The sequence below is a fragment of the Phoenix dactylifera genome, chromosome 17, assembly GCF_051530095.1.
Source record: "Phoenix dactylifera cultivar Ajwa chromosome 17, Ajwa_hap1_PhDact_Kaust_v1.1, whole genome shotgun sequence".
In the NCBI taxonomy this organism is placed as follows: Eukaryota; Viridiplantae; Streptophyta; class Magnoliopsida; order Arecales; family Arecaceae; genus Phoenix; species Phoenix dactylifera.
The window spans coordinates 7,895,740-7,967,405 of NC_143206.1; the positions used below are offsets into that span (position 1 = coordinate 7,895,740).

At 43.9% G+C, this 71,666-nt stretch overlaps 4 protein-coding genes, 3 long non-coding RNA genes and 1 other non-coding gene across 9 annotated transcripts in view; 5 read left to right on the plus strand and 3 right to left on the minus strand.

Annotated features, from left to right (window-relative positions):
* Positions 1 to 1,784, minus strand: part of LOC120112831 (putative disease resistance protein RGA3) — a 12,158-nt gene extending 10,374 nt beyond the window's left edge. Inside the window, exon 1 of the mRNA XM_089928273.1 lies at positions 1,001 to 1,784. Within this exon, the coding sequence (XP_089784399.1) occupies positions 1,001 to 1,769 (769 nt within the window). The 5' untranslated portion in view covers positions 1,770 to 1,784. The remainder of the gene's footprint in view (positions 1 to 1,000) is intronic.
* A 2,828-nt stretch (positions 1,785 to 4,612) lies between these two features.
* Positions 4,613 to 48,538, minus strand: LOC148703121 (uncharacterized). The gene is made up of 3 exons (XR_016398915.1): positions 48,317 to 48,538; positions 44,786 to 44,869; positions 4,613 to 7,463 (listed from the first exon to the last, which is right to left on the minus strand). It is a non-coding gene; the product is annotated as an uncharacterized LOC148703121 (long non-coding RNA).
* Positions 21,587 to 23,570, plus strand: LOC149751022 (uncharacterized). Its single transcript, XR_016398878.1, has 2 exons — positions 21,587 to 21,777; positions 23,030 to 23,570. It is a non-coding gene; the product is annotated as an uncharacterized LOC149751022 (long non-coding RNA).
* LOC120108118 (uncharacterized) lies at positions 24,514 to 33,320 on the plus strand. Of its 2 annotated transcripts, none has more exons than XM_089928157.1 (2): positions 24,514 to 25,409; positions 31,600 to 33,320. In XM_089928157.1, the coding sequence occupies exons 1-2, from the start codon at positions 25,380 to 25,382 to the stop codon at positions 33,277 to 33,279; spliced, it is 1,710 nt and encodes a 569-aa protein (XP_089784283.1). In that variant the 5' UTR covers positions 24,514 to 25,379; the 3' UTR covers positions 33,280 to 33,320. The 2 variants fall into 2 exon arrangements, with proteins under 2 accessions (XP_089784283.1, XP_089784284.1); XM_089928158.1 differs by lacking the exon at positions 24,514 to 25,409 and adding an exon at positions 29,855 to 30,444.
* LOC149751023 (small nucleolar RNA R71) lies at positions 43,329 to 43,435 on the plus strand. Its single transcript, XR_016398936.1, has one exon. It is a non-coding gene; the product is annotated as a small nucleolar RNA R71 (small nucleolar RNA).
* Positions 47,731 to 50,269, plus strand: LOC149751024 (uncharacterized). Its single transcript, XR_016398914.1, has 3 exons — positions 47,731 to 48,055; positions 49,319 to 49,368; positions 50,125 to 50,269. It is a non-coding gene; the product is annotated as an uncharacterized LOC149751024 (long non-coding RNA).
* Positions 50,270 to 69,218: 18,949 nt separating this feature from the next.
* Positions 69,219 to 69,767, minus strand: LOC148699616 (uncharacterized). The gene has a single exon (XM_088713815.1). The coding sequence runs from the start codon at positions 69,765 to 69,767 to the stop codon at positions 69,219 to 69,221; it is 549 nt and encodes a 182-aa protein (XP_088569941.1).
* A 734-nt stretch (positions 69,768 to 70,501) lies between these two features.
* LOC120112829 (uncharacterized) overlaps positions 70,502 to 71,666 on the plus strand; it is a 10,024-nt gene continuing 8,859 nt past the window's right edge. The window contains exon 1 of the mRNA XM_089928040.1: positions 70,502 to 71,666. This exon is cut by the window's right edge and continues 630 nt beyond it. Coding sequence (XP_089784166.1) covers positions 70,786 to 71,666 — 881 coding nt within the window. The 5' untranslated portion in view covers positions 70,502 to 70,785.

The window sequence follows — 71,666 nt, forward strand, 5'->3', positions numbered from 1 at the left end:
TTTCAGGCCAAGCACATCTACCGTGAAGCCAATGGGGCTGCGGATTGGGTGGCTGCATTTATAGCTCGCCATCACATTGTGGACAGGTGATGGGGAGTTGCCTTTGGCACTCCGAGGTATCCTATTTTTTGACTTTATTGGGTGTATCCGTACCCGACAGGTATGATCCACCCGTATTAGCAAAAAAAAAAAAAAAAAAAAAAGCAGTGCTTAAATCAATGTCTTTTTTCGTTCCCTTGGCTTTTGGATGGACTCTGATTGGGTTGTTGCACTCAACGAGCAGGCGAGTAAGCCTCTCTACCACTTAAAAGCAAAAGATATTTTCGGACTCCAGTGAACTTAATGTAAGAACATCTATGAATAGGATCATGAACCAGTCTTCAAATAAAGGAAGCGTACCTGGATCCATTGTTTTCAGGATGATCAAGTCCTTAGTTCGTATCTCCCTCTTGGCCCCTGTTCGAACACACGGTGATGGAGACCGATGCAGTGTTCCCTATCTAGGCAGAGGGTGAGACCCGTTATGTTATCCTACCATCAAGGATAATGCCTCCACTTCTCACGGGATCGTAACTGACCACGATGTGGTCATGTGGGTCAAAACCCAACATTCTCCCACTTGACCCATATGACCATACTTTGGTTAGAAATGATATAAACATTAGGCGCGCATCATTCTAATCCATAGTCAGTTGGGTCATCATAATACCATAATTAAACAGCTTACTAATGCGAGTCAAGGTGGTTCCACATCAATATAATGACATAGTTCCTTCCAAGTACTACAACACTAGCAAATTATTTAATCATAGTCCATAAATGAGAAGTATCTTTAATGGTCAAACATTATGTCTTTGTCAAAGACAATTCCTGTAATCATACATTCAAACCCATATATGTACATATATTTGAAGAACAGGAAAAACAGAAACATAATCAATTATATCTAAGTGTCAAAGAAATAAACATAATACAATCCTCAACTAATATCATGGATTACAACTAAGACCCATTCTTTCAACATGCTCTTTAAAAGTCTTCGGTTGTAAACATTTCGTCAAAGGATCTGCAATCATGAGCTCTGTCCTCATATTTTCTATAGACACATTTTGTTTCTGAACTTCCTCCTTGACAACAAAATATTTAAGCTCGATGTGCTTGGCACCATTAGAATATTTGTCGTTTCTGGAGAAATGGACGGCTGCAGTATTGTCACAAAAGATTCTCAGCGGCCTGGCAATAGAGTCGACAATCCCAAGTCCCGAGATGAAGTTACGCAGCCACAAACTATGAACCGTGGCCTCAAAGCATGCCACAAATTCTGCTTCCATGGTGGACGAAGCAGTGCTTGTCTGTTTGGCACTTTTCCATGAGATTGCTCCTCCAGCTAATAGGAACAAATAGCCAAACGTTGACTTTCTACTATCCACACATCCAGCAAAGTCTGAATCCGAATAGCCAATCACCTCAAGGCTATCTGACTTTCTATATGTAAGCATGTAATTCTTTGTTCCTTGCAAGTATCTCATCACCTTCTTTGCAGCTTTCCAGTGATCCATCCCTGGATTACTTTGGTATCTTCCTAGCATTCCAACTGCAAAACTTATGTCCGGTCTGGTACAGGTCTGAGCGTACATCAAGCTACCAACTGCAGAAGCATAAGGTATATTTTCCATCTGCTTACGTTCCAATTCATTCTGTGGGCATTGCATGAGACTAAATTTATCCCCTTTCTGAATTGGAACAACACTGGCTGAACAATTTTCCATACCAAATCTCTCTAGAACTTTGTCTATATATGCCTTTTGAGACAACCCTAACAATCCACGCGATCGATCACGAAATATTTCAATGCCTATCACGTAGGTTGCCTCATTCATATCTTTCATTTCAAAGTTCTTTGAGAGAAAAACCTTAGTTTCATACAATAAGCCAAGATCACTACTGGCAAGCAATATATCATCAACATATAGGACCAAAAAGATAAACTTGCTCCCACTGACCTTCAGGTATATACACCGATCAACAGTGTTTTCCTTAAAACCGAAGGAAGTGATGGTATCATTGAACTTGCGATACCATTGTCGGGAAGCTTGTTTAAGACCATATATTGACTTCTTTAATTTGCAAACCATGTGTTCTTTTCCCTTTAATGGGAAACCTTCGGGCTGGTCCATATAGACTTCTTCATCTAAACTTCCATTTAGAAAAGCAGTTTTTACATCCATTTGGTGCAACTCTAAATCATAATGTGCAACCAAAGCCATAATGATTCTAAATGAGTCCTTTTTAGATACAGGAGAAAAGGTCTCTTTATAATCAATGCCTCCTTTCTGAGTGAAACCTTTGGCCACCAGTCTGGCTTTATGTCGTTCAACATTACCCTTTGAGTCGAGCTTGGTCTTAAAGACCCACTTACACCCAACTGTTTTACAACCTTCGGGCAAATCAACGACATCCCAGACTTCATTCTGATCCATTGATTTCAACTCATCTTCCATGGCATCAATCCATTTAGTAGAATCAACACTTTCTATGGCTTGTTTAAAAGAAACCGGATCTTTTCTTGTCCCTATATCAAAATCAAATTCTTGTAGATAAACCATATAATCATTTGGAATGGCAGATCTTCTTTCTCTTTGAGATCTCCTTAATGTCATCCCTTGTGGTTCTTCTACAACTTGTTCAGTGGTGATAACTTCATTATGGAGTGTTTGATCATTAATTTGTTGTTCATTGTTATTAAACTGTGTGACAATTGTAGGAACAACAATTTTCTTAGAAGTCATGGGTAAAGGGACTTGCACCCTAACTTCTTGAATTTTCACATTTTGTAGTTTATCACTCCCACTGGTTTCACCATTCTCAATGAATTTGACATTACCGGTCTCTATAATTCTTGTACTATGGTTAGGACAGTAAATCCTATACCCTTTGGATTTTTCGGGATAACCTATAAAGTATCCACTAATCGTTCTAAAATCCAATTTCTTTTCATGTGGATTATAAATTCTGGCCTCCGCCGGACAACCCCAAACATGCAGGTGTCTTAAACTCGGTTTCCTTCCTGTCCATAGCTCAAAAGGAGTTTTTGGAACTGCTTTACTAGGAACCCGGTTTAATATGTATACAGCGGTCTTAAGGGCTTCCATCCACAACGACATGGGTAAAGAAAAATTACTTAACATACTCCTAACCATATCCATAAGAGTACGATTACGTCTTTCAGCTACTCCATTCTGCTGTGGCGTTCCCGGCATAGTGTATTGAGCACGTATGCCATGCTTTTCTAAGAGTTTAGCAAATGGGCCAGGGTGTTGTCCTGTTTCATCATACCTACCATAATATTCACCACCTCTATCAGACCTGACAATTTTCACCTTTCTATCTAATTGTCTTTCAACCTCAGTAATGTATACCTCTAGGACATCCACTGCCTGAGATTTTTCATGCAACAAATAGACATAACCATAACGTGAAAAATCATCAATAAAGGTGATAAAATACTTCTCTCCACCAAATGATGGGGAATCAAAAGGCCCACAAATGTCTGTATGGATAATTTCAAGAAGTTCTTCACTTCTTGTGGCAACTTTCTTTGTGTGTTTGGTTTGCTTTCCCTTAATGCAGTCTACACACATACCGAGATCAGTAAAGTCTAAGTTTGACAAAATTCCATCCTTTACTAATCTCTCTAATCTTTCTTTGGATATATGACCCAATCTTTTATGCCACAAGTTAGAAGATCTTTCATTTATCATGTTTCGTTTAATTCCAATATTACGATGCAAGGTCATAAGTGTTTCAGCAAAATGATTATCAAGATTTACTTTATATAAGCCATCACACAAAACACCAGAACCAAGAAAGACATTGTCTTTGAAAAGACGCAAACTAGCATTCCCAATTTTAAAGAAATATCCTTCAACATCAAGTTTAGAAACAGAAATTAAATTTCTAGAAATAGAATGAACATAAAGAGTCTGAAGCAAATCTAAATGACAACCAGTATTTAAAAGCAAACGATAGGTTCCAACAGCTGTTACTGGAACTCTAACTCCATTCCCCAAAACGATAAAACTCTCATTTGGATCTTGCATCTGGGTTGTAAGGAATCCCTGCATCGTATTTGAAACATGAACATTAGAACCTGAGTCAAACCACCAAGTATTAGAAGGAACTTCAGTAAGGTTTGATTCAAAACATACATAAGCCAAAGGCTTACCTTTCTTTTCAAACCATGCCTTGCGTTTATGGCAGTCCTTCTGATAGTGTCCCAATTTTTTTGCAGAAATGGCATCTATCTTTGTTTTGTTTCTTCTTATGAACCTCGGTATCATGATGAGGCTCTTTACCCTTGGATGGTCCACTCTTCATGCCCTTTCTTGGCTTCTTCCATTTCTTCTTGGCTCCATGACTTACAAGATTGACAGAATGATATCCTTGTTGCTTAAGTCTTGTCTCCTCTTGAACAAGCATACTGGTCAATTCATTCACATTCCACTTATCCTTAATAGTGTTATAGTGAATTTGAAATGATCCAAATTGAGGAGGCAAGGAGTTCAAAATAAATTGAACTAAAAAGGATTCATTCACATCCATCCCAAGAGCCTTCAGCTTAGCAGCTATATTTGTCATTTCAAGGATATGCTCATGCATCCCACAAGTACCATCAAATTTCATGGTGGTAAGTTTAGCCATTAATGTGCCAGCCAGAGACTTATCAGCAGATCGGAAACGTTCTTCCACAGTTCTCAATAATGCTTGAGCACTGTCACATTCAGGAAGCGTTGACTTGATATTGTTCGCTATACTCATCCGCATAAACATAATGCTCAATCTGTTCGATCTTTCCCAAGTCTTATAAAAAGACCTTTCTTCCAAGCTGCTCAAATTAGTAATGTCAGCCGGTTTCTCAGATCGGAGTGCTAAATCAAGATCCAGAACACCTAGGTGAAACTGGACTTGTTCATTCCACTCTGAGAAATTAGTTCCATTAAAGATCGTAACAGATGAAGCTTGCGAATGAAGCGAAACAGGAATAGATACTGCAATAAGAAAATTAACAATAAGAAAATGCTTACAACATTAACACTTTGAGTTAGCAATAATGATGAATAACATAAACAGTATTACCATAATACACCTTTGGGTTGTAATTATGAAATACTAAATTACTATTATGGTGATTCCCAATTCACCTAGGAATAATTAATGATATAGGTCCAAAATTCAAATAGGTCTGTTGCCTTTGAGCATCCAATACCTATTAAATCAAGGATACTCATTAATTATCCTAACTCAGCAAATCAATCATTTGAAAGTGGTGCACCTTTGGGCCAATCCATAATATCTCATGATTGAAAAACTGTAAGTCATAATTTGCAAAGTCATTATCTTAATACCTGGGATTAGAGTATTTGATGACTTGATGTCTATTAAACATTCTAGTTGGGTTACTTTGGCAACTACCAAACTATTTCATAATATAGACATCAAATTAAAATAATGACATTGCACATAATTGACAATTCATAATATGACAAATTAAAATAAAACATGTATTTAATATTTTACAAATCTACACAATCAGTACATGTGTCATATCATGCTATCAAGTATATTAAAATGTAAAATAAATGACAATTTTTTTTTTATCACATTACCCTACAAGGACCTCTGCATAAATAATATGTTTTATAGGGACTAAATTAACATATTTTGAGGACCTCTAAATAAGTGATATGCTTTACAGGGACTAAATCAAAATATTTTGTTTCTTATAGCCCTGGAAGGATGTCAGCATAAATAAAATGTTTCACAGGGGCTTAACAGAAACAATTTCATCTTTTAACAGCCCTCTAAGGACTTCACTATAAATAAAATATTTCACAGGGATTTAACAGAAACATTTCTTTCTTTAACAGCCCTGGAAGGACTGTATGCATAAGTTTAACATTTAACAGGGACTGAAATGAAAATTATTCGTCCTTCTAACAGCCCTGGAAGGACTGTTTGCATTAATAAACTATGCAGAGGGGCTTAACCAAAAATTCCCCTTTATTGGCCAAACGAACTCGGGTTTCGGATCGAAACCCAAAAACCCGAACCCGTTATGCCTGTTATGCCCGTTATGCCTTTTTTTTTTTTATAAAAGAACTGAAGACGGGTCGGGATCCCGACCCGTCTTCCTCCTCTTTTAGCGGCGGGCTAGGGTTCCGCCGAACCCAGCCCGTTGGCCCTTAGGAGAGGCGGGCGGCGATCATGCCGCCGGACGAAGTGCCGCCCGACGGCGCCACCGGGATGGGCCCGACGCCGGACGAAACGCCGCCCGACGGCGTCACCCGCAGGAATACGCCGACCGACGGCGATCATCCGGTGAGTTTTATCTTCCGACCCGTCCCTTTTTTTTTTTTTTAGGAGTGGGAGGGAGACCATGGCCGGCGTCTACGCCGGATCCACTGATGGCTCACGGCGGCATATGCCGGCCAGATCCGGCGTCAGCAGGGTCACCCCGAGTGGGGTTGTTTCTCAAATCCATGAATCCGACCCTGTGATGGCCGGCAAAACAACCCCAATGCCGGAGATCGCCTCTATGGTGCCAAAGCCATCCAGGGACAACGCAATGGTCGACTCTCGGCACAGTATCCCGGCATCCCAGTGACGGCCGGTCAACATGGCGATGATCAGATCGCCTCTATGCTGGCCAAAACGATCATTGCCTTGTCCCTGTGATCTACCCTTTCACTGTGATCTGGTTCTAGGATGAACCAGGCTCTGATACCACATGTAAGAACATCTATGAATAGGATCATGAACCAGTCTTCAAATAAAGGAAGCGTACCTGGATCCATTGTTTTCAGGATGATCAAGTCCTTAGTTCGTATCTCCCTCTTGGCCCCTGTTCGAACACACGGTGATGGAGACCGATGCAGTGTTCCCTATCTAGGCAGAGGGTGAGACCCGTTATGTTATCCTACCATCAAGGATAATGCCTCCACTTCTCACGGGATCGTAACTGACCACGATGTGGTCATGTGGGTCAAAACCCAACACTTAAAAGCGAAAAAACTACTAGAATTCATATGAAAAGAAAGATCAAATAATCCCATGAAAATTCAGAATTGGTGACAGCAAGTGTGCTTCGAAATTTGTAGATTTATTTTTGGAGAGTGCCTCATGAAAATGCCAGCAAGTTCCCGAATGAAGTGGTGGCAAAATAATAGATTTTTATCGTGGAAAATGTAGACTTGTCATAGAACATCATGGTAGCTTCTTGCTTCTCTTATACATTTGATTTTGATAGGATCCTTTTGAGCTTATACCATGTGACATGCCATACTTGTGGCCAACGTACTTGAGTTTAGAGCCTGAGAGAGCAATGGAGCGTTGATTCTTTGTTGCCCAGGATATCACCCCGAACTGAAGACTTATAGCAAAAACAGATGTGCATCATTTGTCATCTGCAGAACCAATACAATCACAATCGGTATAAGAAACAAGCTTGAATCCCTTGCTTGTCAATATCAAATTCCACAATCCAGTGTTCCTAGGGCATATTGTAGTTTTCTTTCAGCTGCACCAAGATGATCCTTGCTTGGATTATGAATAAATTTAGATAACAAGTTCATTGCACAAATAATACCTGTCTTGGAGAGTCAAATAAATCAGTCCTCCAATCAAGTTTTTGCAGTACTTCTCATTTACTTTAGCAACTCCATCTAAAACAAACTTTTCATTTTTTGTTCAAGCGAGTTTTTTACAGGTTTATAACTTGACTTATAGAATGTTATCAATAAATCACAGGCATATTTTTCTTGGAATAAAAATTTTATTAGCATATTGAATAATTTCCATCCCTGAAAAAAAAAATGTAAAACACCTAAGTTTGTCATTTCAAATTCTAACATCACATTTTCCCTGAATTTGTTAATAATTCCCACAGCATCGCTAGCAAATATCATATCATTAACATAAAAACAAATTATGAGAATTTTCATACCTTCGGATCTTAAAATGAGTGTTGGCTCACTTTTACTTTTTCTAAACTTGTTTTAAGAAAGTATCTGTCAATCTTACTATATTATGCCATGGATTCTATTTTAGTCCGGATAAAGCTTTCTCCAATTTATATAATTGATGCTCCATCCTTTTTACTTCAAAACCTAGAAGCATTGAGCATATGCTTTTCTTGCAACTCTCCATTTCAAATAAATTGCAGATACACCTGCTATCCTTTTTGTGTTTCCTAGGCTAACATGGTTTTCATGGTATTGAATCCTACAATAGGAGAAAATATCTCCGTGAAATCAATACTTGGAATTTATGCATACGCTTAAGCAATGAACCAAACTTTATACCTTAAAGTGATCCATTAAATTGGATTTGCATTTGTAGATCCATTTGAACCAATGATCTCTTTTCCTTGGGATAGATAATTAGTCTCCTTGTTCCTTTCAATCACATCCATTTCTTCATAATTGCATCTTCAAAACAAGTAGATTCCAAAGCAAAACTAGCAAAATCACAAGATTGATATTGTTACGGGGGAAATAAGCCGCCATGCCCCACGTGACCGGCACGCGCGCCCAGGAAGACTACGGCTGCCCTTTGATCCAGCAATCCGACCCCGAGTCGGACATCCTCGGCTCCGCAGCCCGACCCCGAGTCGGCTGCCCTTTGATCCAGCAATCCGACCCCGAGTCGGATATCCTCGGCTCCGCAGCCCGACCCCGAGTCGGCTGCCCCTTGATCCAGCGCTCCGACCCCGAGTCGGAGATCTCTTGATAACGACAGGCTATTCCCCAGAGGCACGCCGCGGCCTCCTGCTCCACTACTCCCTGCAACGGCTGTATCCGATCCTGCTCCACTACTCCCTGCAACGGCTGTATCCGATGCTGCTCCACGATCTCCTGCATCAGCCGTACAAAGCGGAGCCCCACTATGCCCTGACGTGGCCGTACCCGGTGCTGCTCCACGACGCCCTGTAACGGCCATGTCAGTGGCCACACCATCGTGCCCCACGATAACGAACCCCCCTGAGAGACCCCCCAGCCAGGTATATATGCGGCTGGGGGGAGAAAGGGGGGGGGAGGTGAGCAATATCTCCCAGAGCACTTTCTTACTTGCGATTATCACCTCTCCTCCTCCTCCAATCTCCTCTGACTTGACCGTCGGAGGGTCATCACCACCCTGGTGGTGGTGCAAGGCTTGTTTGCAGGTTTCTTGGCGGAAGGTGGAGCGCAACCAACACCAACCAAGACAACTCAGACGGAACCCCGTTCACACCGCAGTGCCAATCGTTCTCGGTTTGGACCACCAGCAACAGTTGGCGCTAGAGGAAGGGCCGAATCTTAGAACGATCGTAATGGCACGGCGAGGTGGTCGTGGAGCTTCCAATGCTTCCGGTCGCGGAGCCTCTCGCGCCTCCGGCCGAGAGGCTGCTGCGTCCCCAACGCACTCTCAGCAGCATTCCACCGCCCCTTCTCCCATTCAGACGGTCGAAGCTGCTCAGTTCGACCAGCTAGCCCAGCAGGTTCGCACCCTCGCGGAGGCAGTGCAGAATCTGCAGGGTGTGATCTCTCGGGTGCCGCAACGGGCTCAGGAGCCGCTGCCCCCCGAGCACTCGCCTCTTCCTCACAACCCGCGCTCCTTCCTCTCCCATGGAGAGGAGCGCCGGCGCGAGGAGGATTCTCGAGTGCGGTCCATTCTGCCAGGACCTTCTCATCGGAGCTGTGCGGGGTACGAGAGGCGGACCCGGGCGCGTTCTCAGACACCCCAGTCCTCGAGGGGCCCACACTCCAGTCGGTCCCCCTCGCGCCGCTCCTTGTCCCCCACCCACCGGTCGCGCTCCCTGGACCGGCGGGTGGACGATCTCCACAGACAGCTCCAGGTCCTGAAGGGCCACTCCAAAGATTCCTTCGCTGACTTGGAGATCTCCTCCCAGCCGGCGCTTGCCTCGAGGATCCTGCGGACCCCGAACCCGCCGGGGTTCAAAATGCCGGCGATCGAACCCTACGACGGGGCGGCGGACCCGCGGGACCACGTGGAGAGTTTCAGGACTCTTATGCTCCTCCATGGAGCATCGGATCCGCTCCTCTGCAAGGCCTTCCCGGCGACCCTCCGTGGCCCGGCAAGGGTATGGTTCGCCGGCCTGGAGGCTAACTCCATCCAGTCCTTCGACCAGTTCACCCGCTTCTTCATCAGCCATTTCGCCGTCAGTAGCAGGCGGCGACTGGTCTCCGACTCCCTCTTGATGTCCGGCAAAACGAGGGAGAAAGCCTGCGGGATTATCTCACCCGCTTCAACAAGGCTACACTGGAGGTCCGGAACCTGAGCCAGGAAGTGGCTCTCTCAGCCCTGAAGCGTGGCTTCCGGAAGGGCAGACTCACCTTCTCCCTGGACAAACGCCTACCGCGGAGCTTCCCGGAGCTGTTATCTCGGGCAAACCAGTATGCAGACGCCGAGGAGGCAGCCTCCCACCGGAACAAGGAGGCCGCCGAGGCCCCAAGGATAGCTTTCCGCTTCCGCGAATAGACCAACTGGTCGACGCGACTTCCGGATATCAGCTGCTGTCTTTCATGGACGCCTTCTCCGGCTACAACCAAATAATGATGGCTCCACAGGACGAGGAGAAAACGGCCTTCATAACAGACAGGGGGCTGTACTGTTACAAGGTAATGCCCTTCGGTCTGAAGAACGCTGGCGCTACTTACCAGCGCCTCGTCAATAAAATCTTCAAGGAGCAGATCGGCCGGAACATGGAGGTGTACATGGACGATATGCTGGTAAAGAGCCGCCATGCGGATCAGCACATTGCGGATCTGGAGGAGACCTTCGCCACCTTGCGGAAGTTTCGTATGAAGCTAAACCCAGCGAAGTGCGCCTTTGGTGCTTCGGCCGGGAGGTTCCTCGGCTTCATTGTCAACCAGCGGGGGATCGAGGCCAACCCGGACAAAATCAAGGCCATCCAAGATATGTCCCCTCCGACCAAAGTGAAGGAGGTTCAGGAGCTCGCTGGAAGGGTCGCCGCGCTCGGACGATTTGTGGCAAAATCGGCCGAACGCTGCCAACCGTTCTTCAAGGTGTTGAAGCGCCCGAAAGACTTCCTCTGGACGGCTGAATGTCAAGTGGCGTTCGACCAGCTCAAGGAGTACATGGCGTCTCCTCCCCTGCTGTCCAAACCGCAAGAGGGGGAGATGCTCTACCTTTACCTGGCGGTCTCCCCAACCGCAGTCAGCGCAGTACTGGTTCGGGAAGAGGCAAAACTTCAGAAGCCCGTGTACTACACCAGCCGAGTCCTCCGGGATGCCGAGACGCGGTACACGAAGGCTGAAAAGATCGCCTTCGCGCTGCTGACTGCGACCAGGAGGCTTCGCCCCTATTTCCAGGCTCATTCTGTCACCCTTTTGACCGATCAACCACTGCGGCAGATCCTCAGCAATCCTGAGAATGCGGGACGGCTGGTGAAGTGGGCAGTAGAACTTGGTGAGTTCGACATCCGCTACCAGCCCCGGCCCGCCATCAAGGCCCAGGTGCTCGCGGACTTTCTCGCTGAGTGCACTGTGCAGGAGGCGGAACCTAGGCCGCCGGAAACACCCAGCCTCGATCTCCCGATCTGGACGCTCCACATTGACGGGTCGTCGAACCCTGAAGGTGGAGGGGCTGGGCTGGTCCTTACCAATCCCGATGGAGTGATAGCCGAGTATGCCTTGAGGTTCGGATTTCCAGTGACCAACAATGAGGCGGAGTACGAGGCCCTAGTCACGGGACTCAAACTTGCCAAGGAGCTCGGCATCCGGCGTCTGAAGGTCTTCACCGACTCCCAGCTGGTGGTCGGGCAGGTTCGAGGGGAGTTCGAGGCACGGAGCCCGACCATGCAGAGCTACGTCCGGAAGGTGCAAGCACTCATTCCCGACCTCGGCAGTATTGACATTCAGCAGGTCCCAAGGAGCGAAAATGCTAGGGCCGACAGGTTGTCCCGCTTGGTGGGCGCTGAGGCACACAACTTGTCAAGGGCGATATACCTGGAGACCCTAGATGCCCCGAGCATCGGCGAGGCTGAAGCGGTAATGGCAATTGATCCGGAACCATCTTGGATGGACCCGCTTGTAGCTTACCTCGCCGAAGGGATCCTCCCCGAAGATGAAGATCAAGCTCGGCGACTTGTTATGAAGTCCGCCCACTACGTACTCTACGAAGGGAGGCTGTATCGGACCTCGTTCACCGCCCCCCCTCTTAAGGTGCCTCCGCCCTTCGGAAGCGGCTTACGCCCTCAGCGAAGTCTACGAAGGCATCTGCGGATCGCACCTGGGGGCTAGGTCCCTGGCACATAAGATCATGAGGCAAGGCTACTGTTGGCCGACCTTATTGGAAGACTCAAAGGATCACGTACGGAAATGCGACGCCTGCCAGCGCCACGCCAACATCCAGAGAGTCCCCTCTGTTCCCTTGGCGCCAATCACCGCCCCCTGGCCCTTTGCATAGTGGGGAATGGATATCCTCGGACCATTCCCCATCGCTTCGGCCCAGCGGAAATTTTTGATTGTCGCCATCGACTACTTCACCAAGTGGGTGGAGGCAGAGCCACTGGCCACCATCACGGAGGCGCAAGTCCGGAAGTTCGTAAAGAAGAACATCATTGTCCGATTTGGGGTACCTCGGGTCCTCATCTCGGATAACGGTCGACAGTTTGATAACAAGCATTTCCGAGACTTCTGCGAGGAGTTCGGGATCGAACATCGGTTCACGTCCGTGTCGCATCCCCAAACCAACGGCGAGGCCGAGGTCACAAATCGGACAATCCTCCAAGGTATCAAAGCGCGGATCGGACAGACGGAGCAAGCTTGGGTCGAGGAACTCGAGAATGTCCTTTGGGCGTATCGGACCACGCATCGGACTCCTACCGGGGAGACGCCTTTCAGCCTAACCTATGGCACGGAAGCCGTTGTCCCCGTAGAGCTCGGACTTCCCTCACCTCGGGTAGCCGCACACCGACCCGAGGCCAACTCGGAGCAACTCCGAGGGAACCTGGATCTCTTGGAAGAAGCAAGGGAAATGGCGCAGGTTCGGATGGCAATGTATCAGCGGAGGGTGGCCCGATATTACAACTCCAAAGTCCGACCGAAGCTTTTCAGAATTGGAGATCTGGTGCTGAGGCGAGCTAAGGCATCTCAACCTACGGAAGGTGGGAAGCTAGCGCCGAATTGGGAAGGCCCGTATAAAGTTCGTTGGGTAAACCGACCTGGCTCCTACCAGTTGGAAGCCCTAGATGGCCGAGAAATTCCAAGGGGCTGGAATTCCGCTAACCTGCGGATGTATTACCAGTAGAACAACAAGGCCAGAAAGACAATTTGAAAAGGTGCAACACTTTTCATTTCAATAATTTCTGGTTACAATGGCGTGCTCGTGTGATTACAAGGAATTCCCAGAGGGGAATTAGGGAGTATAGAAAGCAAAGAAGAGGTGGAGAATCCGTGGAGCTGAGGACCGAGGATCCCAAACCCTCAACCCAAAGCAGCTGCAATCCCACCGGAAGTGGGTGCTTCTAACCGGAGGCGCCATCCAGCACCTCACCAAAAAGACGAGGCGCCGCCGCAGAAGAAGCTCCCGCTGCCCCCAGGGGAACGCCGCCTCCAAAGGATATTCCCATCCTCCCCAGTGGTAGGAAAGAGAAGGAATTCGAGGGGGAAGAGCATATGGAGGCGCGGTCCCGGACTGAGCGTCTGGTGCAGAGCTCAATCGGGAGGCTGAACTTCAAGGAGGGGAGATGTGATCCCGGATGAAACGCCTAGAGCGGAGTTCCGCCGGGAAGACCCTCCTTGTTGATCCCAGATGAAACGGCTAGTTGGCTGAAGTCGCAAGGGGAGCGCCTCCCCTTTCCTTCAACAGGAGTCTCTCAGTCATATGCCAAGGAGGAGGTCCGCGATCCATGGCAACCTGAACAGCTCCGGCTTGGCAAACTCCATCGTACCTGCACCTGTATTTATAGCCAAACTGCGGCCCCCTGGTCGTTCCGATGCGGGTGGCTCCAATAAATGCAGGCGCATTGAAACCGGAGCCGTTCCGGCTCCCGAGGCGTATCTCCCCGCGATTTCCTAAGCGTCATTCTCCTTAAACCGCATTCTTTGTGCAGGACAATCCGGGTGTCATGTACCCCTAGGTCCACATATCTCCGCTCGCGCCCAGGCCGTATCCTCCTCGAAGAACCCGCGTATCGCGGCCGCTCAACTAACACTCCTCGCAAGCAGCAGCTGGCGATCCGATTTCCCAGGTAACGCATTAATTAGCGTTTAATGCCCTTCTCGTGTTCCCCCAGGCAACGCTTAGAGAAAAGGAGAAACATGATCGCGGCTGGCCACGGAGAAACCCCGTCGGGCAGCGAGCGACAAGCGCACGACCAGCGAGCGGAATGTCCCGAGGCTCGGCCCTCGGATGCCAGGCTAACCCGACGATCATCCCGGGAGTAGACTAGCCTGAAGCCCCGACCGGTCGCCTCGGCTCGCGCCAGCCTTGGCCGACCAACGAGTGGAATTTCCTGAGGCTTGACGGCCCTCGGATGCCTGGCTAGCCCGATGATCATCCCGGGAGCAGACTAGCCGGAAGCCCCGACCGGTCGCCTCGGCTTGCGCCAGCCTTGGCCGACCAACGAGCGGAATTTCCCGAGGCTCGGCCCTCGGATGCCTGGCTAGCCCGATGATCATCCCGGGAGCAGACTAGCCGGAAGCCCCGACCGGTCGCCTCGGCTTGCGCCAGCCTTGGCCGACCAACGAGTGGAATGTCCCGAGGCTCGGCCCTCGGATGCCTGGCTAGCCCGATGATCATCCCGGGAGCAGACTAGCCGGAAGCCCCGACCGGTCGCCTCGGCTTGCGCCAGCCTTGGCCGACCAACGAGCGGAATGTCCCGAGGCTCGGCCCTCGGATGCCAGGCTAACCCGACGATCATCCCGGGAGCAGACTAGCCTGAAGCCCCGACCGGTCGCCTCGGCTCGCGCCAGCCTTGGCCGACCAACGAGTGGAATTTCCTGAGGCTTGACAACCCTCGGATGCCAGGCTAGCCCGATGATCATCCCGGGAGCAGACTAGCCTGAAGCCCCGACCGGTCGCCTCGGCTTGCGCCAGCCTTGGCCGACCAACGAGCGGAATTTCCTGAGGCTTGACAACCCTCGGATGCCAGGCTAACCCGACGATCATCCCGGGAGCAGACTAGCCTGAAGCCCCGACCGGTCGCCTCGGCTTGCGCCAGCCTTGGCCGACCAACGAGCGGAATTTCCTGAGGCTTGACGGCCCTCGGATGCCTGGCTAGCCCGATGATCATCCCGGGAGCAGACTAGCCGGAAGCCCCGACCGGTCGCCTCGGCTTGCGCCAGCCTTGGCCGACCAACGAGTGGAAGGTCCCGAGGCTCGGCCCTCGGATGCCAGGCTAACCCGATGACCATCCCGGGAGCAGACTAGCCTGAAGCCCCGACCAGTTGCCTCGGCATGCGCCAGCCTTGGTCGACCAACGAGTGGAATTTTCTGAGGCCTAACCCTCGGATGCCTGGCTTAGCGCCGGAAGAGTTTCCTGAGGCCTAACCCTCGGATGCCTGGCTTAGCGCCGGAAGAATTTCCTGAGGCCTAACCCTCGGATGCCTGGCTTAGCGCCGGAAGAGTTTCCTGAGGCCTAACCCTCGGATGCCTGGCTTAGCGCCGGAAGAATTTCCTGAGGCCTAACCCTCGGATGCCTGGCTTAGCGCCGGAAGAGTTTCCTGAGGCCTAACCCTCGGATGCCTGGCTTAGCGCCGGAAGAGTTTCCTGAGGCCTAACCCTCGGATGCCTGGCTTAGCGCCGGAAGAGTTTCCTGAGGCCTAACCCTCGGATGCCTGGCTTAGCGCCGGAAGAGTTTCCTGAGGCCTAACCCTCGGATGCCTGGCTTAGCGCCGGAAGAATTTCCTGAGGCCTAACCCTCGGATGCCTGGCTTAGCGCCGGAAGAATTTCCTGGGGCCTAACCCTCGGATGCCTGGCTTAGCGCCGGAAGAATTTCCTGGGGCCTAACCCTCGGATGCCTGGCTTAGCGCCGGAAGAATTTCCCGAGGCCTAACCCTCGGATGCCTGGCTTAGCGCCGGAAGAGTTTCCTGAGGCCTAACCCTCGGATGCCTGGCCTAGCGCCGGAAGAATTTCGGGAGCCAGGAGTCAGCAAGACGCTACCGAGAGTTAAAAGAAAAAGAAGGACGAAGGCGAGATGAAGAAACATTCAACTTGCATTAATTTTCATTGTTTCAGGGCCGAGGCCCAAACAATTTGGCAAAACGCCGGTATACAAAAAAAAAAGAAGACAACGAAAGGTACAAGAGGTCAGCTTGGAGGAACTCCCGGGTCGGGAACGTCGGGCTCGTCCGCAGGAGGTAGGGAAGCAGCAGGAGAACCAACAGGCAATGGCGCCGGAGAGGAGTCGAGAAGGGAGATCTCGCTCAGGTCAACTTCGGGGTACTTAGCCGACACCCTTGCCAGGCCCTCCTCGAAGCCTAAGACAAAGGCTTCGGCCCCCGCGTCCGACGCGTCACGGACAAACTCGTCGGACTGACGATAGGTCTGTACTGCCTCCGACATATCATGAGCGAACTCGGCGGACTGGCGATATGCCTCTACCGCCTGACGCCCGATTTCCGCACTCCTCTCGGCCAGCGCCGCCTCTGCCTGCTCCATAATCTGGGCTTTCGCCTCCAAGACCTTCGCCACAATCCGGCCTTCCGCCTCGGTGGAGACCCTCAGCAGCTCAGCCCGAGCCTCCTTGTGCTTCGCTTCGGCAGCAATGCGAGCAGCCTCAGCCTCCGTCAGGCGCGAATGAAGCTCCTGATCGCTCGCACGGGACTTCTCCAAGACTGACTCCAATTCGCCCAGCTTAGCTTCAAGAGACCGGGTTCGGTTGCGGGCGTTGTCGGCTGACCGCTGGGCCTTCTCCCACCTCTCCCGGTAGTCGGCAGCCTTCCGGGACTGCTTCTCGGCCCGCTCATCCGCCTTCTTGACCTCGCCCTCGAGACCCGAGGCAACCTTGAGCTGCTCCTGAGCCTCCAACAGTTGCTTCTCGAGGGCAGCAAAGCCGAGTGCCCGCTCTTCGGCCTCCCGGAGCCTCGCCTCGAAGTCCCCGGTCGTCCTGCCTGCCACAGCCTGGCCTCCCTTTTCCACTGCTTTCAGCCGGTCCTCGGCTTTCGCCAGAAGCCCCGCCTGTTCCTTGTAGCACTCCTCCAGACGGATCATGTACTGGGCGAGCTAAGAAATAGGAAAAATAAGGGAGTCAGGCGGAGAACAACAGAGCCAATAAATGGTGAAAAGCGGCCAGAAGAACACTCACCGACATGAGACAGACACAGCTGGCAGCCCCAACGTCAGAGACCTCCAACTCCCGGACCCGCCGACGGTCCTTCTCCAGCAGCACTGTTTCGATGAGATTTCGGGCGCCATCGGTAGTGAAGGCAGACCCCGATTTCTCCCCAGAGCCGGACGGTGGATCTGCAGCCTTACCCCTATCCATCGCCTGGGGAAGAGTCCGGCCGATCGCGCTCGGGGCGGGGGTCACCCCAGGAATTGATAGGGTCCCGCTCGGTCGGGGCCTCGGCGCGTCCCTCCTCGAGTCATCAGGAGCTGACCGAGTCGAAGGCCGGGTCGGGGACCGATCACGTCCGACCCGTCCGTCTCGGGCAGGCTCGGATGATACCTCCGGAGTGGCGGCAATCTTACCACCGGAGGGCTGATACAGCGTCAGCTGCCGGTCCGTGCCCACGACGTCTCCCTGATCGGTGGGCCCGGACTCGTCGGTCGGCGTCGGAGGCACCTCCTTACGGGACTTCTTCGCCGGTGGGGCCCCGCTCGGAAGAGCTCGTTTCCTCCTCTGGGCTGCTTCCAGCAGGGACGCCCTACCAACAGCCTTTGTCTTCACCGACCGCATGACGTCGTCGATCTCTGCAAAAAGGATGGGATAGTCGGAGACGGAGAAACCAAAGGAAAGAACGGGACGAAAGAAGGGAAAAAGTCAAGAAAGAATCGGTGGCGGACTCACGGTCGGTGGGGACCGAGCTCAGACCGACATTCACCAAAGTATCCTCAGAAATAAGGCGGGCCACCGGGGGGAGCTGGCCCTCGGCAACCAACCCCTTCAAGGCGGCCAAGCCATCGGACTCCTCCCTTGACAGTCTCGATAGGCCGATCGGAGACTTCATCGGGGTCTCCCAGGTCGCCCTGATTTCCCAAGAGGGATCTGCATCAACAAAAAAGAAGCGCTCCTTCCATTTGTGAATGGAGGTAGGAGCCTCCTTGACAAGGCCGCATCCTCGCCGCGCTGCGAAGCACCACCACCCTTTGTCCTGGGGGTGGCCGCTCAGGCTGTAGAACTCCCAAAAAACATTCAGGGTGGCGGGGATCTCGTGCATACGGCAGAGAACCTGGAAGACCGTCAGGGCTCGCCACGAGTTCGGCACCAGTTGCGTCGGTGCCACTCTTAAACCCCGTAGCACCTGCATGACCAAGTCCGAAGGGGGAAAGCGGAACCCGGCCTGGAGAATGCCCTCATTGATGGCGATCTTCCCTGGAGGAGGATGGGACATCCTCTCCTCAGGCCCCGGGAGCGTGGCGTTGCAGGCCTCGGAAAGGTGGTACCGAGCCACGAGTCTGTCTAAGTCTGTGGCGACCAGCTCCGACTTAATTTGGTCTGCTCTCACTTCGCCCATTCCTAATGGCCAATAAACCTACGGTCAGGACGGGGACAGGAAGGGGGGAAAGACCGGAGCGACTGGAGTACACTAGTATAAGAGGGGAAAGTATGGAGAGCCCTAAGTAGAAGAATGGGGAAAACTCACCGGAAAAGAGGTAAGAACGGCTCCGAGAGCGCCAAAGGAGAAACAAGTGAACAGTCCGACGGCAGCAACAGCTGCGCAAAGGGGAAACTTGAAAATATCTGTAAAGAAGAAGACGGACGGAGAAAGGCCCCCGATTAAATAGGCGGAAAGGCAAGTGACGCCTCGATGACGCCAGAGGACGCCTGGCTGCCGAAGGGTCGCTCGCGCCCCAAAGGCGAATCGACACCATTAAGGAAGGATGTCCACCGAAATCCTCAGACTGCCAGGTCGGCAATAACCGCCATACGCCATAAAAAGGGCGGGGAGCTCGAAGCGCGCGCGCCTCTCCGAGGAACGGCGGCAATCCCGAAACATCACTCCCTTCACCTGTTCCCCTTCTGGTTCCAGGCTCGGAAGTGGGGGGCTACTGTTACGGGGGAAATAAGCCGCCATGCCCCACGTGACCGGCACGCGCGCCCAGGAAGACTACGGCTGCCCTTTGATCCAGCAATCCGACCCCGAGTCGGACATCCTCGGCTCCGCAGCCCGACCCCGAGTCGGCTGCCCTTTGATCCAGCAATCCGACCCCGAGTCGGACATCCTCGGCTCCGCAGCCCGACCCCGAGTCGGCTGCCCTTTGATCCAGCAATCCGACCCCGAGTCGGATATCCTCGGCTCCGCAGCCCGACCCCGAGTCGGCTGCCCCTTGATCCAGCGCTCCGACCCCGAGTCGGAGATCTCTTGATAACGACAGGCTATTCCCCAGAGGCACGCCGCGGCCTCCTGCTCCACTACTCCCTACAACGGCTGTATCCGATCCTGCTCCACTACTCCCTGCAACGGCTGTATCCGATCCTGCTCCACTACTCCCTGCAACGGCTGTATCCGATGCTGCTCCACGATCTCCTGCATCAGCCGTACAAAGCGGAGCCCCACTATGCCCTGACGTGGCCGTACCCGGTGCTGCTCCACGACGCCCTGTAACGGCCATGTCAGTGGCCACACCATCGTGCCCCACGATAACGAACCCCCCTGAGAGACCCCCCAGCCAGGTATATATGCGGCTGGGGGGAGAAAGGGGGGGAGGTGAGCAATATCTCCCAGAGCACTTTCTTACTTGCGATTATCACCTCTCCTCCTCCTCCAATCTCCTCTGACTTGACCGTCGGAGGGCCATCACCACCCTGGTGGTGGTGCAAGGCTTGTTTGCAGGTTTCTTGGCGGAAGGTGGAGCGCAACCAACACCAACCAAGACAACTCAGACGGAACCCCGTTCACACCGCAGTGCCAATCGTTCTCGGTTTGGACCACCAGCAACAGATATATATATCAACAAGACTTTAGATTTTCCTTACATATGTCACTTGAGGATAGAGAATCATGGTCAACGGGCGTATAATCAATAGGAGAGGTCCAATTACAAGGTCGAATCTCGCAAGATGAGTCAACACTCTAATCTACAATGAAAGAAGAATTTTCTATCCTATTTCCCAATTCCATGAATCAATTTTGGCAAAATAACATCACAATTGACGATCAATTTTTTATCAACAGAATTATAAAGTTTATAGCCTTCTGTTTCATCGCTATACCCCACAAAAAAAATCATTTGATGCTTTTACCATCTAACTTACCCCTTTTTTTCAGAACGAATATGAAAATAGGCTATTCAACCAAATACCTTGAAGTGATTCATGCTAAGCTTCCTTCCATACCATATTTCATGCTTGAAATTATTTTTATAAAGAACCGATTAAGAAGATACGTGGACATGATGACTGCTTTTACCCAAAATGTTTTTAAAATCTTTTTTTTTTCCCTACATGCACCTTGCTACTTCAGTAATGGTCATGTTCTTGCATTCTAATGCTCCATTTTACTGAGAGGGTGAAGTTTGCTATTAATTCTCAGTAAATTCCTATATTTCAAAATTCTTTGGATATGAATTCACTACCCTAGTTAGTACACAATTTTCTATGTGCGTAGCCACTTTGCTTTTAAACATAGGCCCTGAAGGTTTGCAAGGTGGAAAGCGTTTGTGATTATTCTTTCAAAAAATGCACCTAAATGTTGTTGATGGAATCAACAAACAAATACCATAAAATATCTACTCTTCAGCATCAGACATGTTCTCATAGGACCATACAAATTTAAATGAACAAAGATGAAAGGCACTTTTCCTCGCTAAGATTTTCTAACTTGGAAAGGAAATATGTGTTGTTTATCATAAACACAAGATTCACAAATATACCCATCATTCTCAACCGAAGGCAAATCAATCACCAAATTTGTTTTTATATCATATATTTAAATCACCAAAATTTAAAAATGTCCAATTTTTTTGTGCCATAACCATGAATCACCACAAGATCTAACATTAAATGCAATCAAGGAGAGTTTTAAAAAAATGTCGAAGAAAATATTTTTTAATTTACAAATAATCTGTGATAACCGCCCCACTCCCAAGAGAAACGGAGAGGGGCATTACACCATCGTGCAGGCGTTTGTAACGCCTGATGGTGGGCGGTTACAACCGTCCGCCTCCCCCAGTGATCGAGGCTACAAGAAGCCCCGATCGGCTACCATTTCACCACCCGTCCCTCCTCCTCCTCTACTATTTGTCTCCTACTCCGGTGATGCAGCCCTCTGCTCCGGCGACGTGGGACTAACACGGGGTGTGATAACCGCCCCACTCCCAAGAGAAACGGAGGGGGGCATTACACCATCATGCAGGCGTTTGTAACGCCTGATGGTGGGCGGTTACAACCGTCCGCCTCCCCCAGTGATCGAGGCTACAAGAAGCTCCGATCGGCTACCATTTCACCACCCGTCCCTCCTCCTCCTCCACTATTTGTCTCCCTCTCTCACAATCCTCTCCGATTGGCAGGACCCCGTGTTAGTCCCACGTCGCCGGAGCAGAGGGCTGCATCGCCGGAGTAGGAGACAAACGATCCCCTTCAAAGCAGGTAAAGCCCTTCTTCATAATTTATTTTTGTAGATCTAGCTTTAAAAAAAAAGACGGGCGTCGGTCGGGGTGGCCGAACAGCGTCGGTCACAGACCACGGCGGCCGCAGGCCAGGCGCGGCCGGTGTCGCTGACCGGCCGGGGAGCGCCGCCGGCTGTGGCTCAGGCCCTCCCTGAGTCCGATCTCCACTCCACGGGAGAAGAAAGAAGGGGAGGAAGAAAAAGAATAAGAGAGGAAGAGGAAGAATAGAAAAAAAAATACCGGTGGTTGATCCACAGTCGCAACCGCGGGCGCCGGCCTTGGCCGTGGGCCGCGGGTCGTTGGCCGTGGGACGCGGGTCGTCGGCAGCGGGATGCAGATGCGGCCGCGGGTCGCCGAAGCGGCCTCGAGCACGGCCACGGGCACGACCGCAGGCACGGCCGCGGGCGCGACCGTGGACACCGCAGGCTGGCCGCCGGGCGCCGTCGGTCGTTGCCCCTCTCCCGAGCCCTCTTCCTTTTCTTCCGTCGCGGGAGAAGAGGAGGAGAAGAAATGAAGGAGGGAGAAGAAGGTTCGGGAAGAGGAAGGAAGAAAAGAAAAAGAAGAAAAGAAAAGAAAAAGAAAAAGAAAAGAAAAGAAAAAAAAAAAAAAGAGAGACCCTTAACGGGTCCGACCTAACGGGTCGGATCCGAGTTTGGGTCCAAACCTATTAGGCCCAAATAAAAGAAAAGAAAAATGAGTTTAGCCAAATTTGACTAAAACCGAGCCCAGTCTGATTGGGCTAAGTCTGGACGAACCCAAACTATAAATTGGGTTAAATCCGAACCAAATTAAGCCCAATTGAGTTGGGTCTGAACCTAATTAAGCTGAGTTAGTCTCAGCAAACCCAAATTGAATATGAATCAAGCCCAAATCAAAACCAGTTTAACTAAATTGAGACCGAATTGACTTTGGGCTGACCCTGACTCAAGCCTAGATGAGCCACATTGACCCTGAACCAAAATTAAACCTAATTGGACTTGAAATTGAGCCCAATAATATAATCAGAAGACCAAATTGACCCGATAGGGCTAGACCCAATCAGGAACCGAGCCCAATTCTTTAATTAAAGACCCAATTGACCTACGTGAACCCAATCTGGTTCTAAATCGAGGCCAAGGGCTCTAAATTAAGTAAATTGGACTTGAGATCCAAGCAAGTAAATTCATGTTATGATAAATTAGAAAATAATGAAATAATTAGAGAATAATGTGACCCCTATGTGATTTATTTAGGTGATCAAGGATTTGTCACCCGGACGTAAGAAATTGGAAAGCATATTGCAGTAAGTAACCTTGGCACTGATCTTAAAGTTTTTAAATTACTGTTTATTCATCATTATGAAAATGTATTGCTTATGATATATTTTCCTCAAAATTAGGATCAAGTATATGATTGCATGTGATACATGAATTTGATTAAAGAGCATCCTTCATGAATATTTGATGATGTATGAGTTATGAAATTATGATTATGTTAGACTGCATGAAAAATGATATTTGAGGCATGTTTATGCATTTTAAATTATATAATGCCATTTATCATTTTCCAACCTATTTATGATGATTATGATTTATGAAAGAAAAAGAATATGATTTATGAACTCTCAGATAGCTATGACCACCTCTAGAAATAGAGGCCAGTTGACACCCTGGAGCTAGCATCCAAAGAATAACAGGCCCTCTGCCAACGGGTTAAAGTTGGTAACGAATAACAGAATTAGTCGACTAAGATTAACAGGCCCTGTCACGGGATTATAGTGACCATAGCAGCACATCCGTCTGAGAGTATGTTTTATAAAGTATGGATAAATGGCAATATTTCTATATGACTTGCATTATCATGGTTATGAATTTTCATGGATGGATCATGCATTGCTTTATGACCTGATTTGTGTATATCATCTATAAAATGTTTTATTTTACTACAACTGTTGGCTTTTTAATCACTGCATTGGCATAATTGTACTTGATCCAATAAGATAGTACCTGGTTACTTACTGAGCTGTGTAGCTCATATCTTTTTATCTATTTTTTTTACAGATGAATAAGACTACTAGGAGCAGGGAGCTTGGTGTTATTCAGGGTTGGGGTAATTGAAAATATTATGTAATAATTAAATTTTAGAAGCTCTGTACTGTTCCAACTTCATGAACAGTGTTATGACATTAGTAAATGAAACTATTTATTTTCATGACGAAATTTTAAGTGGCTTCGTGTTATTGTGTGCATAAGATTGCAATAGCACGGCCGTGTCATGATCCGGATTTGGGTCGTGACATTTAGTGGTATCAGAGCAATAGGTTTAATAAAAAAAAAAAAGAAGAGTTTTAGTAAGGGAAATGGGTAGTTAAGTCTCGTTAAATTAAATTCGGCATATTCAAAATAAAGAAAATTAGTTAATTGAATTATGCTAATATTTTTTTTATTTTTTTTTAATAGGTGAAAATGAGGAACAGAGAGAATGAAGTCTTGGCAAATATTGCAGCTCGGAGGAGAGGAGCAAGAGGGAGAGGAGTTGCCAGGCAGCCAGCCGAGCAAACTCCTAACCCAGCTGCCACCCAGGCTGATTTTGCAGGAGCAAGTCAGGTGATGACTCAGCTCCTTCAGATGCAGCAGCAAATGCAGCAGCAGATGCAGATGCAGCAGCAGGTGCAACAGCAGATGCAGATGCAGCAGCAGGTGCAGATGCAGATGCAGCAACAGGTGCAGATGCAGATGCAGCAGCAGGTGCAGGCCACTGTCCGACCTGCACAGTCCATTGAGTCCTACTATGAGCGATTCCGTAGGCTCAACCCACCTATGTTTGACGGTGGAGCTGACCCTCTGGTTGCTGAGACCTGGATTCGGGAGGTAGAGAAGATGTTCAAAGCCTTGCAATATCCCGAAGAAGTAAAGGTCAGATTGGCTATCCCTATGCTGAAGGGGAATGCAGAGTTCTGGTGGACGGCTATTGAAGCTGCACTCGAGGGTGAGGATGAGCTACCGACATGGGAGGAATTCAAGAAGATGTTTTATGACCAGTATTTTTCTGAGTCAGTCAGAATATCTAAAGAAAATGAATTCTTATCTCTGAGGCAGACAGATGATATGACTGTGCTAGAATATGCCAACAAATTTACTAAGCTGGGTCGGTTCTGCCCTCAGATGATAGAGATTGAGAGAAGCAAGGCTAATAGATTTGAGCAAGGCTTGAGGGATGAAATTCGATCCCGGTTGTCACTTCTGATTTTTACCAGCTACGGAGAGGCCCTGGAGAGAGCACTGAAGGTAGAAGCAAATCTGAAGAAATCAGGGAAGGAAAGAGGTGAGCAGAAAAGGGCCGAGACGTCAAGGAATCTAATGAACCGACCAAGAAACTTTGAAGGCCCTCCTAACAAGAAGAAGAAATTTAAGGCTTGTTATTACTGTGACAAAATGCATTCTGGTCCTTGCTTGAAGAGGATGGGAGCCTGTTTTATATGTGGGCAGCCAGGACACATAGCCAGAGATTGCCCGAACAAAAAGAAAGTTGAATCTGGACCTTCTAGACCAACTGATCAGATGCAGAGAGGAGCTGCACGGGTGTACGCACTGACACGACAGGATGCTAGTGCCAGTGACAGAGTTGTGGCAGGTATGATTCCCATCAACTCTGTTGATGCTTCAGTACTATTTGATTCTGGCGCTACACATTCCTTTATATCCTCCAAGTTCTCTGCATCCTTGCATCTTATGCCTGATAAGTTAGATGAGCCTTTACTTGTTGCTACCCCTCTCAAGAAGACAGTAGTGGTGGATTCTGTTCATAAAAACTGCATAATTCAGATAGAGGACAGAAAATTTTTGGCTGACTTAGTACTGTTAGACATGTATGATTTTGATGTCATCCTTGATATGAATTGGCTGTCTGAATATCATGCTCACATTGATTGCTTTGGCAAGAGGGTAGTGTTTCAGATACCTGGTGAACAGGAAATCTTCTATCAGGGTGATGCACCCACTAAGAATCCCTCTTTGCACATTATCTCTGCAATGAGTGCAAGGAAGGCCCTCAGAAAGGGGTGTCAGGCCTACCTAGCTTGTGTGGTAGACACTACAAAAGAAACAAGGCTAGAGGATATCCCTATTGTGAGAGAGTATCCAGAAGTATTCCCTGATGATCTACCTGGATTACCTCCTGATCGGGAGATTGATTTTCGGATCGATCTCTTACCGGGTGTTGGGCCTATCTCGAAGGCTCCTTATCGGATGGCCCCGGCAGAGCTGAGAGAGTTGAAGGTTCAGCTACAGGAACTTCTAGAGAAGAAATTCATTCGCCCGAGTGTTTCACCATGGGGAGCTCCTGTACTATTTGTCAAGAAGAAGGATGGAAGTATGCGACTGTGTATTGATTACCGGAAGTTGAACAAGGTGACAGTGAAGAACAAATACCCTTTGCCCCGGATTGATGATTTATTTGATCAGCTACAAGGTGCCCAAGTCTTCTCCAAAATAGATCTGCGGTCTGGGTATCATCAATTGAAAATCCTAGCAAATGATGTGCCGAAGACTGCATTTCGAACTAGGTATGGGCTCTATGAATTTTTAGTTATGCCATTTGGACTAACCAATGCGCCAGCTGCTTTTATGGATCTGATGAACAGGATCTTTAAGCAGTATTTGGATCAGTTTGTTATTGTTTTCATTGATGATATACTGATCTATTCTAAGAGCAAAGAAGAACATGAAGATCACTTGAGAGTGGTATTACAGATTCTTCAGGAGAATAGATTATATGCCAAACTGAGCAAATGTGATTTCTGGCTGGATAGTATTGCATTTCTTGGTCATGTAATCTCTAAAGAAGGGATATCAGTGGACCCAAAGAAAATAGAAGCAGTGGTGGATTGGCCTCGTCCTACTAATGTCACTGAAATCAGAAGCTTCTTGGGTTTGGCTGGTTATTATAGAAGATTTGTGGAAGGATTCTCTCGGATCGCTACTTCTTTGACTCGTTTGACCCAGAAACGAGCAAAGTTTGTATGGAGTGAAGATTGTGAGCAAAGTTTTCAAGAGCTAAAGCAAAGGCTGGTATCTGCTCCTATTCTTACTTTGCCAACCAGTACTGGGGGTTTCATCATCTATAGTGATGCCTCCAAGAAAGGATTAGGCTGTGTACTAATGCAGAATGATAACGTAGTAGCCTATGCCTCTAGACAGCTGAAGCCATATGAGCAGAACTATCCGACACATGATTTGGAGTTGGCAGCAGTGGTCTTTGCTTTGAAGATTTGGCGACATTATTTATATGGTGAGCCTTGTGAGGTTTTTACTGATCACAAAAGCCTAAAGTATATATTTACTCAGAAGGAATTAAACATGAGGCAAAGAAGATGGCTTGAGCTACTAGAAGATTATAATCTAAGCATCAAATATCATCCGGGAAAGGCTAATGTTGTGGTAGATGCTCTCAGTAGGAAGTCAGCAGTGGGCTCCATATCTTTGCTTACCACTCAGAAACAGATTTTGAAAGATTTTGATATGATGCAGATCGAGGTGATTACCAAGGGTGCTGGAAGTATGTTGGCTAGTTTGTTGGTGCAACCCACCTTGATAGAAAGAATAAAAGCTGCTCAACAGACAGATGCACATTTATGTCAGCTTAGAAATGATGTGGAGAGAGGGTTACGACCCGAACTCCGAATCCACCCGGATGGTACTCTGCGTTTTGGCAGTAGATTATGTGTGCCCAGGGATGCTGATCTAAAAAGAGAGATTCTGGAGGAAGCTCATCAGTCTCGTTTCTCTATTCATCCCGGTAGTACTAAAATGTATAGAGATTTACGGGAACACTTCTGGTGGAACGGCATGAAGAGAGAGATAGCAGGATTTGTAGCTCGGTGCTTGGTATGTCAGCAAGTAAAAGCTGAGCATCAGAGGCCGGCTGGTTTGCTAGAACCACTAGAGATTCCAGAGTGGAAATGGGAGCACATTACTATGGATTTTGTTACTGGGCTTCCAAGGACAGTAAGGAGGAATGATGCAGTGTGGGTGATTGTTGATCGCCTCACGAAGTCAGCTCACTTTTTACCCTTTAGGGTTGGCACTTCACTTGACAGGCTGGCTCAGAGGTATATTGATGATATTGTGCGCTTACATGGGGTACCAGTAAGCATTGTATCTGATCGGGACCCCCGCTTTGTATCTGGATTTTGGAGAAGCTTTCAGACTGCTATGGGCACTGATTTGAGACTCAGCACTGCTTATCACCCTCAGACTGATGGTCAGTCAGAGAGGACGATCCAGACCCTGGAGGATATGCTGCGGACTAGTACTGTTGATCTGGGAGGTTGCTGGGATGATCATATATCACTAGTGGAGTTTGCTTACAATAATAGTTATCATTCTAGCATCCAGATGGCACCTTATGAAGCCCTGTATGGAAGAAAATGTCGGTCTCCTTTACATTGGGATGATGTTGGAGAGAAGAAGTTGTTGGGCCCTGAATTAGTTCAGAGTGCTAGGGAGAAGATTCTACTGATCAGGAAAAGGCTCAAGGCAGCACAAGATAGACAGAAAAGCTGGGCAGATAAGAAAAGAAGAGAAGTGAAATTTCAGGAGGGGGATTTTGTATTCTTAAAAGTTTCACCTTCGAAGGGTGTTACAAGATTTGGAAGACATAGTAAATTGAGTCCTCGCTACATTGGACCCTTTGAGATTCTTGCCAGAGTAGGGGAGGTTGCTTACAGATTGGCTTTGCCACCCGAGTTATCCAGTGTGCATCATGTCTTCCACGTTTCTCTTCTACGGAGATACATTCCTGATCCCAGCCACATAGTACAGCATGAGCCCCTGCAGATTGATAAAGACCTGACTTATGAAGAGTATCCTTTACGCATCATTGATCATAAGGAGCAGGTCCTGAGGCGACGTATCATTCCCTATGTGAAAGTTCAGTGGAGCAACCATTCGGAGAGAGAGGCCACATGGGAACTTGCGGAGGATATGCGAGCGAGACATCCGCAACTCTTTGACAATGCAGGTATGTAAATTTCGAGGACGAAATTCTAATAAGGAGGGGAGAATGTGATAACCGCCCCACTCCCAAGAGAAACGGAGGGGGGCATTACACCATCGTGCAGGCGTTTGTAACGCCTGATGGTGGGCGGTTACAACCGTCCGCCTCCCCCAGTGATCGAGGCTACAAGAAGCCCCGATCGGCTACCATTTCACCACCCGTCCCTCCTCCTCCTCCACTATTTGTCTCCCTCTCTCACAATCCTCTCCGATTGGCAGGACCCCGTGTTAGTCCCACGTCGCCGGAGCAGAGGGCTGCATCGCCGGAGTAGGAGACAAACGATCCCCTTCAAAGCAGGTAAAGCCCTTCTTCATAATTTATTTTTGTAGATCTAGCTTAAAAAAAAAGACGGGCGTCGGTCGGGGTGGCCGAACAGCGTCGGTCACAGACCATGGCGGCCGCAGGCCAGGCGCGGCCGGTGTCGCTGACCGGCCGGGGAGTGCCGCCGGCTGTGGCTCAGGCCCTCCCCGAGTCCGATCTCCACTCCACGGGAGAAGAAAGAAGGGGAGGAAGAAAAAGAATAAGAGAGGAAGAGGAAGAATAGAAAAAAAAAATACCTGTGGTTGATCCACAGTCGCAACCGCGGGCGCCGGCCTCGGCCGTGGGCCGCGGGTCGTTGGCCGTGGGACGCGGGTCGCCGGCAGCGGGACGCGGGTCGCCGGCAGTGGGATGCAGACGCGGCCGCGGGTCGCCGAAGCGGCCTCGAGCACGGCCACGGGCACGACCGCAGGCACGGCCGCGGGCGCGACCGTGGACACCGCAGGCTGGCCGCCGGGCGCCGTCGGCCGTTGCCCCTCTCCCGAGCCCTCTTCCTTTTCTTCCATCGCGGGAGAAGAGGAGGAGAAGAAATGAAGGAGGGAGAAGAAGGTTCGGGAAGAGGAAGGAAGAAAAGAAAAAGAAGAAAAGAAAAGAAAAAGAAAAAGAAAAGAAAAGAAAAGAAAAAAAAGAGAGACCCTTAACGGGTCCGACCTAACGGGTCGGATCCGAGTTTGGGTTGTTAGGCCCAAATAAAAGAAAAGAAAAATGAGTTTAGCCAAATTTGACTAAAACCGAGCCCAGTCTGATTGGGCTAAGTCCGGACGAACCCAAACTATAAATTGGGTTAAATCCAAACCAAATTAAGCCCAATTGAGTTGGGTCTGAACCTAATTAAGCTGAGTTAGTCTCAGCAAACCCAAATTGAATATGAATCAAGCCCAAATCAAAACCAGTTTAACTAAATTGAGACCGAATTGACTTTGGGCTGACCCTGACTCAAGCCTAGATGAGCCACATTGACCCTGGACCAAAATTAAACCTAATTGGACTTGAAATTGAGCCCAATAATATAATCAGAAGACCAAATTGACCCGATAGGGCTAGACCCAATCAGGAACCGAGCCCAATTCTTTAATTAAAGACCCAATTGACCTACGTGAACCCAATCTGGTTCTAAATCGAGGCCAAGGGCTCTAAATTAAGTAAATTGGACTTGAGATCCAAGCAAGTAAATTCATGTTATGATAAATTAGAAAATAATGAAATAATTAGAGAATAATGTGACCCCTATGTGATTTATTTAGGTGATCAAGGATTTGTCACCCGGACGTAAGAAATTGGAAAGCATATTGCAGTAAGTAACCTTGGCACTGATCTTAAAGTTTTTAAATTACTGTTTATTCATCATTATGAAAATGTATTGCTTATGATATATTTTTCTCAAAATTAGGATCAAGTATATGATTGCATGTGATACATGAATTTGATTAAAGAGCATCCTTCATGAATATTTGATGATGTATGAGTTATGAAATTATGATTATGTTAGACTGCATGAAAAATGATATTTGAGGCATGTTTATGCATTTTAAATTATATAATGCCATTTATCATTTTCCAACCTCTTTATGATGATTATGATTTATGAAAGAAAAAGAATATGATTTATGAACTCTCAGATAGCTATGACCACCTCTAGAAATAGAGGCCAGTCGACACCCTGGAGCTAGCATCCAAAGAATAACAGGCCCTCTGCCAACGGGTTAAAGTTGGTAACGAATAACAGAATTAGTCGACTAAGATTAACAGGCCCTGTCACGGGATTATAGTGACCATAGCAGCACATCCGTCTGAGAGTATGTTTTATAAAGTATGGATAAATGGCAATATTTCTATATGACTTGCATTATCATGGTTATGAATTTTCATGGATGGATCATGCATTGCTTTATGACCTGATTTGTGTATATCATCTATAAAATGTTTTATTTTACTACAACTGTTGGCTTTTTAATCACTGCATTGGCATAATTGTACTTGATCCAATAAGATAGTACCTGGTTACTTACTGAGCTGTGTAGCTCATATCTTTTTATTTATTTTTTTTACAGATGAATAAGACTACTAGGAGCAGGGAGCTTGGTGTTATTCAGGGTTGGGGTAATTGAAAATATTATGTAATAATTAAATTTTAGAAGCTCTGTACTGTTCCAACTTCATGAACAATGTTATGACATTAGTAAATGAAACTATTTATTTTCATGACGAAATTTTAAGTGGCTTCGTGTTATTGTGTGCATAAGATTGCAATAGCACGGCCGTGTCATGATCCGGATTTGGGTCGTGACATTTAGTGGTATCAGAGCAATAGGTTTAATAAAAAAAAAAGAAGAGTTTTAGTAAGGGAAATGGGTAGTTAAGTCTCGTTAAATTAAATTCGGCATATTCAAAATAAAGAAAATTAGTTAATTGAATTATGCTAATTTTTTTTTTATTTTTTTTTTAATAGGTGAAAATGAGGAACAGAGAGAATGAAGTCTTGGCAAATATTGCAGCTCGGAGGAGAGGAGCAAGAGGGAGAGGAGTTGCCAGGAAGCCAGCCGAGCAAACTCCTAACCCAGCTGCCACCCAGGCTGATTTTGCAGGAGCAAGTCAGGTGATGACTCAGCTCCTTCAGATGCAGCAGCAAATGCAGCAACAGATGCAGCAGCAGATGCAACAGCAGATGCAGATGCAGCAGCAGGTGCAGCAGCAGATGCAGATGCAGATGCAGCAGCAGGTGCAGGCCACTGTCCAACCTGCACAGTCCATTGAGTCCTACTATGAGCGATTCCGTAGGCTCAACCCACCTATGTTTGATGGTGGAGCTGACCCTCTGGTTGCTGAGACCTGGATTCGGGAGGTAGAGAAGATGTTCAAAGCCTTGCAATATCTCGAAGAAGTAAAGGTCAGATTGGCTATCCCTATGCTGAAGGGGAATGCAGAGTTCTGGTGGACGGCTATTGAAGCTGCACTCGAGGGTGAGGATGAGCTACCGACATGGGAGGAATTCAAGAAGATGTTTTATGACCAGTATTTTTCTGAGTCAATCAGAATATCTAAAGAAAATGAATTCTTATCTCTGAGGCAGACAAATGATATGACTGTGCTAGAATATGCCAACAAATTTACTAAGCTGGGTCGGTTCTGCCCTCAGATGATAGAGATTGAGAGAAGCAAGGCTAATAGATTTGAGCAAGGCTTGAGGGACGAAATTCGATCCCGGTTGTCAGTTCTGATTTTTACCAGCTACGGAGAGGCCCTGGAGAGAGCACTGAAGGTAGAAGCCGATCTGAAGAAATCAGGGAAGAAAAGAGATGAGCAGAAAAGGGCCGAGACGTCAAGGAATCTAATGAACCGACCAAGAAACTTTGAAGGCCCTCCTAACAAGAAGAAGAAATTTAAGGCTTGTTATTACTGTGACAAAATGCATTCTGGTCCTTGCTTGAAGAGGATGGGAGCCTGTTTTATATGTGGGCAGCCAGGACACATAGCCAGAGATTGCCCGAACAAAAAGAAAGTTGAATCTGGACCTTCTAGACCAACTGATCAGATGCAGAGAGGAGCTGCACGGGTGTACGCACTAACACGACAGGATGCTAGTGCCAGTGACAGAGTTGTGGCAGGTATGATTCCCATCAACTCTGTTGATGCTTCAGTACTATTTGATTCTGGCGCTACACATTCCTTTATATCCTCCAAGTTCTCTGCATCCTTGCATCTTATGCCTGATAAGTTAGATGAGCCTTTACTTGTTGCTACCCCTCTCAAGAAGACAGTAGTGGTGGATTCTGTTCATAAAAACTGCATAATTCAGATAGAGGACAGAAAATTTTTGGCTGACTTAGTACTGTTAGACATGTATGATTTTGATGTCATCCTTGGTATGAATTGGCTGTCTGAATATCATGCTCACATTGATTGCTTTGGCAAGAGGGTAGTGTTTCAGATACCTGGTGAACAGGAAATCTTCTATCAGGGTGATGCACCCACTAAGAATCCCTCTTTGCACATTATCTCTGCAATGAGTGTAAGGAAGGCCCTCAGAAAGGGGTGTCAGGCTTACCTAGCTTGTGTGGTAGACACTACAAAAGAAACAAGGCTAGAGGATATCCCTATTGTGAGAGAGTATCCAGAAGTATTTTCCTGATGATCTACCTAGATTACCTCCTGATCGGGAGATTGATTTTCGGATCGATCTCTTACCGGGTGTTGGGCCTATCTCGAAGGCTCCTTATCGGATGGCCCCGGCAGAGCTGAGAGAGTTGAAGGTTCAGCTACAGGAACTTCTAGAGAAGAAATTCATTCGCCCGAGTGTTTCACCATGGGGAGCTCCTGTACTATTTGTCAAGAAGAAGGATGGAAGTATGTGGCTGTGTATTGATTACCGGGAGTTGAACAAGGTGACAGTGAAGAACAAATACCCTTTGCCCCGGATTGATGATTTATTTGATCAGCTGCAAGGTGCCCAAGTCTTCTCCAAGATAGATCTGCGATCTGGGTATCATCAATTGAAAATCCTAGCAAATGATGTGCCGAAGACTGCATTTCGAACTAGGTATGGGCACTATGAATTTTTAATTATGCCATTTGGACTAAGCAATGCACCAGCTGCTTTTATGGATCTGATGAACAGGATCTTTAAGCAGTATTTGGATCAGTTTGTTATTGTTTTCATTGATGATATACTGATCTATTCTAAGAGCAAAGAAGAACATGAAGATCACTTGAGAGTGGTATTACAGATTCTTCAGGAGAATAGATTATATGCCAAACTGAGCAAATGTGATTTCTGGCTGGATAGTATTGCATTTCTTGGTCATGTAATCTCTAAAGAAGGGATATCAGTGGACCCAAAGAAAATAGAAGCAGTGGTGGATTGGCCTCGTCCTACTAATGTCACTGAAATCAGAAGCTTCTTGGGTTTGGCTGGTTATTATAGAAGATTTGTGGAAGGATTCTCTCGGATCGCTACTCCTTTGACTCGTTTGACCCAGAAACGAGCAAAGTTTGTATGGAGTGAAGATTGTGAGCAAAGTTTTCAAGAGCTAAAGCAAAGGCTGGTATCTGCTCCTATTCTTACTTTGCCAACCAGTACTGGGGGTTTCATCATCTATAGTGATGCCTCCAAGAAAGGATTAGGCTGTGTACTAATGCAGAATGATAAAGTAGTAGCCTATGCCTCTAGACAGCTGAAGCCATATGAGCAGAACTATCCGACACATGATTTGGAGTTGGCAGCAGTGGTCTTTGCTTTGAAGATTTGGCGACATTATTTATATGGTGAGCCTTGTGAGGTTTTTACTGATCACAAAAGCCTAAAGTATATATTTACTCAGAAGGAATTAAACATGAGGCAAAGAAGATGGCTTGAGCTACTAAAAGATTATAATCTAAGCATCAAATATCATCCGGGAAAGGCTAATGTTGTGGCAGATGCTCTCGGTAGGAAGTCAGCAGTGGGCTCCATATCTTTGCTTACCACTCAGAAACAGATTTTGAAAGATTTTGATATGATGCAGATCGAGGTGATTACCAAGGATGCTGGAAGTATGTTGGCTAGTTTGTTGGTGCAACCCACCTTGATAGAAAGAATAAAAGCTGCTCAACAGACAGATGCACATTTATGTCAGCTTAGAAATGATGTGGAGAGAGGGTTACGACCCGAACTCCGAATCCACCCGGATGGTACTCTGCGTTTTGGCAGTAGATTATGTGTGCCCAGGGATGCTGATCTAAAAAGAGAGATTCTGGAGGAAGCTCATCAGTCTCGTTTCTCTATTCATCCCGGTAGTACTAAAATGTATAGAGATTTACGGGAACACTTCTGGTGGAACGGCATGAAGAGAGAGATAGCAGGATTTGTAGCTCGGTGCTTGGTATATCAGCAAGTAAAAGCTGAGCATCAGAGGCCGGCTGGTTTGCTAGAACCACTAGAGATTCCAGAGTGGAAATGGGAGCACATTACTATGGATTTTGTTACTGGGCTTCCAAGGACAGTAAGGAGGAATGATGCAGTGTGGGTGATTGTTGATCGCCTCACGAAGTCAGCTCACTTTTTACCCTTTAGGGTTGGCACTTCACTTGACAGGTGCTACGTCTTTAATCTTGCTCTTTTAAAAAGGGAAATTAAACGTAGGATACCCCAAGTATAGGGTGTAGCAAAGTAATATTCTCGGTGAGTCCGAGATCGAATCCACAGGGATTTGACAGTGAACAAAAACTAAAGGCTAAATAATATTCAGATTGACAAAAATATAACTAAGGCATTAGGATTCAGCCTAGCACTTAATCATGCTTTTCTTAAAATCATCTATTAATCATAATAAAATAGATTTAGTTTTATGGGCAGGATTACAGTAATTCTATTTTAAACTACAGAGATTTCTAAGTATCTGTTATACCCGGAGGAAATAACAAATCAAAAAAATATATAAGTTTGAAATAATTCTTATAAATCTACTGCACCATAAATCAAATCAAAAACATTAAAATTCCATTGATGATTAAAGAAAATACATGAAGAAAATGCTAGGCTTTTCCCTAGCCTTAGCTAAAGGAGATTTAGCTATCCATATGAGATGCAAGCATTTTTATAAAAGGGATTAGCATAAAATAAATAAAATAAGCATAAATCCCTTTTTCTTTCTTTTTTTTTTTGATTTCCTTTGGTTGAGAAAACAGAGTACTCTGTTTTCTCTTCTCTCTCGCGTGGGCTCTCCTCTTCCTCTCGCCCGGCTGGCTCCCTTCCTCTTCCGTCACGGCTGCTGGCCTCCTCCTCCTTCGCACGCTCGGCTGAGTAGATGGATCGGAAGAGGAGGTGCAGATGGCTGGCTTCCTGGTCGCCTCTCCCTCTTGCTCCGTGTCCTTCTCTCCTCCGTGGCCTCTTGTCATCTCTCGCTCGGCTGAGAAAGATGTGGATGTTGGCTTCGTAGCCTCTCCTCCTTCTTTCCTCCTCTTCCGTCGGCTGGTTCTACCTCCACCAGATGGCCTTTGCTCCTCTCTCTTGAGTTCCTTTTATAGACACCTTCAGCAGTGTGGCTGGGAAGACCGAAGGATGCGTTGTGGACGCTTAGGAACTGGGAGCGGAAGAGACATGGCTTGGGACTCCTCGGCTGGGAATGTTGCAGAATTTGAGCAACTGTAGACATTGATGTTAGATTTGAATGCAAGACTTCGTGGCTTGGAAATGATCCGTGGTTGCTTGAGATACGGGATGAAGGAAGTCGAATCGCTAAGGATTTGTCTGCTGGAACGCGTGGATGAGCTGGGAGGAAACAGGGGAAACGTCTTGGTTTCATGCTGCCATGGACGTTCACGGATGCGTGCTCGAGCGGATGGGGGATTGCTGAAGTGGAATGCAAACGGTTTGCCTTCTTTCCTTTGCTGTCGTTGATGTTTTGAGTATAGATGAATGATGGGAAGAAAGGAATGCAGCTGAATATTCTTGAAACAGGGGAATCCAAAACCATGAATGAGATGTGGCTTGAATTGAAGAGCCGGTTTGGCTTAGGTCCCTTGGGTTTGATTTAGGTTCCATGGGTTTGATTTAGGTTCCATGGAGGAGATGCCATGATGCTTGGAAAGCCACATGGATGGTTTTGATGATGCTAGGAAGCTCCACGATGCGGGCATTTGTGCTGGCTGAAACATGTGGTTACAGTGATATGGATTGCATGCGGATGACTGGCGACGTGAGGCTCAGATGAGACGCTAAGGATTTGTTGAGCTCGAACTACCGGGCATTGGGCTAAAATCCAGCATTATAGGGTTTTTTGAATTATATGCACTCAGACACAGATAAAGCATTAATTAATTAATTTTATTAATAAAGATTAGCTATAATACTAATTAAGATAATATGAAAATTTTACTTTTGTACTCTCATCACACCCCCCAACTAGCTTATTGCTAGTCTCTAGCAATTTAGTGTGAAAATAATAAAATGAGGGTGCAAAAGTATTATTTATTTTATTAATATATATATATCAATATGCATGAATTAAAATAAAGACTCACTTTCGTAGAGCATTACGATTGCACTTAGCACGTGCAACAAGCCGTTAAACCCCTAGGTTACCCTAGTGGACGAGTGTTGTCTCGTGAGGGTTTGCAGTGATGTTATCCACAAACATCGTTTTTAAGTTAGAAGATACTTTAAAACATAGCACCTCTTAAGGCAAATGTAAATGTGACGTCTCAGAATACCTATACCTCCACCACAATTGGGTACCCTTTGAGTTCTAGGTGCACTACTCAAATTCACAAGTGTTAACTACCATTTGTTAGCTTCCGACCCACTAAATTTTCCGAATATCACATGTTATTTGTCCAGAATGGTTCGCATATAAAAATGAAGCTATCAATCCCAACTAGACATCCCAGGTACACAGAATTCTAAAACAATGGAGTCAAACCAGTCATCCACAAGTCACTTGGTTTTAATTTAACTAACCCACTCATGTTTATTTCAATAAATTTTTTCTTTTTTCTTTTTTCTTTTTTTTCACACAGTGACTACAACAATCTAACTCCATTAGGCTCTAGTAAGGTCCATATAACGAGCTTTGGGTCAATGACTCTTGATCCAGTTGGCTCAAGGCATTAGGTGAAACACCCCTCAGACTTAATTACTCGAACCAGACTACGCCACGAGGTCAGACTAGTCACTTATTTCAGTCATTTTCACCTTTTAACGCGAACACTCGCTGCTTTGTAGGCAAGAGGCCCGGTTACTCAGTGAAGACAAACTGTATTATTTCTCTCTTTTTTTTTTTTTTTTATGTAACGTGACTGTATTGTGACTATAGGTCAACCAAGGTCAGAACATAAGGCACCCAGGTGATCTAGCCGGGAATTTCAAGCTCTATCTTTATGTGAAAACTAAAACATGAACTTTAGGATAAGGACACTCGTACTTCTCTTGCGAATAAGGTCAACAAACAAATAGGTAACACAAGTGAACTCCTGAGGCCTTCCTATTGTCATTGAATACTTATGTGGGGATCTAGTAATAGGTCTCTGATAAGTCATAATGCGCTCCTTGCCTTAATAGCTACACATATTTAATTCTTTGAAAAAAAATTAAAGTGGTAATTAAATGAAACAAAATATATGTTTGTTATTATTATTACTATTATTATTATTATTATTATATATATATATATTATTATTATTATTTTTATTTTTATTTGTTTATTTAATTTTTTTTTTTGAAAGATGTGACAATTAGTATGATATATAGAAAAATACAGTAATCTCTCCCCCCCAACTTAATTTCAACATTGTCCCCAATGTTGCAACATGAATGCATTAAATATGATAGTATGAAGGATAATAAGGCTGAAGGTTAGAATTTACCTGATAGAATGACTGCACACTGTTGTTGCTCACCAATTGTCATATGAAAGAAAGAAAAATTATGTACAAACAAAGGATCTCTAGCAGATATAGAGATCAATCCTGATAAACAGGATCTCCCAGATTGGTCGATTCAATTTCTGGGGTAAAGTTGTCCAAAAATAACTTCAAATGTTGGCCATTTACTTTAAAAATATTACCGGTGTTTGAATTCTCTATCTCAACGGTTCCATACGGATAAACAGTTTTAACTATAAATGGGCCAGTCCACCTAGATCTCAATTTTCCTGGAAATAAATGAAGTCTTGAATTATACAATAGAACTTTCTGGGAAGGCTCAAATGTTTTTCTCATAATATTTCTATCATGAAAGACTTTCATTTTATTCTTATAAATTCGAGCATTCTCATATGCTTCATTCCTGATTTCCTCTAGTTCATTAAGTTGAAGTTTGCGTAGTGAACTAGCCTTATCCAAATCAAAATTAAATCTCTTAATAGCCCAGTATGCCCTATGCTCCAATTCCACAGGCAAGTGACACGGTTTACCAAAAATAAGACGGTACGGAGACATTCCAATTGGACTTTTAAAAGCAGTACGATATGCCCAAAGTGCATCAGTTAAACGCAAAGACCAGTCTTTGCGATTTGGGTTAACCGTTTTTTCCAGAATATTCTTAATTGATCGATTGGATACTTCAACTTGTCCACTTGTCTGTGGATGATAAGGGGTAGCGACTTTATGGGTGATCCCATATTTTCGCATTAAAGCCTCAAAAGGCTTATTACAGAAGTGTGAACCCCCATCACTGATGATGGCTCGAGGCGTTCCAAATCTGGAAAGAATGTTTTCTTTTAAAAATTTTAAAATAGTTTTATGGTCATTATGTTTGCAAGGAATTGCCTCAATCCATTTGGAGACATAATCTACAGCTACTAAGATGTACAAATTTTCGAATGAAGGAGGAAATGGACCCATAAAATCTATTCCCCAACAATCAAATATTTCGATAATTAAAATTGGGTTGAGGGGCATCATATTCCTACGAGTTATCCCACCTAACTTTTGACAACGCTCGCAAGCTTTGCAAAAATTATGAGAATCTTTGAACAAGGTGGGCCAATAGAAACCGCACTGTAAAATTTTTGCAGCCGTTTTCTTACCAGAGAAATGACCACCGCAAGCTTCAGAATGACAAAAGGAAATGACACTAATAAATTCATCATTAGGTACACATCTCCTAATAATTTGGTCTGGGCAGTATTTGAAAAGATAAGGATCATCCCAAAAAACATTTTTATTTCAGTCAAAAATTTTCTTTTGTCTTGTTTATTCCAATGACTTGGTAGTTCACCTGTGACTAAAAAATTTGCAATGTCTGCAAACCAGGGTGAAGATGTGATCTCAAACAGTTGCTCATCAGGGAAAGTGTCTTTTATGGGTGAATTGTCTAAGGAATCTGAAAGAGTCAGACGGGACAAGTGATCAGCTACTACATTTTCTACCCTCTTTTTATCTCTTATTTCTAGAAAAAATTCTTGGAGCAGAAGGATCCACCTAAGCAAACGCGCCTTAGCATCCTTTTTTGAAAGAAGGTACTTAAGGGCAGCATGGTCAGTGTAGATAATGATTTTGGATCCAATCAAGTAAGACCTAAATTTGTCTAGTGCAAATACTACGGCAAGTAGTTCCTTTTCCGTAGTGGTGTAATTCTTTTGTGCACTATTTAAAGTCTTACTTGCATAGTAGATAACATAAGGCTTTCTTTCTTTTCTTTGCCCTAGAACTACCCCAACTGCATATTCACTGGCATCACACATAATTTCAAAAGAAAGTGACCAGTCAGGTGGTTGCATGATGGGAGCAGAGGTCAGCAAGCTTTTGAGTTTATCAAAAGCTTTTTGACATTCTTCTGACCACACAAATTGGGTTTCCTTTTGAAGGAGATTACATAAGGGTTTAGATATTGAGCTAAAATCTTTAATGAATCTCCTATAAAATCCTGCATGACCCAAAAATGAGCGTATATCTTTGATAGTTTTTGGGTTGGGTAAGTTAGCAATTAAGTCAATTTTAGCCTTGTCTACTTCAATTCCTTCAAATGAAATGACATGCCCGAGAACAATTCCCCTAGTTACCATGAAATGGCACTTTTTCCAGTTTAAGATTAGATTCTTCTCCTCACACCGAATTAAGACTAGTCTTAAATGGTCCACACAGTTTTCAAAAGAGGAGCCAAAAACTGAAAAATCATCCATGAAGACTTCCAAAAAGCGCTCAACCATGTCGGAGAAAATACTGAGCATGCATCTTTGGAAGGTTGCAGGAGCATTACATAATCCAAAAGGCATTCTCTTGTAAGCAAATGTGCCAAAAGGACATGTAAAAGTGGTCTTTTCCTGATCTTCAGGATCAATTGCAATTTGGTTGTAACCTGAATAGCCATCTAGAAAGCAATAATATTTATGACCTGCTAACCTTTCTAAAATTTGATCAATAAAAGGTAGAGGAAAATGATCCTTCCTAGTGACAGAATTAAGTTTCCTATAGTCAATGCATACACGCCAACTAGTGGGGACCCTAGTTGGAACTAATTTATTGTTAGCATTTTTGACTACAGTAACACCAGATTTTTTCGAGACCACTTGGGTTGGACTTACCCATTTATTATCTGAAATTGGGTAGATCATACCCGCATCCAGAAGTTTCAGAACTTCTGCTCTAACCACATCCTTCATGTTTGGGTTTAATCGACGTTGAGGTTGACGAGAAGGTTTGGCATCAGCTTCTAAGTGGATTCTATGAGTGCAAATTGAGGGACTAATTCCCTTGATATCAGCAATTGTCCACCCTATTGCTCCCTTATGCTCTTTGAGAATTTTCAATAATTTTAGTTCTTGACTTTGTTCGAGTTGGGATGATATGATTACAGGAAAAGTCTCTTCTTGACCAAGGTATGCGTACTTGAGCTCAGATGGCAAAGGTTTTAGCTCAAGTTTAGGTGCTTGAACACTAGATGGTAGAGAACTATTGTTGCGTGTGGGCAATTCTTCAAAACAAGATTTCCACCTATCTGTATCCAACAAAGGAGCTGAATCTAATATAGCACTGATTTCTCTAAAGTTTTGGTTGATATCTGTATTTCCGAAATGAGTTAGGCATGTTTCTAAAGGATCAGAAGAAAGAGATGGGACAAGAGCATCTTCTACAATAGAATCGATCAGATTAACTCCATGAATTTCATCATTTTCGTTATCATTATCGGGTTGTTTACAAATGTTAAATATATTAAAATCTATAGTCATATTCCCGAATGACATTTTCATTATTCCATTTCGACAGTTAATCAAAGCATTGGAAGTAGCTAGAAATGGGCGGCCTAGAATGACAGGTATTGGAGTGGTACAGTTCATGACAGGCTGGGTATCTAATACTATGAAGTCGACTGGAAAGTAGAATTTATCAATTTGGACAAGTACATCCTCGACTATTCCTCTTGGTATCTTTATAGATCGATCGGCAAGTTGGAGAGTAACCTTGGTGGGTTTTAGTTCACCAAGTCCTAACTGTTCATAAACTGAATAGGGCAGTAAGTTAACACTAGCACCTAAATCCAGAAGGGCTCGTTGTATCCTGAAGTTTCCTATGATGCAAGATATGGTAGGACAACCAGGATCTTTATATTTAGGTGGGGTGTTGTGTTTGAGAATAGCACTCACCTGTTCAGTTAGAAAAGCTTTCTTTTGTACATAAAGCTTTCGCTTTATGGTACAAAGATCTTTTAAAAATTTGGCATAAGATGGGATCTGCTTAATGGCATCTAATAAAGGAATGTTAATCTTTACTTGTTTAAAAATTTCCAGAATTTCTTGGTCAGGTATTCCCTTTTTAGCTGCAAGCAAGCGCTGAGGAAATGGAGCAACTATCTTATGATGAGGTATTGGATCATCTTGTTCAGTATTATTTTCATCCCTTTTCTCAATGGATTTTTCAGGTTTGTCATCCTTCATTGGAATTTCTTTGTTAATTATTTTTCCGCTACGAAGGGTTGTGATAGACTTAGCTTGTTCAAATCTAGGTTGGGATGAACTTGCTTCATGGACCTCATGTTGACCCTTTGGGTTAGATTGAGGTTGGGCTGGAAATGTTCCTTTTTCCCTAACATTGAGTTGAGCCTCAATTCTACCTACATAATTTTTAAGTTCTTGGAGTGATTGCATTGTATTCTGATTTATTTGAGTCTGCCCTTGCATGAAGGTTTGCAAAGTATCTTCAAGGGATCTCTTATGGGGTGGCACATAGGGTATGGAATTCCCTTGAGATTCATTGGCAGTGGGTCCATGTCTCCAACTAAAATTCGGATGGTTTCGCCAGTTAGGATTATATGTTTCAGGAAATGGTCTCTTATAAGCATTTGTGAAATTCGCTTGATCATGCAACACTTCTTGGAAGGCGGGGATTGTAGGACAATCCTTGGTTAAGTGTGCATTACTCTCACAGATTTCACAAATACTTTCATCTATAGTAGGTGCCTTTCTTGTATTGGCTCTGCTTAATTCAATGGCTTCAACCTTCCTAGTTAGATTAGCAATCTTTAAATTTACATCATTTTCTTCTTTAACATGATACATTCCTCCTTTAGTATTAGTCGGTATTTTAGGTTTCTCGTTCTTATCTATTGTATCCCAAGCCTGTGCATTTTCTGCCAACAGATCAAAATAGTCCCAGGCTTCCTCTGGTTCCTTATTCATAAATTCACCATTACACATCATTTCTACAAATTGTCTCATATTGGAGGACAAACCATCATAAAAGAAACTAATGACCCTCCAAATTTCATATCCATGATGTGGGCAAGCAAGCAGAAGGTCCTTAAATCTTTTCCAACACTGAAAAAATGTTTCTCCATCTTTTTGTGCAAAGTTCATGATATTTCTTCTAAGTGTATTTGTTTTATGTGTTGGGAAGAATTTCTTTAAAAATTCTCTTGTCATTTCTTGCCAGGTAGCTATGGTCCTAGGTCTTAAAGAATGTAACCATGACTTAGCTTTTTCCTTTAAAGAAAAAGGAAATAACTTAAGCTTCACTACCTCTTCATTGATATTATTAAATTGAAGTGTTGAACACACTTCATCAAATTCTTTTAGGTGCAAGTAGGGACTTTCGGAGTCAAGTCCATGAAACTTTGGGAGTAATTGGATTATTCCTGGTTTCATGTCAAAGGCTCCCGCAGCAGTAGGAATAACCATACAGGATGGGGTACTGATCCTAGTGGGTTGTAGATAATCATGAAGCGTTCTAATAGGTAAGTCATCTTGAAATTCATTATCTCCCTGATTACTACCATTATCTTCCATTTGATTATTTGAACTTTTATCCCTTGATTCAACTCGGAATAATCTTTTCGTTTTATCCCTTTGCCACAACCGCATATACTGACCAATTAACCAGTCGACTTTTTTTATAATTATTATTATTATTAATTATTTATTTATTTATTTTGTATATATATATATATTTAGAGTTTTGGATGAGTATGAATATTACCTAAAGCTATGAATATTGACACCCTGCTACTAAAATTATTCACAATCAAACAATATCAAAGCATAGCACCCTTATTTCTAATGTTTTCCTAAAAATTTCTAGACAGCTCCTAACTGGTTTGAAGAGTACACTTAAGCCTCCAATCCGGTCTAATAACCTAGTCGACCAGGTAAGCTCCCAGGTAAGTGGAGGGGTCACGATGCGTGTAGCAAAGGTCCCACTTAAAACCCACTTTCCTCGAACAGAAACTGTCTCCCTTCAATCACTTAGAGGGACAAAGCTTGCCTAGACATCGACCGGGGTCATAGAGCGAAATTGGTGCAACTTTCAGTGGTCTTCGTCCTATTGAGCTCGAATATCCTTAGGGGCCAACGTCTAGTTGATTTTAATTAGGCTTAGGATATTTATGCACTGGGATGATTTTTGGACTAAGGACGAGTGATGAAATCCCGACCTTATCTTTTTAATGGGTTCAGCCCTTAGATTATTTTATGCAAATGCTTAATACTATATGCAATAATCAAGAAGATTTTTAACATTTTATGTCATGACATTAAATTGCATTTGAATAGTTGATCAAGCAAACTAGCTAAAAATTTTTTTTCTTTTTATTTATTATTTTTTTATTATTTTATTATTTTAATTAATAATTTTTTTAAATAATTTTTGTTTTAAACAAGAGTAAAATTCTAATCTAGAAAAAATAGAACTAGTATGAACAAAACAGGAAAATTAATTTAAATACTCACGGCCGGAGTTCGTTCACTCCGGGAATCCAAAAATGTGATCTTGATCTTCCTCGTTACTGGTCCTGCTTTGTATCGTCCTTGAATCTGAAAAGATTTGAAATTTCAGCTGTGTTAAAAATAAAGAAAAATTGAAGAACTAGAAATAAAGAGTTGAAATTTTCAGCCTTGTTCTCGTTCGCACGTTGCAAATCCCCGGCAACGGCGCCAAAAACTTGCTACGTCTTTAATCTTGCTCTTTTAAAAAGGAAAATTAAACGTAGGATACCCCAAGTATAGGGTGTAGCAAAGTAATATTCTCGGTGAGTCCGAGATCGAATCCACAGGGATTTGACAGTGAACAAAAACTAAAGGCTAAATAATATTCAGATTGACAAAAATATAACTAAGGCATTAGGATTCAGCCTAGCACTTAATCATGCTTTTCTTAAAATCATCTATTAATCATAATAAAATAGATTTAGTTTTATGGGCAGGATTACAGTAATTCTATTTTAAACTACAGGGATTTCTAAGTATCTGTTATATCCGGAGAAAATAACAAATCAAAAAAATATATAAGTTTGAAATAATTCTTATAAATCTACTGCACCATAAATCAAATCAAAAACATTAAAATCCCATTGATGATTAAAGAAAATACATGAAGAAAATGCTAGGCTTTTCCCTAGCCTTAGCTAAAGGAGATTTAGCTATCCATATGAGATGCAAGCATTTTTATAAAAGGGATTAGCATAAAATAAATAAAATAAGCATAAATCCCTTTTTCTTTCCTTTTTTTTTTGGTTTCCTTTGGTTGAGAAAACAGAGTACTCTGTTTTCTCTTCTCTCTCGCGTGGGCTCTCCTCTTCCTCTCGCCCGGCTGGCTCCCTTCCTCTTCCGTCACGGCTGCTGGCCTCCTCCTCCTTCGCACGCTCGGCTGAGTAGATGGATCGGAAGAGGAGGTGCAGATGGCTGGCTTCCTGGTCGCCTCTCCCTCTTGCTCCGTGTCCTTCTCTCCTCCGTGGCCTCTTGTCCTCTCTCGCTCGGCTGAGAAAGATGTGGATGTTGGCTTCGTAGCCTCTCCTCCTTCTTTCCTCCTCTCCCGTCGGCTAGTTTTACCTCCACTAGATGGCCTTTGCTCCTCTCTCTTGAGTTCCTTTTATAGACACTTTCAGCAGTGTGGCTGGGAAGACCGAAGGATGCGTTGTGGACGCTTAGGAACTGGGAGCGGAAGAGACATGGCTTGGGACTCCTCGGCTGGGAACGTTGCAGAATTTGAGCAACTGTAGACATTGATGTTAGATTTGAATGCAAGACTTCGTGGCTTGGAAATGATCCGTGGTTGCTTGAGATACGGGATGAAGGAAGTCGAATCGCTAAGGATTTGTCTGCTGGAACGCGTGGATGAGCTGGGAGGAAACAGGGGAAACGTCTTGGTTTCATGCTGCCATGGACGTTCACGGATGCGTGCTCGAGCGGATGGGGGATTGCTGAAGTGGAATGCAAACGGTTTGGCTTCTTTCCTTTGCTGCCGTTGATGTTTTGAGTATAGATGAATGATGGGAAGAAAGGAATGCAGCTGAATATTCTTGAAACAGGGGAATCCGAAACCATGAATGAGATGTGGCTTGAATTGAAGAGCCGGTTTGGCTTAGGTCCCTTGGGTTTGATTTAGGTTCCATGGGTTTGATTTAGGTTCCATGGAGGAGATGCCATGATGCTTGGAAAGCCACATGGATGGTTTTGATGATGCTAGGAAGCTCCACGATGCGGGCATTTGTGCTGGCTGAAACATGTGGTTACAGTGATATGGATTGCATGCGGATGACTGGCGACGTGAGGCTCAGATGAGACGCTAAGGATTTGTTGAGCTCGAACTACCGGACATTGGGCTAAAATCCAGCATTATAGGGTTTTTTGAATTATATGCACTCAGACACAGATAAAGCATTAATTAATTAATTTTATTAATAAAGATTAGCTATAATACTAATTAAGATAATATAAAAATTTTACTTTTGTACTCTCATCAACAGGCTGGCTCAGAGGTATATTGATGATATTGTGTGCTTACATGGGGTACCAGTAAGCATTGTATCTGATCGGGACCCCCGTTTTGTATCTGGATTTTGGAGAAGCTTTCAGACTGCTATGGGCACTGATTTGAGACTCAGCACTGCTTATCACCCTCAGACTGATGGTCAGTCAGAGAGGACGATCCAGACCCTGGAGGATATGCTGCGGACTAGTACTGTTGATCTGGAGGTTGCTGGGATGATCATATATCACTAGTGGAGTTTGCTTACAATAATAGTTATCATTCTAGCATCCAGATGGCACCTTATGAAGCCCTGTATGGAAGAAAATGTCGGTCTGCTTTACATTGGGATGATGTTGGAGAGAAGAAGTTGTTGGGCCCTGAATTAGTTCAGAGTGCTAGGGAGAAGATTCTACTGATCAGGAAAAGGCTCAACGCAGCACAAGATAGACAGAAAAGCTGGGCAGATAAGAAAAGAAGAGAAGTGAAATTTCAGGAGGGGGATTTTGTATTCTTAAAAGTTTCACCTTCGAAGGGTGTTACAAGATTTGGAAGACATAGTAAATTGAGTCCTCGCTACATTGGACCCTTTGAGATTCTTGCCAGAGTAGGGGAGGTTGCTTACAGATTGGCTTTGCCACCCGAGTTATCCAGTGTGCATCATGTCTTCCACGTTTCTCTTCTACGGAGATACATTCCTGATCCCAGCCATATAGTACAGCATGAGCCCCTGCAGATTGATAAAGACCTGACTTATGAAGAGTATCCTTTACGCATCATTGATCATAAGGAGCAGGTCCTGAGGCGACGTATCATTCCCTATGTGAAAGTTCAGTGGAGCAACCATTCGGAGAGAGAGGCCACATGGGAACTTGCGGAGGATATGCGAGCGAGACATCCGCAACTCTTTGACAATGCAAGTATGTAAATTTCGAGGACGAAATTCTAATAAGGAGGGGAGAATGTGATAACCGCCCCACTCCCAAGAGAAACGGAGGGGGGCATTACACCATCGTGCAGGCGTTTGTAACGCCTGATGGTGGGCGGTTACAACCGTCCGCCTCCCCCAGTGATCGAGGCTACAAGAAGCCCCGATCGGCTACCATTTCACCACCCGTCCCTCCTCCTCCTCCACTATTTGTCTCCCTCTCTCACAATCCTCTCCGATTGGCAGGACCCCGTGTTAGTCCCACGTCGCCGGAGCAGAGGGCTGCATCGCCGGAGTAGGAGACAAACGATCCCCTTCAAAGCAGGTAAAGCCCTTCTTCATAATTTATTTTTGTAGATCTAGCTTAAAAAAAAAAGACAGGCGTCGGTTGGGGTGGCCGAACAGCGTCGGTCACAGACCACGGCGGCCGCAGGCCAGGCGCGGCCGGTGTCGCTGACCGGCCGGGGAGCGCCGCCGGCTGTGGCTCAGGCCCTCCCCGAGTCCGATCTCCACTCCACAGGAGAAGAAAGAAGGGGAGGAAGAAAAAGAATAAGAGAGGAAGAGGAAGAATAGAAAAAAAAAATACCGGTGGTTGATCCACAGTCGCAACCGCGGGCGCCGGCCTCGGCCGTGGGCCGCGGGTCGTTGGCCGTGGGACGCGGGTCGCCGGCAGCGGGATGCAGACGCGGCCGCGGGTCGCCGAAGCGGCCTCGAGCACGGCCACGGGCACGACCGCAGGCATGGCCACGGGCGCGACCGTGGACACCGCAGGCTGGCCGCCGGGCGCCGTCGGCCGTTGCCCCTCTCCCGAGCCCTCTTCCTTTTCTTCCATCGCGGGAGAAGAGGAGGAGAAGAAATGAAGGAGGGAGAAGAAGGTTCGGGAAGAGGAAGGAAGAAAAGAAAAAGAAGAAAAGAAAAGAAAAAGAAAAAGAAAAGAAAAAAAAAGAAAAGAAAAGAAAAAAAAAGAGAGACCCTTAACGGGTCCGACCTAACGGGTCGGATCCGAGTTTGGGTCCGAACCTGTTAGGCCCAAATAAAAGAAAAGAAAAATGAGTTTAGCCAAATTTGACTAAAACCGAGCCCAGTCTGATTGGGCTAAGTCCGGACGAACCCAAACTATAAATTGGGTTAAATCCAAACCAAATTAAGCCCAATTGAGTTGGGTCTGAACCTAATTAAGCTGAGTTAGTCTCAGCAAACCCAAATTGAATATGAATCAAGTCCAAATCAAAACCAGTTTAACTAAATTGAGACCGAATTGACTTTGGGCTGACCCTGACTCAAGCCTAGATGAGCCACATTGACCCTGGACCAAAATTAAACCTAATTGGACTTGAAATTGAGCCCAATAATATAATCAGAAGACCAAATTGACCCGATAGGGCTAGACCCAATCAGGAACCGAGCTCAATTCTTTAATTAAAGACCCAATTGACCTACATGAACCCAATCTGGTTCTAAATCGAGGCCAAGGGCTCTAAATTAAGTAAATTGGACTTGAGATCCAAGCAAATAAATTCATGTTATGATAAATTAGAAAATAATGAAATAATTAGAGAATAATGTGACCCCTATGTGATTTATTTAGGTGATCAAGGATTTGTCACCCGGACGTAAGAAATTGGAAAGCATATTGCAGTAAGTAACCTTGGCACTGATCTTAAAGTTTTTAAATTACTGTTTATTCATCATTATGAAAATGTATTGCTTATGATATATTTTCCTCAAAATTAGGATCAAGTATATGATTGCATGTGATACATGAATTTGATTAAAGAGCATCCTTCATGAATATTTGATGATGTATGAGTTATGAAATTATGATTATGTTAGACTGCATGAAAAATGATATTTGAGGCATGTTTATGCATTTTAAATTATATAATGCCATTTATCATTTTCCAACCTATTTATGATGATTATGATTTGTGAAAGAAAAAGAATATGATTTATGAACTCTCAGATAGCTATGACCACCTCTAGAAATAGAGGCCAGTCGACACCCTGGAGCTAGCATCCAAAGAATAACAGGCCTTCTGCCAACGGGTTAAAGTTGGTAACGAATAACAGAATTAGTCGACTAAGATTAACAGGCCCTGTCACGGGATTATAGTGACCATAGCAGCACATCCGTCTGAGAGTATGTTTTATAAAGTATGGATAAATGGCAATATTTCTATATGACTTGCATTATCATGGTTATGAATTTTCATGGATGGATCATGCATTGCTTTATGACCTGATTTGTGTATATCATCTATAAAATGTTTTATTTTACTATAACTGTTGGCTTTTTAATCACTGCATTGGCATAATTGTACTTGATCCAATAAGATAGTACCTGGTTACTTACTGAGCTGTGTAGCTCATATCTTTTTATCTATTTTTTTACAGATGAATAAGATTACTAGGAGCAGGGAGCTTGGTGTTATTCAGGATTGGAGTAATTGAAAATATTATGTAATAATTAAATTTTAGAAGCTCTGTACTGTTCCAACTTCATGAACAATGTTATGACATTAGTAATATTTATTTTCATGACGAAATTTTAAGTGGCTTCGTGTTATTGTGTGCATAAGATTGCAATAGCACGGCCGTGTCATGATCCGGATTTGGGTCGTGACATAATCAATTTTATCTTCCTGTTATCATAGATCATGAAGTTATCATTATCAAGAATAGCATAATATCATTTTCTCATCAATTGCCCAAACTAATCAAATTTTGTGCTAAACTTGGTACATGCATCACTTATGAATTAATTTCATACTTGATTTAGTTTCCATTATAAATTTCCCCTTGCCTTAAACTTGAACCTAATTATCGTCTCCTATCCTAAACTGTGATCCGGCAAACTCATCTAGATTCAAAAATCACTATAGCCACTTCGTGAAAACCATATAGGAGATCCATAATTTGTATCATTTGTACACAAAAGTGAGTAAAATTAATAAATATTCTCCGCTATTTTCCACCATCAATTTTTTCTTCATGAAAGTTTTCTTGATTTTTATGTTTCTTCTTCCAACAATTTTTATCAACGCGACCTTTTTTCCAATTAGAATATTGAGGAACATTGGGGTTTTTCTTTTTATACTAATAATCTTTTTCAATATGACCCGCTTTTTTTGCAATGGAAACACTAGATGGTTTCGTAGATTCCTTCCTTGCAGTTTCTTTGATCATTCGATTTGTCTCTACCCTGAAAGCATGACTTTCCTCATCCTGGCATTTTATTTTTTTTCCTACATATTCACTTTTAGTTCTTTTCTTCGAACCTTTCCTCCATGGAAGTTTCTATAGATCTATTCATTCTCTATTCATGCACTTAGAGAGACTCTTAATATAAGGACAAGTTGGTTAGACATTTAGATTCCTCAATAGTAACAATAACCAAATCAAATTTAAGGGATGAACTTTGTAAAATTCTTCTACAACTGTTTGATCTTTGATATCATCACTAGGGGACTTAATTTTGTTGTACTACATTTTAAAATCCATTTGCAGCCTAATGGAAAGTAGCAAGACAAATTAGAATCTAGGGAGTATCAGGTGGTGATCATGTGGCTGATTGTATGTTAGGACTAAGTATTTTGGACTCATTACCAACCCAACCACTAGTTGAAGTTTGAATCCAACTTGCTACTCTTCTATTGGTGCTTGTGCTTGGGTTTTGTAAAAGTTTTACTTGCGCCTATAAATGTTAAAAATGAACTGGTATATATATAAGATCTGCTAATATGTATTAAGATACTGCTTTCCTTCTTTTTACTCATTCTCTTATTGCATTTTAAGTATTCAATCGAGTTTTTTTACCAACCTCCTTGTCAGGATTGAAATATAAAAATATATACTTCATTTGTTTGATATTTATTTTATCATTAATTTTGATTGCATAATATGTAATTTTTCTTCTTTTCTTTACAGTTTTTGGTATTTAAAAATTTTATAATTACTTCATTTGATAATTAAATTACTCCATTGTAAGGGTCAAGTTGGTTATACACTTAGACTCAGTGGTAAAGAGACTTGACCCATAAATTTGAATTTGTGAGTTGAGTCATGCAACACTTGAGTTAGTGAGTATAATTGGACTAAGCATTAACTTATTGCTAACTCTGTAGATCAAAAATATGTTGAACATGTACAAGCCGAAGCGAGTATAAGTGTTGAGATTGGTACAGGCTGAAGGGTGAGGGTTGGGATGAGGCTAAAGGAAGGATGAAGAGTGAATATTTTTTTTTCCTCTCAAGATAAGTACCACAGTGTAACTAAAAATTTAATCATGTAGTTTATTTTTTTTTAATGCAGAGGTTAATGTAGTTCCTTTCATTTTATCAAGTGCATATTAAGTTGTAGCCATGAACTATTGGTTATCATGCATAATATTAATTGCTACATGTAATCAAATGTTTCTTTTGTGTTAACCAAGAGCTTGGATGTAAAGACTAGTTTTGCCTTTCATTTAGTTATAGCTAGGTCCAAATATTGCATATCTGTATACATATTTTATAGCATATTTCTTGATCATGAATATTATTTCATTATTTTTGCATGAACCATCAAATTCAAGTTAATTAGAGCATAGAATTCGTATTCAAGACAATCATTTGTTCCTGATGCTGTATAAAAGGCAATCGTTAATATTAATAACTTCAGCATTGTAAGATTTTGTGCCTCTAAATCTATTGTACAACTATTAAATATCTAATTATGAATCTTAATACTAGTTTTATATGTTAAGAAAATTTAATTTTGATTTTATTATTGGGTTCATGTCCAAGTACTCCTAGAGCTAACCTTTTCCAACCCTAGGAGATTTACATGTGGTGCCTAAAGCATCAATAGTTTACAAAGATTTCAAGTCAATATAGGAAACCAAAGGAGCAGCTACTAGGGCTAAAAATGAGTCGAATATTATCTGACCGAATCCGCTTCCATATCCAATTCTAATCAGATTTCGATAGAAATCCTTATATCCAATCGCATTCGAACATAGATATGGATATATCTTATAATTTCGCCAGATATCGGATACAGATTCGGATATTAAGATTTTTTTTTTTTTTTGATATCGGATATAGATTTGGATATCCGATTAAAATCCGAATATCGGATACGGATTTGGATAGCCAGTTAAAATAATCCACAACCATCTATAAGGCAAAAAAAAAATCTGTATATCTGCATCAAACTTGAAACCACTTGCAATGTTGCAAGCTACTTAACCATCATGACAACATTAACATGGAACATATAATTATGGTTTATTATACTCATTCAAAACTTGCTCACAATATAAAAGACAAACATATTATATATGTTATGCCAATTCATATTCTAATAATTCATTATTTTTGTAATAAATCAATCTTCTTCTTTTTAACAAAAAAATAAATATGAATACCTTTATTTTATTCTTTATAATATTTTGAAAACTTTTTTCTAAAATATTTAAAACCATCAATAATTTCAACATATTCCAATATTGTGTAATATTTTTGAAAGTTATTTAAAAAAAGATAATTCGTGATGCATTTTATTTATGTTGCAATTTAAAAGTAGTAAGGGTATTAAATAAAGAAAACTTTTAATAATTTTTAAAATATATATTATGCAAATAATTTTAATTTTTATTATATTTCTAATATAAATCTGCATAGATTAGTGATCTAAGTCCTTGATTAGTCTGTCTCTATGCAAGTTTAGTAATTACTTTTTAAGCCATAATCTGGTTATGGTGCATCTCTTGCAATCTTCATAGTGAATTTCGCACCTATCCTATACAAATATGCTATATATTTAGTTTTCATTATTGAATTCAACTTGACATCTAGTTTATATTCGAATAATCTCTAACTTATATCCGTATCTATGTAAAACAAATATGGATATGATTAATATCCTATTCATGTTCATATTTGTTTAGAACAAATATAGATACTAGTTTTGGTATCTATTTAATATCAATATTCATATTCATATCTATAAAAAATATGGATATAAATATGAATATACTAGTATCTGGTCTATTTTCAATCCTAGCATCTCCTTATTATTTGCAATGCTAATTTCATTAGACTTTTTTAATATGTACGGATGGGATCATCACAACCATCAATGGTTGAATGCTTTTCTGTTATTTTAACCATGTGGGAGTTTTTTTATTCCTGCTACCGCTCTACAGCATATCTTTTCATATACTTCATAGTCCATCAACTGCCACGTGCAAAAAAATAGAGGCAGTTCCACCTCATTTGGCCTACACGTCCCCACTTTGATCATCATCTTAAAATACTCCACTATTTCTCATCACGTATCTCTCTCCTTCCCTATGTTCTTTTTTTTTTTAATAATACAGGCAAACCATCTTAGTGTAAACACGGCCTCTGGCATCTAAAGTACAAGATCCCGCAAATTTGCCTAGGGGCTTCCATATTGGTTTGAAACATGGGAACATCCCGTTAGCTACATTGTTAGCTTCAAGAACAATAAAGTTGGGGTGATCTTCCATATATATCTATGTAAGGAGAGAATAAGACTTTTCGAACCGGATGTCCATAAGAGTGGCAATTATGTTAAGTTGGACCATATATCGATTAAATTGGATAAAAGATGGTTAAAAATCTATTAATCTGTACCAAATTTATTTATTAAAAAAAGTCAAAATTTAAATATGGAGCTGACTATTTTATTAAACACATAACTCAACCTGTCCTATAATAAGTTGAAATTAAGTTAAAAAGATTAAGCGTTGCCGCTTGTAGTTTAGATGCGCTGTATAGTTAACTGACAATCCTAGAATTATCTTTCAGCATAAATTGAATTCCTCTTAAAATGACGGTAGCACATATGAATCCCTCAAATGTGTCTCTCAGCTCCATCATTGAAATTGTGAAGTTGTAGAGATGCAGCACCCCAGCAAGAATCCTACCATGCATGATTTTTTTTTTTTTGAATAAAAATGGCAATTCATATAGCTCTAACATGAGTACATGAAGATGAGAGTATGATTGTCACCATACCTATCCACACTTCAGATCCAATCAATCACCAGAGATGAGTCTCTCTTGAGATGCACCCGCTCGGCGCTGAGTACCCTCCTCGTATAGGATAAACCCTTTCAAGCAGCCCGCATCTCTGCCCCAATGACAGTGAGCCCTAGCATGCGACGACCACTGGCTGCTATCAGCCTGCCAAGAGAGTCTCTGATCACAAATCCCATACCCCCAGAGACACCGTCCACCGACATGCTACTGTCAAAGTTCACTTTGAGATGACCAAGGGGTGGGGGCACCTAAGAAACAAGGGCGAACCTGAGCGCTGTGATGGCGGAAAGAGTACCCTAGATGTCCCTGGCCATCTCAGAAGAGAACTGTTGCCCAAGAAGACAACCCAAGAGGGTGGGGGGGGGGGGTGAATTGGGTTTGGATTAATTTTCGACCAATTAAAATTATGATTAGTAATTAACTAAATCTATTGCAAGCAAATTAGTTAAGTTACTAGATGATGTGAAATAAGAGAGAGAGAACAACAGCCAATACAAACACAAACCAGTTTATAGTGGTTCGGAGCTAACCCTTGCTCCTACGTCCACTCCCCAAGCTTCACTTGGGAGTCACTATAATCCCTTGGATTACAGCCGGTTGTTTTACAAGTTCACAACCCAACTTATTGTTTTAACGAGATCACAACGAACTCGGTCGGTTTTCACAGGCTCACCGACTGGAACCACCCGATTGTTTTTTCGGGATCACAATCAAACCCTTACACCGTTTGTTTTAACTTCGGCTCACCAACTAACCTTACAACCCTTGATTCAATCCCCTGATTGAACCAAGTAAAAAAAGTAGTGTTTGGGATTTCACAGAGAATGTTTCTAAACAAGCAAATGTGATACACAATAAATGCAAAGTAAAGGTTAGAAGTCCTCAAACAGATTTTGGAATGGAAAGTTGGGACTTCTCGATTTCTGGGTTTCCTTTGGAAAGTACTGAAGATTTGAGGACAGTAGAAGAGCCTTGAAAGCGAAGGAAGTGTTTGTGGGATGGAGTTGAATGCATCTCTTCCTTCTTTTGCTTGTATTTACTCTTGAGAACTCTTGGTAGGTGGAAAATGCCTTTTTACTTGAATGGAATAGCTCTCTTGATGTCTACTACTGTTTACTCTGGCTATTTAAATTGTCCCTCTTGAAAAATAGCCGTTAGACACTAATTTGTGGCTGTTCTGCACAGTCTGCACCTCCTGACAATGTATCCGTTGGGGTCGGAGTCGACTCGCTCGATCTGGAGTCGACTCGGCTGTTGCTGGAGTTGACTCATGCTTTACTGGAGACGACTCCCTCACTGTTCAGAATTTGAATTAAAGTGCTGTCCCGTCCTGGAGTCGACTCGGGCCAAACCTGGAGTCGACTCGCCATGATCTGGAGATGACTTGGCATTTTGGAGACGACTCGTTCTCAAGATTCCAGAGATCTATTTTTCTGCATTTCTCTCTCAAGTCGACTCGGATCCTCTTGGAGTCGACTCGGCTCTCAGAGATCGAAAAACTGATCATCTGTCTTTCGAGTTGAACTGCCTCGGAGTCGACTCGCACATTGTTGGGGTCGACTCGGCTGACTTGGGGTCGACCCTCAAATTCTTGGAGTCGACTCGGCTCTCAGAGTCACTAAGTTTGGTTTTCTGCCTTTCAGTCCGTTTTTCTCTAAGAGTCGACTCTGGCATGTTTAGGAGTCGACTCGCCAGACGTTGGAGTCGACTCGCATCCTTCTGGAGTCGACTCGGTAACAGGGTCTAGAAAACACTTCTCTGTCTTTTTGTCTGTTACTCCTTGGAGTCGACTCGGAACCGTCGGGAGTCGACCCGGCAAGCATCAGAGTCGACTCGAAATCGTCGGAGTCGACTCGGTGACAGGGTCTAAAATTCATCTTTCTGTCCTTCTGTCTGTTCTCAGTCGGAGTCGACTCGTAGTGTACCGGAGTCGACTCGAGCTTGTGCCAGAACCTCTGAAATACTTAAAGTCGACTCGCAATCTTCCGGAGTCGACTCGAGCTTCAGACTTTGGCTTAATTGAGTTCAACACTTAGCCAAATGACTTTGAACAAAAGCTCGATGCTCTTAAAGATAAATTCACATATATTTGCCTGAAACACTAGATTGAATTCATTAGTACAACATGAAATATACTTAAATGCTTTGAGCTCATCAAAATCAAATAGGGGTATAATCAATCACTCCACAATCTTTTCCTTTTTGATGATGACAAAACATTGAGTATTTGTAAAGTGAATTGCTCAACCAACAGGTGATTTATAGTAAAGTTTTGAAATGAATTCAAATATCTAGTCATTTAATTTATCCAAAATTGAAAGGTATGAAACAGTAAATCCTGAAATTAAAGCTCCCCTTTTCATTTGAAATTATATAAGCCTTCATATCATGCAATCAATTGTTTGGCTTATATGTGTTTAATGAAATTGCTTTCTTAAGATTTCAGATTCTCCCCCTCAACATGTGCATTCAATTTTGTTTAGGTTCTCTGAATTTTCTTTTAATGTTTTGAAACTTTTGAGCTTTAAATTCTTACTTTCAGAGAAAAAATCTGACAATTTGTTCTTGAGTATGATTCAACTAATCTCTGAATATCCCTTGAATAGATTCTGGAGATTACTCCTGGAGGAGCTCCAACAGAGAGATAATGAGCCTCGAGATATTGAATCCACTAAGAACAAATTACTTTTTGCTTTAAGGATTTTTTCTTTTTAGTGATTCCCTTTACATTTTAGTGATTCCTAGTGATTCTTTTTACATTTAAAAACATCATATTTTCTCCCCCTTTTTGTCATCATAGAAAAAAGAAAGTATCAAAGAAGTAATGTAGAGACATATAACATTCAATTCATTGAAGCATAACAAAAGACACAATGTTCAAATTTTACAGAAAAGGATTTCATTGATTACTAAATTTGATTACACTTTGAAGAGTCCAAAAGGACTTTACATAAAAAAAAAAATAAAACTAAAGTCATTTGGGGGTGGATGATGATGAGGTTCCCAAATTACGCCGCTGAGCTTTCATAACCAAGCTCATTCCTTCAGAGACATTTCCTAGCTGTGCAATGATCTCTGAGGTCGCCGTAGTCTGTGTCTGAGCCAATTGGGTCACACTTTCTTGGAGGATGTCAAGTTTGAAGATTAAGACATTTGCTAGCCTTTCTACACCCTGACTCTGGCTACCCAGCTTTTCCCTGATGCTATTTCGCATCTTCCTCGTGTCATCCTTTATATCACTAATACTCCAGTATTGACCTTGGACTAGACTCCTTATGTTGTACATTTTCTCCTTCAGGTCTGCTACCATCTTGGACACTGCTGCTAAGGAGGGAACGACGTCAGTGGAGGGAGTACTCAGTGGACCTCGGAGCTCTCTCAATATATCTTCTCTCAGCTCCCTCACAATCTCCTTTCTCATCTCCCGAAGCTGCTCAGTGCTGATCCGGACTTCTAGAGGTTGCTGAGGTGGTGGAGCTGTAAATGGTCCAGCTGAAGTAGATGGGAATGAAGGACCAGAAGTAGAAGAAAAAGTAGGAGGAGCTGTGTAGTGGTCCTGGTCATGGTCAGGGCTAGGTGAGTGATGAGTGGTAGGGTCGGATGGTGTGGATGAAGATGTTTTCCTAACCCAAAATTCTCGACTTTATGGAACCCCATTCTATAGAGAGTCCCCTCACCCATATGATCAGTGAACCTAAGAAAGCGTGTGGGTTCTCTCTCAGGGATAGGGACCTCTAACTTCCTAAAAATAAGTGTGAAGAGCATGCCATATGGGAGACTCAACCTAGGTTTATCTAGGGGTTCATAGATATATTTGTAGATGAGTTTGGAAAAGTTGATGGGAGTGTCTTGGAGAATGTGGAACATCAATGCTAGGTCTCTCTTAGAGATGAAGTCAAACCTACCAGTTTGGAAAAGAGAGTCCTAGAAATAATACTTAGGAGAAGCCGCATTTTAGTCAAAAGTTGATTTGCAAACACCTCCTCTATAGGGGATTGAGGTGGGCTCCCTAAGATGGCCGTAAGGGCCTCTGTCCTATCATGGGGATGAGTGGGAAAAATTCCCTCTCGGAAGAGATGGAGGATTCGAGCAATGAAGTCCTCCGAGATAAAAATAGGGACACCCGCTACGGTTCCTTAGATACCACCGCTACCTCGTGCGACAGTCCCATAAAATTCTCTAACTAACCCTGGGTAGGTAGGGAGGTCTAGTGAACAGAAGAACTCTAAGCCTTGAGCCCTAAGATGATGCCCTAGGGTGAACCCTTCCCGGGAGAGGAAGTCAAAGTTGACTTTCCTTCTGGTAGAGACTACCTTTCCAGTGCACGAACGCGAGGGAACCGGCCTAGGCGGGGAAGAAACTGGAGGTGGTGGCCTCACGGGTTCGTTCCGTGCCTTGGACCGTCGCTCGGCACCGCTCGCGGAGAGAGGTCTTTTCCGGCTCGGGACAACGGCTTTCCTAGGCATTTTGACTTAAAAACCGAGGGATGGACAAGAAAAATTGAAGAAAACTTGAGGAAAAGAACCTAAAATGGGTCGGAGATGAGGTCGGAGACGACTCTAGGATTTTAGAACAGTGGCGGCCGAAAATATAAGTGAAGAATAAACGTTTCGATTAGGGTTAAAAAATAGATTCCCGATCTCGAGTCGACTCTGGTAGGTCGCAAGTCGACTCGACCTCGAGTCGACTCCTAAATATGCGCGAGTCGACTCGCCCACGAGCCGACTCTAAAATCTATTCGAGTCGACTCGAACTCTGGCACATAACCAAAAAACTCAGTTAATTCCATGCCAAAGAAGAGAGAGATATGGAAATCTTTATAATTTAAGGAATGATTTGATGACCATAGACGAGAAATCCTATATCCAATATATGCTAATCATCAAAATCAATGAATTATAGGGGAGTATCACAAGAATGGATCAATCACTCCTAACCCTCTTTTAAGAATACAAAATCGATCTTCACTTAAGGGTTTTGTGAAGATGTCAGCAAGTTGATCATCAGTGCAAACAAATTCAAGCATTACATCACCATTTAACACATGATCTCTTATGAAGTGATGTCTTATCTCAATATGTTTAGTTCTTGAGTGTTGAATTGGATTTTTAGTTAGATTTATGGTACTTGTATTATCACAATTTATGGGAATCTTATTTTGTTTAATGCCATAATCTTCAAGTTGTTGCTTGATCCATAAAATTTGAGCACAACAACTTCCGGTAGCAACATATTCGGCTTCAGCCGTAGATAGTGCAACCGAGTTTTGTTTCTTGCTAAACTATGAAATTAGGTTTTCTCCTAAAAATTGATAAGACCCGCTGGTGCTTTTTCTATCAAGTTTACAACCAGCGAAGTCTGAATCAGTGTACCCTATTAAGTTTATGCTTGATTCTTTAGAGTACTATAGACCTATATTTTTTGTTCCTATGAGATATTTAAAAATTCTCTTAACTGCAATTAGGTGTGATTCCTTAGGATTAGATTGATACCTAGCACACATGCATACACTAAACATGATGTCAGGTCTACTTGCTGTAAGATATAGTAATGAACCTATCAAACCTCTATACAGCTTTTGATCTACTGACTTACCTGATTCATCTTTGTCTAATTTGCATGATGAGCTCATCGGAGTGCTGATTGACTTGTTTTCATCCATATCAAACTTCTTAAGCATCTCCTTGATGTATTTAGCTTGATTGATGAAGATCCCTTCCTTAGATTGTTTGATTTGAAGTCCGAGAAAATAATTCAGCTCTCCCATCATGCTCATTTTAAATTCACTCTACATTAAATCAGCAAATTCTTCGCAGAGGTGATTGTTAGTAGCACCGAAAATAATATCATCTACATAAATCTGCACTACTAACATATCTTTATTTTTTCTTTTTAAAAACAGTGTTGTATCAACATTTCCTCTAGAAAATTCATGGTCTAATAAAAATTTGCTAAGTCTTTCATACCATGCTCTAGGGGCTTGTTTTAGGCCATAAAGTGCTTTATTTAGTTTATAAACATGATTGGGGTATTGATGATTCTCAAAACCAGGAGGTTATTCTACATAGACCTCCTCATTAATATACCCATTCAAGAAGGCACTTTTTACATCCATTTGGAATAATTTGAAATCTTTATTACATGCAAATGCTAGTAACAATCTAATTACCTCAAGTCTAGCTACAGGAGCAAAAGTCTCATCAAAGTCTATACCTTCTTCTTGATTATATTCCTTTGCTACTAGTCTAGCCTTATTCCTAATCACGACTCCATTTTCATCAAGTTTATTTTTGTATATCCATTTAGTTCCTATTATTGAGTATTCAGTGGGTCTTTCAACTAAGTTCCACACTTTATTTCTTGTAAATTGGTTAAGTTCCTCTTGCATAGCATTTATCCAATTTACATCACTTTCAGCTTCTTCAATGTTTTTAGGTTCTAAATGTGAAACAAATGCAAGATGATTTTTAAGTTTCTAAGAGAGGCTTTAGTTCTAACAGGTTGAGATGGATCATCTAAGATTACTTCTTTAGGATGACCGCGAGCATACCTCCAAGCCTTTGTAAGCCCATGTTCGGCAATTACATCTTGGCTTGTTGTAGTTTCTTCAACTTGCTCGGGTTCATCCTCTTGTAGAGTCATGTGATCCATTTTTTCCTCAATTATTCCTGCATCATCATCAAATACTACTCTCTTGCTGGAGGAAGCATTATTAGAATCATCAAAAACAACATGAATGGATTTTTCAATTACAAGGGTTCTTTTGTTGAAGACTCTAGAAGCCTTACTTGATGTAGAATATCCCAAAAAGATACCTTCATTAGATTTGGAATCAAATTTACCTAAGTTATCTTTGCCATTATTATGAATGAAATACCTACATCCAAACACATGAAAGTAGTTTACTTTGGGCTTTCTATCTCTCCAAAGTTCGTAAGGTGTTTTCTTTATAATTGGTCTTAATAGAACTCTATTTAATATATGACATGATGTGTTAATGGCTTCTCCCCAAAAATACTTTGGGAGGTTACTTTCACACAACATAGTTCTAGCCATTTCCTCTAGGATTCTATTCTTTCTTTCCACAACTCCATTTTATTGTGGTGTCCTAGGTACAGAGAAATTATGAGTTATTCCCTTTTTACTACAGAATTCATCAAATAGATGATTTTCAAATTCCGTTCCATGATCACTCCTAATAGCTATAACTGAAGTATTTCTTGAATTAGTTACTTTCTTATGAAATTTCTTAAATACTGAAAATGCTTCATCTTTATGAGCTAAAAATATGACCCATGTTTATCTAGAAAAATCATCTACAATGACAAGGCCATACTTGTTTCCACCAAGGCTTGTGGTTCTAGTTGGTCCAAAAAGATCCATGTGAAGTAGTTCAAGTGGTCTAGCAGTAGAGACACAATTTATGGATTTAAAGGAACTTCTAGATTGTTTGCCATATTGACATGCTTCACAAATTTTATTTTTCTCAAATTTTAGCTTTGGCAAACCAATCACAGAATCTCTTTTAACTAATTTTGATATTGTATCCATATTTGCATGACCTAATTTACGGTGCCATAACCAACTTGCATCATTAACTTTAGAATCACTAGCTACTAGGCAACAGCTATTATTGGCGAGATCTTCAAGATCTACTACATACACATTGCCATGTCTTATTCCTTTGAATACTAAGCTATTGTCAATTGAGTTGGTTATGATGCATAGAGATGGCTTAAACAGAACATCAAAATCTCTATCACATAATTGACTAACGCTAAGTAAGTTATGCTTAAGACCATCTACAAACCGTACATTATCAACGAAGGTTGAAGGAGTGATTTGTATTTTACCTATACCAATGATGTGACCTTGGTTGTTGTCTCCAAAAGTCACCGCACCTCCCTCTTTAGGCTCTAGGATGAAGAATTGCTTCTTGTCATCCGTCATGTGTCTTGAGCAGCCACTATCCAAGTACCAACAGTGTTTGTTGACCTTGGCTGCAAGACACTCCTACACAAGAAAATCATACAGTTTTAGGTACCCGAGTTTTCTTAGGTCCTTCAAGGTTAGTAATGTTGGTTCCTTTTGGAACCCAAATCTTTTTAATCATTCTTTTAACTTCAGTTTTTTTGTGGTTACATATATTTGCTATATGTCCTACTTTACCACAACAAAAACAAGTTACATTTTTGGTTTTACATTCTTCGGCTTTTACAAAAAAGTTTTTAAGAAATTTTTGCTTGTTGTTAGGCTTATACCCTAAACTGGCTTTATTAAATACAACTCTTTGATTATTAAGAATTATTTCTAGTTTCTCAGAACTAAAGGTAAACTTCTCAACTATAGGTTTATATTTTTCAAGTTCTTTTGTTAAGTTCAGTTTTTCTGTTTTTAGTAGATTTAGATTTTTTGTAAAGTTATCTTTTAGAGTTCATTTACTGTTTTTAAGTTCTGAAACTTCCTTAGTTAGTCTTTTGTTATCTTTAATTAAAGTATTAGTTTTTGAGTTAGCAATTGGTTGCTTGTTTTAAGTTCTAAATTTTCTTTGATGATAGAGTCCTTGTCCTTAATTAATTTATCGTACTTATGAGTGTAAGATTGATTAGTTAGTTTCAATTCTTTATTTTTAAGGTTTATTGTCTTATATTCATCCATTAGTTCATTAAAAGCATCATACAATTCATTAAAGATAAAATCTAAATGTATTTCAGATATTACCTCATTTTTGTTTGCCATGAAATAAAAATTTGTTTTTTCCTCTTGTTCCTCATCCAATGATGATGATGATTGATCGGAGTCTGTCAAAGTGGAGACAAGAGCTTTCTTCTTCTTGTATTTGCTGCCCTTCTTCAGCAAGGGATAGTCGATTCTGAAATGTCCCAGCTTCTTGCATTCATAGCAACCGATTCCCTCACTTTCCTTTTTCTTACCTTTGTCCTTGTTGTAGGAACTTGAGGAACCTCTCTTCTGATGAAAGGACTTCTTTTGGTTAATGAATCTTTTGAACTTTCGCACGAGAAGAGCCTCATCTTCATCTTCCTCATTGTCTTCTTCTTCACTACTGCTACTGCAAGAGGGATCCTTGTTAGAAGAAGTAGACTTAAGGGTAATTACCTTTTTCTTGTGGGAGGACTCTTCTTCACTGTATTGCTTCATCGTGAGCTCATGTGTCATCAAAGATCCAAGGAGCTCCTCGAGTGGCAGCTTGTTCAAGTCTTTAGCTTCTTGGATCGCCGTTACCTTGGCTTCCCATGACCTTGGTAAAGATCGAAAAAATTTTCTGACAAGGTCACTGTTAGTATAACTTTTGTCAAGGCCTTTTAAGCCGTTGACGATATCAGTAAACTAGTGAACATACAAGTGATGGTTTCATTAGATTCCATTTTAAATAGTTCATACTTATAAACTAGCATGTTTATTTTAGATTTCTTGACTTGATTCGTGCCCTTGTGGGTCACTTCAAGTCTATCCCATATCTCTTTTGCAGAATTGCAAGTAGAGATTCTATTAAATTCATTATGGTCTAAGGCACAAAATAGTACATTCATTGCTTTGGCATTTAGTTGTGCCTTTCTTCTATCACTATCATCCCAATCTTTTTCAAGCTTGGGTATAGAAATGTTATCTACATAGATAGAAGGAATATATGGTCCATTAACTATGATGCTCCAAACATCATAGTCTTGGGCTTGGATAAATATCCTCATTCTAGCCTTCCAATAGGTGTAGTTAGTTCCATTGAAGAATGGAGGCCTATTGGTGGATTGCCCCTCACTAAGAGAAGATCCAAAAGGGGTTGTCTATTTGATCTTTTACTCTTTTAATATAAGAGCTCCTGCTCTGATACCACTTGTTGCCCAAGAAGACAACCCAAGAGGAGGGGTGAATTGGGTTTGGATTAATTTTCGACCAATTAAAACTATGATTAGTAATTAACTAAATCTATTGCAAGCAAATTAGGTAAGTTACTAGATGATGTGAAATAAGAGAGAGAGAGAGAGAGAACAACAGCCAATACAAACACAAACCAATTTATAGTGGTTCGGAGCTAACCCTTGCTCCTACGTCCACTCTCCAAGCTTCACTTGGGAGTTCACTATAATTCCTTGGATTACAGCCGGTTGTGTTACAAGTTCACAACCCAACTTATTATTTTCACGAGATCACAACGAACTCGGTCGGTTTTCACAGGCTCACCAACTAGAACCATCCGATTATTTTTTCGGGATCACAATCAAACCTTTACACCGTTGGTTTTAACTTCGGCTCACCAACTAACCTTACAACCCTTGATTCAATCTCCTGATTGAACCAAGTAAGAAAAGTAGTGTTTGGGATTTCATAGAGAATGCTTCTAAACAAGCAAATGTGATAAACAATAAATGCAAAGTAAAGGTTAGAAGTCCTCGTAGTGTACCGGAGTCGACTCGAGCTTGTGCCAGAACCTCTGAAACACTTAGAGTCGACTCGCAATCTTTCGGAGTCGACTCGAGCTTCAGACTTTGGCTTAATTGAGTTCTACACTTAGCCAAATGACTTTGAACAAAAGCTCGATGCTCTTAAAGATAAATTCCCATATATTTGCCTGAAATACTAGATTGAATTCATTAGTACAATATGAAATATGTCATCAAAATCAAATAGGGGTATAATCAATCACTCCACAAGAACATAACAGTAGCAGCGGTGACCTCTTCCGCATGTAACAAAGCTCGATCCACCACCAACCTCGGAGACGACCTCCTACCCTCAAATAGGCTAGCATTCTTGTCCAGCCATATATAATAGGCCAAGTACGCTCTAAGGATGCCCGCCTCAACAAAATTGGGACTCCGCATGAATACTCTCAGCAGGTGAATCAGGTCCTGTGCCGACTCCACTAAGTGGGGTAATGGAACAAGAGACCTACTCCATATCTTCCTAGCCCTAAGGTACTGCAAAAGAACATAACCAATGGTCTCCTCGGTATCCGTACACAAGTCATAGCACTGAGTAATCCACACACTCCGCCTAGCTAGCAAACTCTTGGTCGGTAGATAACCCTATGCCACCTTTCAGATGAAGAGCGCCACACGCGGGTGAAACCGTATCCTCCAAATCCATCCTTCCTTAATCTGCCGATCTGTCACCCTACTAATCATAGAGTGAAGATCCTTGGCTCGCATCTGCAACTGCCCCGACGAAAACCATACTAGCCTATCAGACTCCTCCTGGGTAGGAACCGGAAGAGTCAGAATCATCTCTGCCAACTGCTCTCCAAAAATCTCCCGAATCAGGCCTTCCCTCCACCGACCCCCAATTGGATCCATCAGGTTGCGAACCCTATATCCAGCCACCTCCCACGCCATCAAGTGGATACTACCTCTACCCCTGCTCCTTCTCCAAATAAAGTTCCTAAAAAGCTACTCAAGAGTCCTCACAAATGCCACAAGGATGAAGGAATTGGATAATAAATCCTACAAAGGACCCGAGCGGCTTGCCGAGTCGCCCGAGCAAGCAATAAATAGTTATCAGCGAAGAGTAGGTGAGAAAATGAGGGGGCCCCCGCCACTAGCCTGTAAACCTCCAACTCCTAAGAAAACACTGCATGTCTGAGAGCTCTGGAAAGCACGTCCGCACAAATAATAAAAAGCAGTGGAGAGAGGGGACACCCCTGGTGCAGCTCTCCAGCAGACTCGAAGAAATGGGATGGCGTGCCATTCACCAAAATGGCGAATAAAAGAGCCCTAACGCATTCCATAACCCAGTTGATCCATGTCTCATGAAAGCCAAACTCCTGCAGCGACTGCTACACAAAATTCCATCTCATCCTGTCGTAGGCCCTCTTCATGTCGAGCTTGATCCCATCAAGCTCCTCCTCATTGTGGCCCTACGCAGGTCAAACATAAACTTCCAGGCAATAAGCACATTATCTGAAATACTTTGTCCTTTCAAAAAGGCACCCTGCTCTGGACTGATCAACCTCGGAAGAATATCCCTCAACCTAATGGCAAGTATCTTCATCATAGCCTTTTACAAGGTCGTACATAGGCTAATCGGACGAAAATGGCTCAGCTTAGTGGCATTCTGCCGTTTCGGTATCAATGTAATAAAGGTCTGCTACCAATCAGTAGACATCGTAGATGTGGTGAAAAACTGCTATATGGCCACCGTCACATCCTGTCCAACTATCATCCAATACCTCCGAAAGAATAATAGTGGAAAGCCGTATGGCTCTGGGGCCTTGTCCCCCTCAAAGGACCAGACCGCCTCTCTAATCTTTCTCTCCAATACTGGCCTAATCAAAGCTGTAGTCTCCTCCTCCGATACCCCGACTAAAGGCGACGGAATATCCGCTATACTCCCACCCCCTGACTGCTCTGTCCACTGAGCCCTGAAGAAGCTCTCCACAACCCTCCGAATCATATCAGGATCCTCCGACAACTGCCCATCCTCACCCCTGATGACTCTGTCCTATTCTGATGCCTCCTAATCACTGTCGCCTGATGGAAGAATCTAGTATTCCGATCCCCCTCCAAAATCTACTATATCCTCGACTTCTATTTCCATAATATCTCCTGCTGTCTAAGGAGAGAATCATACAATGCCAAGTGTGATCTGAGCTCCCCCACCTCCTCCTCTGATAAATCTCCCCTCTGTGCCTCTTGAAATTGTATTCTAGTGATAGCCTCTTTTAGGTCCTCCAACCTCCTAAAAATGTTTTCCACCTCCTCGTGGTTCCACCTCCGCAACTGTCTTCTTGTCAGTTCCAGCCTACGAGACACCCGGTATATAGCTTCTCTCCTGATAGGTACATTCCATGCCTTCCGCACCATCTCTTAGGACTGAGGATAATAGAGCAAAAACTTCTCAAATCTAAAAGGGGAACAAACGGGAATAAGTGTGTCAGTGCTTATCACTAATGGACTGTGGTCCGATGCAATCCTGGACAAATATCTGACATGATAATCGAAAAAACACTGAATCCACCCAGCCGTAGCACAAGCTCTGTCTAGTCTTTCCCATACTCTGGCATGTTCCTGCTGATTATTACACTATGTAAACCTTGGACCCAAGAAGCCCAGATCAACCAATCCATTCGACATAAGGAAATCCTGGAACTCCTTAATCTTCCTCTTGTAAGAGAAGGGCTTCCCTCCATCTTCTGTTGGGGATCAACAATGCAGTTAAAATCACTTGCCATCAATATAGGGTAGCCCTGACTGATCAACTAAATAGTCTCGTCCCACAAGATCCTCCTCTTCCTATAGTCTGTGCTAGCATACACGGATGCAAAGATCCACGGACTTCTATTGTCCTCCGAGATAACCATAATCACCTCTTGATTGCAAACATTAAAGATGTCAAGTTTACAGCACCCCGGAACCCAAGTAACGATGATGCCTCCGACAGTGCTTGAGATTCCACTGCATAGAACCCCCACGACCTCGGTACTGCCCTCCTCGCCTTCTGAAGGCTTCTCCCAGATAACCGGATCTCAACCAAGACACAAATGTCCGGGTTGTGCTGGTGCACCAACCTATGGAAAGCCAGGGCAAAGGACGACTTCCCGCATCGCGGCAATTCCATAGAAGAACTTTCATTGTTCACACGGCAAGTCGGCATGGCCCGCTTCTCCGGGACCGCCACCATGAACTGCCTCCACATTCAAATCCCATCCACTCACCAGATCTTCGGGTCTCACCCCCTTAGCCGAGGCAATCAATTGGATCAGAATCTGCATGTGTTTCCCTTCACTAGTTGCCTATGCCAAACGACACACTGGATCCACAGACCCCACATCAAATACCTCTGAACTCCCCTGCTGCCCTCTGGCACCAAATTCCCGACCACCATAGTTGAATTCCCCACATTGAGGCTTCTCCAAGACTGACTCTGCCAAGAGAGGGGGGGTCATTGTTAGCCCGAGCCAAATAGCACACCTTGCTAGCTGAGACCACCACTGTGCCGCCTGAGACCATCTCCATCTTATTGGAGTCGTGGTTGTCTTCCACCTTAGGCTCGCCCAGTCGGTTCACCGCCACCTCCTTCGGTGTTGCTTCGGTCGATGTCGCCGCTCCCAACTCTACCAGGCCTGCCGCCGCCGAGAGCGCCCGAGCCAGCTTCCGCCCTTATTTCTAGCACCCCCGACCCGATTCACATCTCCAGTGCCTCGGATCTTGGGCTCCCCCCGAGGAGGCCAGTTGCGCCCCACCGACAGGGGCAGAGGAGAGCTCCTGCTCCTCCGGCGAGCATTGCCTTCCGGCCTCCTCGGCTCCACTGATGGCTTAGGTCAGAGCATGCAGGTGTTGACGCCGAGTTCTGCCTCTCCCCTAACTCGGTCGTCTCCTTCCTCCGGCTCGATGCCTTGGTCGTCCACTAATGTCAGATACGGTTTGTAACCAGCCATGGACCATAAATCCCCTGCTCCCCCGATACCTCTCCCTCCCCATCCGCCTACACTGAAACCTTCGAATGAACCTCCCCGGCAAGATTCTTCCTTGTGCCATGACTCTCCACCGCTTCAACCCCCACCATCGTCGGGGAGAAGAAGTCGCATTCCTTCGTCAGACGACCAATCCTCCCACACTTGGAGCATGGGGCCGGCATGTTTTCATAGATGAAACTCTGCCAAAATTTCTCCTCAACCCCCTCCGATCTCCCCTTCACAAAAGTCCCCAGCTTTAGTGGGACAGAGCAATCCAATTCAATCTTCACCCTAGTAAAGCCAGCGCGCCTACCCTGCTCTGTGAAGCCATCCATCGCCAGAGGGTTTCCGGCCCTCGCAGCTATCTGAGAGATGGTTGTCCTCTTCCAATAATCCAAGGGTAGCCCCGGCAGACGAAGCCAAACTACCATTGTACCAACACCGCCATCACTTGGAACGAAGTTGGGGCGCCACCGATCCATGGCAAGCAACTGCCCTACTACCATCCAAGGACCATTCAGCAGAGCAGCCTTTCGATCTCCTTCATTGGCAAACCTAACTGCGATGAAACCATTCATCAGCAAAAAATACTCCACATTGTACTCCAACCTCCCCACCCATCAGATCTCCTTTGCTACCCAATCAACCGGAACGCTTTTCCCCAGGCTCCGCACAATGACAGTGGTGCTCCTCCACTCCGATCTGGTCCCCTCCAACTCTTGATCCGGCACCTCCATGACCTCGGTGAATCTATTTTGCAATACCTCTAGCTCACGAGGAGAAATACTGTGGCTTGTCCAAACGGGCTGTCTCAGAATATTCTTCGCCACCTTTGCCCATGGAGGAACCTTTGCCGCATCCCAGGGACAAGGTTGCTCGGCCCACTGGACTTCCCCGACACTGGCGTCGTTGGTGCACTAGCTCCGAGTTCAGCCATATCTCACACCCAGCACCTGTTCGACAAAAACCCCTTATTCTCTACGTGGTGCACGAATCTTGATGCATCCGCCCACACTCGCTGGCACCCGCTCACCATATGGGTGTCGTGCCCAAAAAGCTCTGACAGAACCCCTCATGCACGGTTACCGTAAAGTACCGTATATTGCTCGATAGCCTCGTAGAGGCGGACGGCTATCAACTACGGCGGTCTTGGATCCATCGATACATCACATGTCGGTGTTGATAATCGTTCATCTTCCACGTGTAGCTTTCAAGCACTCCACCACGGCGGTTCATTAGGCGCGCACCGAAGGGGATCTGCGTACGTCACGGCCACCTTCAAGGTGGAGGCCGCACCACTCCCCTCTTCTTTGCCTGCCCACCATCGCCGAATCTTTTTTCTTAACCTTCATATCCATGAAAACTCTCTCATATATTCCACCCAGCAAAACCCTCTAATATCACCACCCAAAGTGGCAAACCCACAAATTCCGAATCCCACACTCGGACACCGATGCGAGTCACATTTTGTGGTCCTTTTTTGAAGCCCTAGTTAAGGATCGCGTATATAGCGATCCTCTACGCGATCTTCTCGCCACCACCGACTTCCCTTCGATCCTTCTCTCTCCGAACCCTAACCCTAAACTAATCCTCGCCATGGATTTCTTCAAATCCGTGTTTGCCGCCGATCCCGATCCCTCCCCCTCCGACTCTCCCCGGCAGATATCCCCGCCGGACTCCCCCCGCCGTCCACCTGACGAGGAGGAGGAACGGGGCGGAGAAGCGCCGGCAACCTGTAGTCCTGACCCTAATTCCCCTACCACCGGCGGCGGCGGCGGCGGTAGCGAAGCGTGGAGCTTCGGGGGGCTGATCAAGACCATCGCCTCGAAAAAGGAGCTCCGCTCCTTGATCGAGACCTACCGCCGGGACCTGGAGGAGTTCGGCTCCGGCCTCAAGAAGGAGACGGCGGCGATCCGGGAGGCCGCCACCCGCACCGTCCGGGACCTCCCGGGATCCCTTGAGTCAGGCGCCTCCGTCGCCCAGGAGTCCCTCGAGTCCGTCGGCCAGGCCATGGACGACATCGGCGGCTCCGTCTGGCGAGGCACTGCCGATATCATCTCCCAGAGCAAAGAAGCCCTCCTCGCCATGGAATCCGACGCTAATTCCCCCGATCTCTCCTCCATTGACATTGGGACGCAGAACCAGGCCGGTTCTTCGAGGAGGTACAGCCGGTTCGAGGCGCAGGTCCTTGCGATCCAGTCTGATCCGAGTACATTCTCGGAGGAGCCCGAGGATGCCGAGGATTTCAAGCAGTGGAGGTTGCGGGTAAATTTGGCAGAAAAGGAAGAGGAGATCGAGAATTTGTGCTATGAGAATGGGGCTCTGGAGGGATTTCTCGGAAAGCTTGTGCCTACCGTCGTGAATTATGATACCTTTTGGAGTCGGTACTACTACAGGGTTCATAAGCTCAAGCAGGCAGAGGATGCCAGGGTGAAGCTTGTCAAGAGGGTGATTTCTAGAGAAGAGGATGAGGATGA

Excerpts from the sequence above, each read along its gene's own strand:
- LOC120108118 (XM_089928157.1), top strand. The coding sequence starts at position 25,380 with ATGCTAGTGCCAGTGACAGAGTTGTGGCAG. Across the intron at positions 25,410-31,599 it reads CAGTGACAGAGTTGTGGCAG|GTGAAAATGAGGAACAGAGA; the intron begins GTATGATTCCCA and ends TTTTTTTAATAG.
- LOC148699616 (XM_088713815.1), bottom strand. The coding sequence starts at position 69,767 with ATGAATGGTTTCATCGCAGTTAGGTTTGCCAATGAAGGAGATCGAAAG.